The following is a 72,089-nucleotide window of genomic DNA, read 5'->3' as shown; positions in this document are numbered from 1 at the left end:
GATATTATGCTTCAAATAGGGCCATTAAGTTTGAATAACATTTGTAAAATTTAAGGTAATCCAATGTGATTCCTTTTTGCTCTGTGTGTGTGGTTGATGACAAATGAGTACGTGGGGTCACTACCATGGAAGGATGCATCCATTCCTACACGTGTTCGGCTGTTTTTAGTAGCGTTTGTGTGACAACTTAAATACAAACTGCTTGAACCAGCGTCAGCCTGGAATGTTGCCTAATCTGACAACACAAAGTTGGCATTACCAAATGTTTTGTAGTATTGCCATAATTGCTGCATGCAGAGGTTTGGCAACCAACATGGCAAGGTACAGTCGAACGCTGTGAACAAATTACAATTTTTAAGTGCGGAACAACAGTGCTCTTTTGCCTTTAACTGTTTGAACTGAGACAGTGTGGTGCGGAGTGAAAATGGTGCTTGCAAAGGCATAAGAATGTGGAAAAGTGTTGCATATATGTATTGGAGCACCATATTTAAGACTATTTGGGTCAGGAACATTGTGAATGAATGGTAGCATGCTGGCAGAATAATGCATGGGTAATATCCAGTCCTCTTTTGGTGTTGATAAAGAATCCTCAAATGGGGATCAGGCTGGAGTGACTTAAACTCAATGTGTTCAAATGTCAGTGAAACTGGCACTGAAAAAGGCGCCTTGCTGAAAAGCATCTGCCTATCATTAAAATTTGGAATTTGGATACCCAGGAGTTCTCTACTTTGCTCTGTGTGAGTACTTGGTGACAGATTAATACGTGGGGCTGCTACCATGGAAGGGTTAACCCGTTTCTACAACTGTTCAGCAGTTTTTAGTGGTGTTTGTCTATATATATATATATATATATATATATATATATATATATATATATATATTTCTATTTTGTTTTTCATGTCTTGTCCATCTTCTAGAAAGTACAAGGTATTCTATAGAAACACTGGGATGTAGTCAAGGAAGATCTGATCATAATTCATTAGTGATGAACCGTCCTCGGATAATGTATCGAAAATCAAAGTCACTAAGAGATCATTTAGTGACAAGTGATACGGAGGAGCAACTAAAACAGAAAATGTGGTTTACCCACAGTGATAGCTTTACTAGGTGTACAAAGTGTAAAGCTGTAAACATGTGGGGAACATGTCTGAAATTCAGCCCCCTTTTAGGAGAACTATTAAAGTCAAATGAAGTCTTACATGTAAAACCGGCTTTGTCAGGTCATCGTGTAATAAATTATATGAGGGAAGTACAACCTTACCGGTTCATAAACGTATATTTTGCAACATATATGAGCAATTACAAACAATGATCAGAGTTACCAAGTAGCTCGCCATTTTGAGAAAGTTCATCAAAGTAAGCCCATTGATATGAGATACGGCTGCCTAGCACATGTCCCCAAGGGCAGGAGAGGGGGGGATAGAGAAACAAAACTCAGTGGAATGGAAACACAATTCATATTCGACTTAGATACACAGAAGCACATGGCTTTAATTTGGATGAAGAGTTGTACACATGATTAGGATGACACCTGAAACCTTGAGGCACTAGTAAGGGTACCTGAAAATGTGTACCAACCAATCACTAAACATGAAAACAAACAGGAGGAAATGCAATTGTTTTTAAAATTTTAATTTTAATTACGGTATTATTTTTTTCATGGTGTTAGGAAGCACATATTAAGTAGATTAGAAATAGTTTTATAATTTAATTAAGGTTACTGTTTGCCTTACTTACCTATGAGAATGCGGTGTTGAATTAGAATGCACATAATATTAAGGCACTTGCTGTCAGATATTATGAATCATTTTGATATGTACTGCGCAAGCTATGTGGCGCATATTTGAATTGTAACTGTAATAATTAGATTGATGTAGTGAACCAAAAGCTGCTATAGTAAGAAAATAACAGTTTTAATCATCACAGATCATGATACCATATAATATGGTTGGGGAGTGTTGCTTTAACGATTAGCACCTTTATTCTTGGTATGATGCATTGGGTTGCTTATGAAATATCAAACTTGATTGATCACAAAACATTACAAGATGGGGACTAACCCACTATTGTTAGGAGAACTAGTATGTTTAATAAGAATATGAATACATTTTATGGTCTTTGTCATAAATTTTGGTAACGCTATGGTTTTGTACAGAGACAAGTAAGTGAGACATATTTCACTTATATATGTAATAATGAGATGGGTAAAGTAAAGAAAAAGGAGTGACTACAAGAAAGTATTATTAGTAAGAAAGAAGTATTAAGAAATCATGCAATATAATTGGGAAGTGTTGCTCAAATGATTAACACACTTATTAGGAGGTATAATGCATTGTGCCATTAATGAAATATTGAAATCAATTGATTATAACACATTATGAAATGGCAACTGAAATGTGTGGTTGATAATCCTGTGTCCGTTGTTTGTTTTCATTAATTGAGGCATGTGATATGTTATATTCAGAAAGAACTGTGATGCTCGATGTTGTGAACAAGGTTGTAAGTGATTAACCGAAATACGTTGATTGTTTGATCCTTTTGCTCCACTTCGTAATAAATCACATTTGGGATTTACATGTGGAGTGCTGCTTTTTGATTTTCTTAGCAAGAAGACGGGATGTGAATATTTATGAAGCGCATACCGACGCTTCATTTAGCAGCAGCAGTGACGCTTTGGTAGCACTCCAGCATCTGAGTTGAAGTTATGGATATATATATATATATATATATATATATATTTACACACACAAACACACAGCACACATACATTTTGATAATATTTCAATAAATTGTAAACATGATTTATATATTGATATGTATTTGGGGTTGAAGATGTTAAAATAATGAAGTGCTAATTTTATATATTAATATTGGGAGAGCTGGATGTTTATAAAACATATTATATATTTTTCTCACAGTCCTGATGAAGTCGTGTGAGTGGACAAAACATGTTGGCTGGTGGCTGTTGCTGTCTATTTTTATTGAAAACAAAGTGAAGGAATAAAGGTTGAATCCCTCTTTTTAACCAATGACATCCGAGTCTCCTTTTAATGGATGGTCCTTAAATAAGAACTTTATTTCTATAATAACATTTGGGGATTCCTGTTTAGATGGATAATTGTCTTTAACAAAGTCATTAGTCAGTAGCTCTGTCTTACTTTTAATTTCACCCCTTATGTTCAGCCATGCACGCCCACAGGAGTTTGGGTGCCAGGTCATAAGCCCAACCCCTCGTTCAACATGATGCACATGGCTTGGGTGCAGCGAGGGAGTGTAGGAAAGTACCATCTTGCCTGGTATGTTACCCCCATTTTTTCATGTATGTAACTTTGTTTTTGCCTGTCTCACTGGGATCCTGCTAGCCAGTCCCCAGTGCTCATAGTTTGTAGCCTGAATGTGTGTACCTGTGTAGTGAATAACTGTGTCACTGAGGCTCTGCTAACCAGAACCTTGGTGGTTATGCTCTCTCTGCCTTTAAAATTGTCACTATAGGCTAGTGACCATTTTCACCAATTCTAATTGACACATTGGAACACCCTTATAATTCCCTAGTATATGATACCTGGGTACCCAGGGTATTGGGGTTCAAGGAGATCCCTATGGGCTGCAGCATTTCTTTTGCCACCCATAGGGAGCTCAGACACATCTTACACAGGACTGCAACTGCAGCCTGAGTGAAATAATGCACATGTTATTTCACAGCCATTTTACACTGCACTTAAGTAACTTATAAGTCACCTAGCAAAGGTGCCCCCACATAGTTCAGGGCAATTTCCCTGGACTTTGTGAGTGCGGGGACACCATTACGCACGTGCACTACATATAGGTCAATACCTATATGTAGCTTCACAATGGTAACTCCGAATATGGCCATGTAACATGTCTAAGATCATGGAATTGTCCCCCCATGCCAAATCTGGTATTGGGCTGCCAAACCCCATGCATCCCTGGGGCTCCACTATGGACCCCGGCTACTGCCAAACCAGCTCTCTGGAGTTTTCTCTGCAGCATCCGCTGCTGCCAACCCACAGACAGGGCTTTGCCCTCCTGGGATCTGGGCAGCCCAGTACCAGGAAGGCACAACAAAGAATTTCTTCTGAGAGAGGGTGTTTCACCCTCTCCCTTTGGAAATAGATGTTTAGGGCTGGGAAGTAGCAGAGTCCCCCAGCCCCTGGAAATGCTTTGAAGGGCACAGATGGTGCCCTCCTTGCATAAGCCAGTCTACACCGGTTCGGGGAACCCCCAGTCTCTTCTCTGGCACGAAACTATACAAAGGAAAGGGGAGTGACCACTTTCCTGTCCATCACCACCCCAAGGGTGGCGCCCAGAGCTCCTCCAGTGTGTCTCAGACCTCTGCCATTTTGGATCCAGAGGTGTGAGGGCACTCTGGAGGCCTCTGAGTGGCCAGTGCCAGCAGGTGACGTCAGACACCCCTCCTGATAGGTGCTTACCTCACTAGGTGGCCAATCCTCCTCTGAGGGCTATTCAGGGTCTCTCCTGTGGGATTTTCCTCAGATAACGACTTGCAAGAATTTACCACAGTTCCTCTGCACCTCTCTCTTTGATTTCTGGCAAGGATCGACCACTGACTGCTCCAGGACACCTGCAAAACTGCAACAAAGTGGGAAGAAGCCTACCACCGACATTGTAGCGAGTAATCCTGCTGGCTTTCTCTACTGTTTCTTGGTGGTGCATGCTTTGGGGGCTGCCTGCCTTCACCCTGCACTGGAAGCCCCATGGGTCGACGGAATCATTCCCCTGCTCCAGCAGGCACCCAATTTCAGCATCACCGGTACTCTGGGATCCCTCTTATTCTGACGAGTGAGGCCCCTGGAACACAGGTGGTGGACCCAAGTGACCCAGACTATCCAGTGGTCCAGCTGTCCAAAACTGCAGGAGGTAAGTCCTTGCCTCCCCTCTCCAGACAGTAATCCTGTGCACTGCGTGAACTGCAGCAGCTAGGGCTCCTGTGCACATTTCCAAGGAATCCTTCATACACAGCCAAGCCCAGGTCCTCAGCACTCGGTCCTGCATTGCTCAACTCCCTCAGTTAACCTCCGGCTTTGTGGGACCCTCTTTTGTAGTGTTGAGATGACTGCCATGCTCAGTCTTCTTGAACCCATGTTCAAGGACTTCTGCAGGTGCTGCCTTCTTGTGCATGGGCTCTCTATGTTGCTGAGGGCCCCATCTGTCTCCTCTCCCCAGTCGCGACATCCTGGTCCTTCCTGGGCCCGGGCAGCACCCTTTTTCTCCAACCTGTGACCTTTACAGATAGAAAGGCTTGTATGTGGTCTTTTGCCAAAGAAACAACTCTGCATCCTCCAGCATTCTGTGGGACATCTTCTGCATGAAGGAGAAGTTCCTAGCACCTTTCGCTGTTGCAGAATCTTCAGCTTCTTCCATCCGGAGGCAGCCATTTTGCACCTTCATCTGGGGTTTAGTGGGCTCCTGCCCCCCCCGGACACTTTCACGACTCTTGGACTTAGTCCCCTTCTTTTGCAGGTCCTCAGGTCCAGGAATCCGTCTTCAGTGCTTTGCAGTCTGTTGTGGTCTTTGCAAAATCCTCTATCACAACTTTAGTGTGTTTCTGGGGAAATAGTAATAATTTACTCCTACTTTCCAGGGTCTTGGGGTGGGGTATCTTGGACACCCTTGGTGTTTTCTTACACTCCCAGCAACCCTCCTCACACTACACTAGCCTAGGGGTCCATTCGTAGTTTGCATTCTACTTTCTTAGTATATGGTTTGTTTTGCCCCTAGGCCTACTGCATCCTATTGTAGTCTACAGTATTTGCACTACTTTCTGACTGTTTAACTTACCTAATTTTGGTTTGTGTGTATATTTTGTGTATTTTACTTACCTCCTAAGGGAGTATATCCTCTGAAATATTTTTCCCAAATTGTCACTAAAATACAGTACATTTATTTTTAGTAACTCTGATTATTGTGTTTCTTATGATATAGTACTTATATGAAATAACTGGTATAGTAGGAGCTTTGCATGTCTCCTAGTTCAGCTCTGCTATAGCTACCTCTGTCAGCCTAAGCTGCTAGAACACTACTAATCTACTAATAAGGGATAACTGGACCTGGCACAAGGTGTAAGTACCATCAATTACCCACTATAAGCCAGGCCAGCCTCCTACAGGGAGGGGTTAGGAACCAGTCAGGGTTTTGGTGCAGGGCCTGGTCCAGGGCCAGCCCCATGCAGCACATTGCCAAAGGCCATCTGTGGCCTGGGTTTGGCTGCTGCCAAGGTGTTGAACGCCATGTGCAGCATGAGAGTGGCATTACATGAGGGATAAAAAATACTTTATGAACCTAGAAATTCACAGAAATAAAGGTTACATTTATGTTATAGTTAACTATGTTAATAATATCTTACTGTGCATTAAACCCGTAGAAAGTCACTGAAAAACCAAAGGTTAAAGGGATGTTCTAGTTAGGTGAAATGTGTCTGTTAAAACATACCATTTACATGAAGTAAACCACTAAAATTCACTAGTTATCTGTATAACACGTAACTATAAATTGTGCTCTAAAGTAGCTATAACTCGCACTTTCACCAACCAGGCCTGGGGACCATATCCTTGATCACATAAGGAAATTAGTTTTAGAAAATTAGTATACAACAGAAGGTAGCCACAACATATTGTTAAAATAATTTACCACATGCATTAAAGTATTATGTACACCAAATGTGTAATGGTTTATAAGTGTGTACAGAAACAAAGAGTTTTTAGCATACAAACATGTGGACCTTTAGATTCACTAGCAGATTAATGAAGGCATAGAGATTTATTGAGAAACAAAGACAGTCTAAAGACAAAATTAGTCATATAATATTTCAGAAAAAGACACTGCAGCACAATTTGGGAAAATAATAAAACAAATTCTAATGAAACAACATACTTAATTACAAAAATACAATACCAAATTTAGATGTAGAAGATGTGCCTCATATTTGAACTTAACCATCATTTTGCATGGCCCTACACCATCAATGTCAGTTGTTAGGTAATGTAGTTAAATATAAGATCCAGATCTGGTTGAAGAATGGTCACTGTCTTTGCTTCTTGACAAAGGTACTATTGAAAACCAATTATTGCATAGTCAAAGTCACATACATGACATTTTGTGTGTATTTGCTAGAAAGAATAATACTAAAACTCACATTGTCTTGTATAGAGTTACCTTGTGTAAGTAAAGCATTTCATGTCTGGTGCATGTGAATTCCCAAGCATCCACCCCTGGATTTTAAGGATTGCCCTCTTATCAATAACCTAACAGCATGCAATTGTTTCATAAAGGTGTGCCTACCTGTGACAGGCATACATAGTAAAGATATCTTAAGTTCTCCTCATTCATATATCTTTGCATGTGTGTTGCATTCTGCAGTGTACAAGCAAAGAGGTCTAAACATCAGTATATTGCATAAAGTTAACCCTTCATGAACAGCAAAAAAATGCCCACCACGAATATTCACTTGTGCAGGTAGAGAGCTGAACTTTAACATTTTTAAAGTAAGGCTGAAGTGTTTATTGTATATAGTTAATTAAAATATTTACAATATACAATGATAATAAAACCAATCCATTGCATAAGAATTAACAAGATACAAAAACATATAACAAGATCCAATTAAGAAAGAATTAGTAAACTTGTAAATACTCTTGATCGACGAGTTCGAATGAAAGTAGCATTAACTAAGAGTGAAAAGTGCAAATACTTATATATAAGAACTATTATTATTGGTGAGCACTGATAATACCCTTTGGTGACACCCCATTGCTCAAGCAACAGTTGATTGTGACCAACTCCTTCACTACAATTGACCTCAGGCCGTGAGAAAGCACTCAGGTGATGGTTGCCCATGCTGCTCCCCTTAGGAAGAGATCAACAGAATGTTAATACTAGGCATAAAGATAGACCGAATGGTGGTACTGAGTCCAAGGATAAAAAGAGATTGATTTACAAAGTTACCAATGGACCATCAAAAGAACTAAGGGGCATATTTATACCCTGTTTGCCCCGAATTAGCGTAATTTATTATGCTAATTCAGCGCAAACCTAACTCCATATTTATACTTTGGTGCTAGACCCGTCTAGCTGCAAAGATATGAAGTTAATGGCATTTTCTGGATGTGAAAACCTACATTGTGTCAATTTGATGCAAGGTAGGCGTTCCTGTCCAGAAAATGACGATATGGCCCTAACGACATATTTATACCCCGTGATAAATTCAAGCACGGGGATAGGGTCCTTAAATATTGGCGTCAAGCTTGCTTAGGGCCATTATTTAAAGCCTGGATATGAGCAGGCTTTAGGGGACCTGTGGGCCTTATTGCATGCTCAGAAACCATGGAAAGAACCCATAGGTGCCCTTCCCTGGCCGCAGGGACTCCCCCACCCACACCAGAGCGACATCACAGGATGAGGGACCCTTCCCAGGTAAGTATATATATATATTTTTTTCCGCTTGGGGCCTTGACTTGGGGCCCCCTGCATGGCGCTGGTCCCAATGGCCATGGCCAGGGGGGAATCGTCCCCTGGGCATGGCCACTGGGGTGGTGGGAGTGGCTCCTGTCTTTACTAAGACAGGAGCCATGTCCATGGGGGTTGTGCACCAGGAAATGGGGTTACACTGCTTAGAAGCATTTATTTGCCTCTAAACAGTGTAGCCCCATAATTTGGCGCACATGCTCCGGTTTCCCCTATGCCTCCCTCACCCGGTTAGTATCCTTTACAACAGTGGTTCCCAAACATTTTCGACCCACGGCTCCCTTGATCTATTGGCCACTGGCTGCGGCTCCCCATTATGTTACTTTTTGTTGGCGGGTGGGGGATGTAAGCCTGGCCTAGGGAGTACATCCATTTTTCTCCCTGAAAAGAATTGGGATGACGCCAATGAAGGTATTGTAATTCTATATATAACTGTAAAAAATAAAAATGTAACAGTTGTTTAATTACAGCATGCATAGGGTTTTTTAGTAAGGGGAAAATATTGGTTGACGGTAACCCTAGTAAAATGGGCAGGTCTCATTTTTATGTAGTTATAACATAACTGTTTAAATATTGTGAAATGTAGAATCCCTTTAGTTGTGTTTAACCACCAGAGGGCGCTCAAGGACAAAATTAAAAAAGAGCTGCTACAACTGAGTAGTTTTATTTTGTACGAACTGGCCCAAGGGCTATAAATAGCTCAGTGGTTCCCAAACTGTGTGCGGCGCCCCTGGCTAGTTTTGATGGCGCACCAGCGAGCTGCGGCGCACAGATTGGGAACCACTGCTGTACAAGGATGCTAACAAGACATTAGCGCCAGGTTGCCTGTGAACGTGGTATAAGTTTAGTCTCTGACATTCATAGAAAACACAAATCCTTACGTAAGGACATTTTCTCAGAACATCAGCTGTTTTATTATAAAAACACTTCTCTTACATGTTAGAGGGAGATTCCAGCCAGAGAACCACGACTGTATGCTGATTGCTGAATGCTTCGCTACAGCTGTTTTTGCAGACTTCAGGCCTTTGCTCAGGTATAGGGGATGATGTCTTCCCAGGGGAACCTGAAGGGCAGAATTAGAGCTTAACACGCTGTGCTCTATTTTAGCCTAGGTAGGAATTAGCCTATTGACTCTAGTGAAAATATGGTAGCATTATTTTTATGTTTTACTCTCCTTGTCACAATTGTAATCTTGTCATGCTGTATCTTCCTGGTTATTGAAGTCCACGCTTTGCTATCTAAGATGTAATCGCTTCAATAAAGCATTATTGAAATATATACTGCCTCTGTTTGTCATTGTGTCTGTGAGACTAATGTAACTGAGAGAAACGGATGAGACCTTAGTGACCACAGCTTTCCTAAGGAACCAGTTATGTCATGCGCTCGGCTGCCTAATTATCGCTGCTTTGGGGTAGAGATGAGGCACTAATAGTTAGCCGGAGTGGAACCCAGATTGGAGTGCCAGGTGTCACCTGTAGTGGGTCAGACTCAGTCTTCCACACCGCAGGCAATTCTGCCACTCAAAATCCTTTAGTCTCATTAGAATAATGAAGAGCGTGGGTATGGCGCTAGCCGGCGCTATACTATAACACGCAAAACTGCAACATCGCAGTTTTACGTGTAAAAGTATAAATATGGCCCTAAGGGGGTTATTCTAACTTTGGAGGAGGTGTTAATCCGTCCCAAAAGTGACGGAAAAGTGACGGATTTACCACCAGCCGTATTACAAGTCCATTATATCCTATGGAACTTGTAATACGGCTGGTGGTATATCCGTCACTTTACTGTCACTTTTGGGACGGATTAACACTCCTCCAAAGTTAGAATAACCCCCTAAGTCTTTTATGTGCAAGGTGAACAAATGTAAAGTAATATGACACAATGCTGTGGATTCCCATTCCTGTAACACAGCACAGCAATTTGACATGATGCAATGCATAACATGAGGTTGATATAAATACGTTCTTTTTTTTTTTGTCCTCATTCACCGTGGCCGTTAAACCAACCCTTCTGAATTTGCCAGCAATAGAGTGGTCCAGGCCAGGGGACGCCCTTAACTCTCAAGTAATCCTCTATCTACCAAGATTTCCGTGAGGATTTCAGAGCAGGGGGCAAAATCATTGGACCAATGACAAAGAGAATAACTTATTACATAATACTTTCAACATATTGCCATTACCTAAATCGATGTTTCCAAGCCAGTAATGGGGCCCAAAGGTTCCCCCCCGCCCTTTTACTCTTTCGTAACATTAAATCCAAATCTGCAATGCGAAACACAGCGTTAAGCCACTCCGAATATATTGGAGGGGAAGCCAACATCCATTTTCTACATATTTCTCTTTTCCCCAACAAAATTACATAAAATAACATTTTTAGTTTTAAAGTTGTTCCTCTTCTACTCCTCCCCTCCTCCCCTCCTGATCCTGTAGTTGACCAAACATTACTAAAGAGAGAGATGCTGCAATATCCCACTCCAATATGCTCGAAACAGTCTCACATACCTTTTCCCAAAAAAGGCAAATATCCGGACATAACCAAAACGTATGAATGTCAGTTGCTCGTATTAAGCAGCATTTTGGACATTTTACCACCTCCCCTCCTTTCATTTTAGACAGTTTATCAGGAGAAATGTAAGCTCTATGAATCGTAAAAAGGTGATTCTTCATTAAAGCGGCCGATTTAACTATATCAAACAAAAAAGTGGGTGATTTCTTCCACCATATATGAACTGACTCTTTAGAAAACAAATTACCCCACAAAACCGTAGGTAGTTCAAACTCACCATTCACCCCTTCTAGGATGCCCCAGTACCAAGCTGCCACTTTATGAGGTCCTGCCAAGGGACTCGGAACGACATCTTCCAAAACGTTAGGCATACTAACTCCTCCCTTAACCCCCTGTGCCCAATCCCTTATCTGCAAAAACTTCAATCTAGTCAGGGAGCCTCCCGTTTGTTGCTTCAGCTCTTCCCAAGAAAGGAGGACCCGTTCCTGAAAAAGATCCCCCCAGTACTCCATCCCTGCCCGTTTAATTGGTAGAGCCAAAACATCTTGTAAACAATCTGGTGTACCAGGAGAATCCCAAATAGGTGCGTTGCAGTTATAATATGTTACCTTTGCAGCTAATCTAAGCTGATACCAACATTCTGCCAGTCCCTGCATAATTTTCAGTTTTACCTTTTTAAAGAACTTAGGATCACCAAATTTAAATATAAAATTCCTTGACGCACCCTTAATGGTTGAGACCATTGCCTTAAACATAAGACCCATTGTTGTAGAGTCTGGAGAAAGAAATAACATCCCAGTGTTCTTTAAAAGGAAAGCCCAAGCATAATACTGCAATTCTGGTAGTGCCAAGCCTCCCTTTTCCTTACACCTGCGCAGCTTTTTTGGAGAAATTCTAACCCCTTTAGAACTCCATATAAAATCATTTATAAGCTGCTGCATCTTATCTATAAAACTTTTCTGCATAAGGAGTGGGGAGGCAGAAAACAAAAAATTCCACTTGGGAAGTATAGACATCTTTACCAGATTGACTCTTCCAATAATTGTCAAAGGAAGATGTGCCCAACCCTGCAATAATCCCTTGCACTCTAATAACAGCTTTTGCTGATTCCCCTCTGCTAACTGCTTGATATCCTGGGTCACCAGGATACCCAAATACCTTATTTCATTCTTACTATAAACCGAGCTGTCCTCCATATTCCATGCCATAGTCTCTGTCTTTTCCACATTTACCTGATAGCCTGATATCTTACCAAATCCCTCGGCTAGTTTAAAAATCTCGGGGATAGCTGATGATAAATTATCTGTGTATACTAAGAGGTCGTCCGCATATAAAGCAACTTTCTTTCCCAACCTTTACAACGAAAGGGAGTAATTGCCGGATTCTGCCTGATCTTCCTAGCAAATGGCTCGATATATAGATTAAATAATGCGGGGGATAGTGGACATCCCTGTCTAGTACCTCTTGTTATTGTGATAGTTCTAGTAAGATTTCCATTAACAAGTACTTTTACTGTAGGAGCCCTATATATCCGATTCACAATTCCACAAAAATTATCTCCCAAATTAGCTCATTTTAAAACTGATTTTAGGTATCCCCAGCTTACTTGGTCGAAGGCTTTCGCTGCATCAATAGTAATAATCCCTAAAGGGGATTCAAAAGACGTTGCCAGATCTATAGCCCCAATCAAATTATATGTCAATTCATATAAATATCTTCCCTTTGAGAAACCCTTCTGGTCCGAATGTATCAGGTTATTAACTACTCTATTCAACCTATCCGCCAATATTTTGGCAAACAGTTTATAATCACTATTTAATAGCAATATGGGTCTGTAAGATGCGCGTTTTGTCACATTTTTTCCTGGTTTCAGAATCAGCGTAATAATCTCCTCATTCCATGTAGTTGGGATCTCTGTTTCGTTAAAAAAAATCTTCCCAAACAGCTCTGTCAAAATTGGGATAATTATGTCACCTAGTGCCTTATACAGCTCCACTGGGATACCATCAGGACCCGGGGCTTTCCCATCTTTACCTCCAGTCAACACCGTCTGTACTTTGTCCATTGTTATAGGGCCGTTAAGTAAATCCTGCTGCTGCAAAGTGATTTCCGGTGACACATCAGGAGCTAGCCAACCATCAACCAATTCTTCTCGCCCCTCTACACTTTCAGTATACAATGATGAGAAGAATTCCTGAAAGACATACTCAATATCCGCACATCGTGTCGCTTTCGCCCCGATTCATCTGATTCCATTTACTTAATATAGTTCCTAACTTGATCAGATTTAATCTTTCAAGCAAGCAGCTTCCCTGCATTTTCACCATATTCGAAGTGCGCCAGTTTGCTTGCCTCCCATCTTTTGACAATTCTTGCTTGTAAAATATTTCTGATTCGGCCAATTCCACCCTCGCTACCTCTGACTGAGTCGTTTCCTCTATTCCGACCAATTTTTCGCTTTTTTTAAGTATTTCATGTTCTAAGAGACGTATTTCATTTCTAAACATCCTACGCTTATAACATGCAATGCTTGTGATCTTCCCTCTTATGACGGCCTTGAAAGTATACCATACCACTGATAATGATGCAGAGCCTATATTAGTACTAAAAAAACCTTCTGTTTTCCTACGTAATTGAAATATTACCTCTTCTTCCAATAGTAATGCACGCTCGAGTGTCCATCTATTATTCATTCTCTTCCGAGACAAGGTTATCTCCAATGATACCGCTGTGTGATCTGATAGATGAGAAGGTAAATATCCTACCTCATCCACGCTCTCAAGCAACCAGTTGTCGACCAAGAAATAATCGATACGGGAAGCGTGGCTATATTTCTTATTGAAAAAGGAGAAAGCCCTGCCATTCCCAGCCCTCTTACACCATATATCACACAGGCCTAGCTCTTTCATCATTCTCCTTAGATATTGCTGAGATTTTGGCGTTCCTAAGGATCTACAAGCATCCGTCCTATCCAATTTATTATCCAACACCACAGTAAAATCTCCCATCAAAATAACCGGATCTGAAAATTCAATTAGCTGGGAGAACAACTGATTAAGAGGCTCAATATCATCACGATTTGGACCATAATACCCGCCCAATACTATAACATCTCCCCAACCAGAGCTCTTACTGCGACCCAACGCCCTGCTTGATCCGATCTTACTTCGAGTAATTCTACCCTAACTTGCAAGCCGTGTTTAATCAAAATAGCCACCCCTCTCTTATGAAAATTATGATGAGTGCAAATACAACTTTGGACCTATTTTTGCGTCTCAAATAGTTTCTTACACTCGTCTACCGCCAGGTGGGTCTCTTGTAAGACAAGAATTTGTGCTGGCGAGTCTCTTAAATATTGTAGAATTTTATTCCTTCTCCCGCTAGTCCTCAGACCATTGATATTCCGAGAGAGCACGTGCATGGTAAGCCCTCCTTTCCCCTGACCTTTACCTATACTAGACATTTCTAACAAGTGAGCTTTCCCTACGCCTCAGTGAATAAGGTACATTTTTCCTATTTCCCCCCAATTGCCCCCCACCTTGTGGCCCACATTCCCTTCCCTCCCTCATCCCTCCCATAGAGAACCCTCCCAATTTGTCGGCCAACATTGCCCTATTTTAGAACGCCCTGCCTTCCTGGGTGACTTAGTGCAGGCAGGGGAAAACACCCCCTTCACATATGGTCAGCCTGCTCTCTCCTAATTACAGCCAACAATTCATCTACCCTGCCCACATCCCTTATATTATACATTTTATTGCTATACATAACTCGAAGAAACGCAGGGAATTTCAACTGCGCAGAAGCCCCTAGTTTCTTACACTCATCCAGGCGCTTCCCCAGTTCCCACTGCCTATCCATAGTAAGTTTAGACAAATCTGTCCTAATCTCAAATGTCACATTTTACACTTTTAACATCTTTTGCCTTAATGCACTAGTCAAAATGTTTTCTTTCAACTCATAAGTTAAAAAATTTATCAAAATTCTTTGAGGTCTGCTACTATTCAATCGTCTCGTAAAAGGGTCGCAATGTACTCTCTGAATATCTTTCTCGATCTCTTGTTTACTCTCCTCCAACTCAACTGCAGACTTAATTAAAGAGACCACATAAGACTTCAAATTTCCCCCTTCCGCTCCTTCCGGGACCTTCAAAAGTCTAATATTGTTCTTTCCTGAATAGTTCTCCAACTGCTCCAGCCTGGATTGTAGTCCTTGCTCCTTCTCCTTTAACTCTTGAATCTCTTCTTTATGCTGCTTCAACTCCTCCTTCATTCCCCCCACCGTTTCTTCTAAAACTTGAGTTCTCTCCATCAAGCTGTCAAACTTCCTTTCCAATACCTCACAGGCCTCTCTAATTTCCCCTTGATTAATCTCAGAGCTAGCAAAGCCTTTTTTGATATCTTCCAAAATGGAGAGGATCACTGCCTCCATTGAGGGGCTGTGAATTGGACCAGGGGCCATGGCTTGGGCGGAAGGGGGAATAAAATCCACCAACACTGGGTCTTCTTCCCCTCGCGGATGGGTCATTATCTCACTGCTTCGTTGAACCTAGGAGGAAGACTCAGATCCTGCTTGCAGCACCTCTTGACAAACCCCATCGCCAACTGGAGGGAGAGTACTATCTTCCCACCCCTTGCCAGAGCCCCCGTCATCACCTCTTGCCTGTGAAGTAGGCTCATCCATTCTCCCCTGCCCTGGAGTAAGCACAATATCCTCTGGTCTCACCCTAAAATAAGCTCTCAAAGAGGGCGTAAGTTTATTTTTTGATTTTTGCCTTCCCTCACCTCCTCTCCTTACAGCATTTCTCCAGGTTCTGAAACTTTATTACGTATGTTATGTGTTATACTCCTTTTCCCTTCTACTCCAGAGACTTCTTTCCTCCTCTCACCCTCCTTTTGCCCTGGCCCCCCTACCTGAAACAGATTAGAGGAGAAAAGGGGGGGTCTGCAACCCCCCCCACTCTACCTTACTGAGCCACCGACGGGCTCCACCGCCTCCACAGCCTCCTTTCCGGCTGCTGCCTGCTTCGTGCGCGTTACCGCGCTTCCAGGTTCCTGGGTGTTCCTCCCAGGAACCTTGCTTGTGCTGATTCTGCCGGGATTTCCCCGTAGGGGAATCCGTGCTGCTCCTTGGCGTACCCGACGGAGCTCCAGCGCGACACAATCCCAGTGCCGGAGTCTCCCACCGGATGCCTCCCCCTCCTCGAGTGAAGGCGACAGACTCCCAGTGCCTCCGATTATCGGCAGGCACATCCGCAGTGCTGATCCGAGCGGCGTCTCCCAGGAAATGGCAGGTAGGCGTCCTAGCGAGCTACCGCCTCAGCGCAGCCCGCCATGTTCTCTGTAAGAAACATTGAGGTTAATATAAATATGTTGTCAAGGCCCAGATTTAGAAAACATTGGAATTGTTGTAGCACCATTTGTTAGATGCTGTCAGAAAGCAAAATTTAACGATTGACAATACCACATAAATCAGATTTGCAAGGCATTGCATTAGTTTTCTCTCAAAAAAACACAGTGCTGCTCTCTGCACTGCATTGCATTACTTTATGTTGGAGAGGTGTTAAATGGGTACAGCTTAGCTGTTCCTCTGCATCCACCAATGTAATGTGACACAAACACAGTTTACATAAATTCTGTAAACAAGGGATTGCAGAAAAATGGTGTGCCTCACTTTTACTTTTATGGGAATATAGCCTTTCCTGGACAAAAAGTAATCAGATAAGGCAGCCAGCCTTGCATCATGGTGCAAGTGTGTCTGTATGGGTGCCAGGCTGGCATACGTGTGCCAGCGCTAGGAGAGAGAAAGGAGTGCACCATATCCTATTAAATATGGCACATTTATGCTGTCTCTCTTTCACGCAAGGAAGCACACGTTGCCTTGCTGTATTGAGTTCTTTGAAATCTTAGTAAATGTAGCACAAAATGTTTTCAAATGATTAAGATTCACATACATTTAAAAGTATTATATGCAAAAATGAATGTAATGTTTAAGATACTCATTTACATATATGTTGACAAGCCCTAAAATTATGATTTAGAATGTTTCACTAAGTAAATATTTCTTACTGTAAATAAGAGTTTACAAGCCATACTTAAGAGTTTAAAATGCTAAAAAAAACATTGAAAACAAGTAAAGGTTTCTTACCTAGTAGGAGTGAGTTTCGAAATACACTATCCTGGAAGTGCTGATTTATCGTGCAGTGTCCAAAGATGTACGATTGTGCATTGTACTTGGATACCACATACGTGCTGATTTATTGTGCAGTGTCCAAAGATGTAGGATTGTGTATTGTACTTGGATACCACATTGAGGTATTGATTGGTGTATTTTTTAAGATATGCGCTATTACACCAGGCAAGACCAATTGCACATGACTCAGTAGCCCCCAGGACATGAGGAAACGATACAATTTTCTAAGATTTCCTGTAATGGATTTGCTCGTTTTAAATTAGGAAATTGCAAAAACTAAGGTATTAGACTGTTGATTGCATCCAGGACAAGTTGCATAAACTAAGGAAAAGCACCCTAGGAAATACTTGCTAACCTGACAGAAGTGGCCTGAATGGACCCATATACCACCATGGGGGTCATTACAACATTGGCGGTAAAAACCGCTTACCGCCGTGCAGAAGGCCACCAATACCCCGCGGCAGCAGCGGAATTCCGCCACAGTCTTTATGACCCACTGCTCGGAATCTGCCAAAATTTTGACACCCACACAAGTCTGCCACACTAAAGGTCAGTGATAAACTGGCGAAAACAAAACCTCCACCGTCACGCCAACAGGAATACGCCCACACTATCACGACCCAAGAATCCACACGGCGGTCTTTCAACCGCGGTATTCTATTGACGGTACACACCGCCACGCTCAAAATACACACACATTTACAAAACACAGCCACATTGGACAATTCCAAACACACACACCTGATACATATACACATACCACCCCCACACACCCAATACAATATAAAACACACACACACATTACCCACAAACCCCTACTGCCAAGAATTCCGAAAGAAGGCCAGAGAGAGACACCAAAATCTACAAACAGACATCCACAGGCACTCAACACCATCACCCACATGACATCCACGCACCTCACACAACACACCACTAAATATCACCCCACACATCACAACACACACCACCCCACACATCACCCACACCACCCCCTGGCACGGCAAAGACACCCCAGGTTCTCTGAGGAGGAGCTCAGGGTCACGGTGGAGGAAATCATTCCGGTAGAGCCACAGCTATTCGGAGCACAGGTGCAGCACACCTCCATTCCTAGGAAGATGGAGCTATGGTGAAGAATAGTGGACAGGGTCAAGGCAGTGGGACAGCACCTAAGAAATAGGTATGACATCAGAAAGAGGTGGAACGACCTACGGGGGAAAGTGCGTTCCGTGGTCTCAAGACACCACCTTGCAGGTCAGAGGACTGGCGGCAGACCCCCACAACTAACAACATGGGAGGAGCAAGTCTTGGCTATTCTGCATCCTGAGGGCCTCGAAGGAGTAGCTGGAGGAATGGACTCTGGTAAGTCAAATCTTTATTATTACTTTCCCCACCCTAACTGCATGCCATCACATACCCCCACCCTCGCCCTCACTCCCATCACTCCAACTCCTCACAAATGTTCCAGTATCACAAACCACACATCCCGACACCAAGCCCTGCATGCAACAACAAAGCATGGACACCCATCACCAAAGCATGGCCACTCCACATACCCATACACCCCCCTAAATCATCACACAAGCCACCACGCAGGAATGCAAGCACTGGGGTACACGGTCACCCAACCATTGCACACCATGGCACAGACAGATGTAATAATCATGCTTTTACACCCCTGCAGGACCCCTACCCAACATCACTGGACAGGAGGGTCCAGACATGTCCACACCACCAACAGAAGAGGCCCACAGTGATGACAGCAGCTCTGTCCAACTGGATCTAGACGACCAGCCTGGCCCATCTGGGACCTCGGGACAGTTGGTTCCCCTGACACAGTCACAGGCCACAACAGAGCTTCCCCTCTCTGGAAACACCAGCAAAGCACCCACCCAGTGGGCCCATAAATCTGTCCCCAGGACACGTCAATCAGCAATGTGTCCACCACTACAGGGAACCCAGGCTAACCCATCACCCCAACAACAACAGGGAATGGGGGCAGTGGCAGTGGGCACACAGTTCAGGGAACAGAGGCCCAGGGAAACAGGGGAACTGAGAGGGCTGCTGTGCGACGGGGGAGGACAGGCCCAGGGAACCCACTCTCCACGAGGCCCTCTCCAACATCATGGGAGCCTACCATCATTCCCAGGAGACGATGGCAACGGTTCTGGCCAAGTTTCAGGAGACCAAGCGGCTGCAGGAGGAACAGTATTTGGGGTTCAGGGAGGAACTCAGATCCATCAGTTCCACCCTGGGCACCATCGTAGGGGTGCTGAAGTAAGTCCTCAACACCAGTAGGGACACTGTGGCACAACAAGGGGCCCCTGACACTAGCCTGGACGATGAACTGCCCACCACCTCCGCCGGCGCTAGTGGACAGGAGGCACCGCCACAGGACCACCACACCAGCACCCCACCCCCTGCAGATGGAGAACCACCCCGCAAACGGTCCCTGAGATCCAGGACAAAGACAGAGAACGATGCCAAGACCCCCGTCAAGAAATGAGACCACCCTGATTGTCATCCTTTTGTCCCACCTTGTCACCCTGTTCATCCTCAAACTGCCCCAGCTCCACTTCCTATGCCCCTTTGGACAATGCACCTATGAGACTAATAGCTCGGACTCTGCCATGGACATTCCTCCACCATCACCCCTCACCATTTTACAACCCCCTCCAATATTGAGCACTTAAATAAACACCCTTAAAGCACAAAACAATCTGGAGTCTGCCTGTGATTTCGAATTAGTGTATTAGCAATTACAGTGACAAAATGCTCTTTCAATTGTAATGTCAACATACCTATGTCACACAGCTCTAGTCCATGAGGAAACAAAGCAGATGTCACACAGTGGGACCCACATCTGTGAAATCGTAAGAGAAAGTGAAAACACAGTGACCATACACTGGGTGAAAAGGACAGACAGTAGAGAGGTAGTAATGTTAAAGTACATGTAGTAGGCAGGTTTGTCTTCTTACCTGTGTCTCAATGGAAGTATTGCAGGATCACAGAGTTCCTGTTGTCGATGTCCTCTTCTTCTGCTTCCTCGTCTTCACTGTCCACAGGCTCTACAGCTGCCACAACACCTCCATCTGGACCATCCTCCTGCAGAAAAAGCACCTGTTGTCTCAGAGCCAAGTTGTGAAGCATACAGCAGGCCACGATGATCTGGCACACCTTCTTTGGTGAGTAGAATAGGGAACCACCTATCATATGTAGGTACCGGACCTGGCCTTCAGGAGGCCGAAGGTCCGCTCTATAATCCTCCTAGTTCTCCCATGCGCCTCATTGTAGCGTTCCTCTGCCCTTGTCCTGGGATTCCTCACTGGGGTCAGTAGCCATGACAGGTTGGGGTAACCAGAGTCACCTGCAAATGGCGAGGGACCACTGTTAGACACACACTAACTCTTAGGGATCTCCCCAGACCCAGACAAATGTTCCCACTGATTTGGTTCCAGGTGCTCACCTAGTAGCCACGCACGGTGCCTCTGTAGTTGCCCCATCACATAAGGGAAGCTGCTATTCCACAGGATGTAAGCGTCATGCACAAAGCCAGGGAATTTGGCATTCACATGGGAAATGTACTGGTCTGCCAAACACACCATCTGCACATTCATCGAATGGTAACTCTTCCGGTTTCTGTACACCTGTTCACTCCTGCGGGGGGACCAAGGCCACTTGTGTGCCATCAATGGCACCTATGATGTTGGGGATATGTCCCAGGGCATAGAAGTCACCTTTCACTGTTGGCAAATCCTCCACCTAAGGGGAAACGATGTAGCTCTGCATGTGTTTCAGCAGGGCAGACAACACTCTGGACAACTTGTTGGAAAACATAGGCTGGGACATCCCTGATGCGATGGCCACTGTTGTTTGAAATGACCCACTTGCTAGGAAATGGAGTACTGACAGCACCTGCACTTGAGGGGGGATTCCTGTGGGATGGCGGATAGCTGACATCAGGTCTGGCTCCAACTGGGCACACAGTTCCAGGATTGTGGCACGATCAAGCCTGTAGGTGATGATTACATGTCTTTCCTCCATTGTCGACAGGTCCACCAGCGGTCTGTACACCGGAGGATGCCGCCATCTCCTCACATGTCCCAGCGGACGGTGCCTATGGAGGACAACAGCGAACACAGAGTCAACCAGGTACATAAACACAGCTTACTCCGCAAACTATTCATAATCCAAAAATTGCCTGTATGAGTGTTGAGCCAAGGCCTAGGTATGTGTGACGCAGTTAAAAATAAACCCATGTGGGCCCCTAAAATGGCGGCTGCCTGACCTGTAAAGTGGGACAATGGGATATGAGGTAACTGCGCTGCCATTGTACACCGGTGCGGTAGGCGGTCGAAGACTGCGGCGCAATTCTGCATTGGTTAACATTGGACCCTATGGGTCCCAGGAGCCAATGACGATGTACGCCCGCAGTGACGGTACGCACCGCCACGGACGTGACTGCCATTTTCTATCAGTTCAATCACTTGATACCTGATCTTCGACAGGAGAGGACCTACACTGCAAGTGCTGCAGTGACCTCAGTCTGGAAGAGACAATGGCTTGTGCGTCTGGGGAAAGGGCCCCTGCCTTCATCACGGAGGAGTTGGAGAAACTCGTGGATGGGGTCAGCCCCCAGTACACGCTGCTCTACGGTCCTCCAGACAAACAGGTAAGTACACTGTGAGCATGCTGTATGGGCAATGCCTGTGTGGAGTGAGGGGGATGAAAGATGGGGGGTAGAATGAGGCGTGCATGAAACGACGGTGAGTGCATGTGCCACATGGCAAGGGTAGGGATGCGGGCCAATGACTGTGACAGTGCAGTTGGTAATAACTTTTCTTTTTCCCCTGTACAATTCCTGCAGGTCAGCGCCCACCAGAAGAAGGATATTTGGCGTGCCATCACCAAGGACGTCCGGACCCTGGGGGTCTACCATAGATGGAGCACCCACTGCCGTAAAAGATGGGAAGACCTTTGCTGCTGAAGCAAGAAGACGGCAGAGGCCCAGCTGGGGATGGCCTCCCAACATAGGAGGGGTGTCCGTCGCACCATGACCCCCCTGATGTTCAGGATCCTGGTGGTGGCGTATCTGGAGTTGGATGGGCGCTTGAGGGCATCACAGCAGCAACAAGGGGGTGAGTACACACTCATTCTGCTGATTCAGCACGCAGTGGAGGTGTCTGGGTGGGAGAGATGGTCTGTGGGTTCCCCTAGGCCAGGGCGAGAGTGCTAGTTAAGTCGCCTTTTTCAGGCAGACCCTGTGGTACCCCACCCCACCTGGGTACACTGCCAACTACACCTAGTCAGGCTCCTGTGACATCCATGTGTGCAGATATCGGCAATAGCCTTTTAGGCCATGTCCCAGGGATTGAATGGTGGACCTCAAGTGCGTGGCGTAGTGCAGGGGGCTTCTGTGTCTGTCGTGTCCGCCAACGGTAGCAGTAATACATGCACTCAACATGTCTTTCTTCTGTCTCCACCCCCCCTTTTTGTGGTCTCCCTGTACTTGTGTGCATTAGCATCATCAGGCGGAGGAGCAGTGGCACCGGAGCAGGAGGGAGCTGCATCCCACATGGCCCTGGAGGGTGACACTACGGACTCCGATTTCACCAGTGGGACGGGGGGTGAGGGGAGCTCCACGATGGGGACAGGAGCTGACACCAGTGATACGGACTCATCATCTGATGGGAGCTCTCTTTCGGTGGTGGGCCCCTCTGTGCCCCCTGCATCTACAGGTACAGCCGCCACCACCCCCTCCAGTACCGCCCTCCCAGCGGCCCCTCAACCTTTGCCCCAGGAGGGTGGGCATCACCTTTGCCCCAGGCACCTCAGGCCCTGCCCCAGTCACCCCTGCTGCCCTCAGTGAGGAGGCCATTGACCTCCTCAGGTCCCTCACTGTTCAGCAGTCTACCATTTTGAATGCCATCCAGGGTGTAGAGAGGCAGTTGCAACAAACCAATGCATTCCTGGAGGGCATTCATTCTGGTCAGGCAGCCCTTCAGCAAGCTTTTCAGACTCTGGCCTCAGCACTGATGGCAGCCATTGTCCCTGTCTCTAGCCTTCCCCCTCCAACTTCCTCCACCCAGACCCAAACCCCTGTACCTCAGCCTATCCCAAGCACATCATCAGACCAGCATGCACACACCTCAACACAGAAAGGAAGCTCTGGCAAACATAAGCACCACACATCCCACAGGCACTCACTCAAGCATCACACACATGCAGACATTCCAACATACACTGCCTCCACTGTGTCCCCCTCCTCCTCGTCTCCCTCATCCCCCCCAGTCTCGTCTCCACTCACACCTGCATGCACTACATCTTCAGCCGCTACGTCCATCACCACCACACCCACCACCACACCCCGCTCACGTGCAGTCACCACCCCCACTACCATTCACACATCCCCTGTGTCCTCTCCCAGTGTGTCAGTGAGCCCTTCTCCAAAAGTACACAAACACAGCCACACACCCACCCAACAGACATCCACCTCATGACAGCCTGCAGCCCATGCACTTTCACCCAAAGTCAGCAAACGGACACCTCCTACGTCCACTACCTCTTCCTCCACTCCCAAACCCCCTCCATCTACCCGTCCCAGTGTTCCTAAGAAACTTTTCCTGGCCAACCTTGACCTCTTTCCCTCACCTCCCCCACCCCGTCCGTCCCCTAGGGCCTGACTCTCCAGGTCCCAACCTAGCACCTTAGCCACAACATTGGCAGGACCAGTGGTGCCAGTAGTCACTCGATTTTGGAGTGCACCAGGCAGCAGGGCAGCCAGTGTGGCAAGGAGCCACAGCACGGACAGTCCCCCACCTGCCAAGCATCAAAAGCTGGCCAGTGCCCGGCAGGAGAGTGGGAAGACACCAGCCACCAAAGCTGCTCCCAGGGGGGAGTGTGGAGTCAGCTGCTACATCTTCCAAGGTGGGGAAGGGCCACAAGAAAACCGGCAAGTCTGGGAAGATCAGCACAGCGGAGAAGACCGCCATCAGCCCCGCTACCAAGGAGCAGACCGCCAGCAGCCCCACTGCCCCAGACAGGACCACCAGCAGTCCCGCTGCCAAGGAGCCGACTGCCAGCCGACACCCACCTTGCTCATTTTACAATCTGATTAGCATAAGGCGACGCAGCACATGACTTGAACCACGCAGGAGTAGAGAAGTGACCTATACCAACCACTGTGTCACTTTGTAAGTATGATTTAAGACCTTGATTTGCAATGAGTTCACTTGTACGACGCACAGACAACAGGAGAGGTTAGTAAATATGCGCCTTGGGACAATGTATGTCATTTCACTTTAGCTGACAGAAGACAATCATACACGGGCAGCGTGGTTCTCTCATCCTGTTCCCTCAGTTTTCACTTGTCCGTTTTCTTTTGTTGGTGGTTAAAATAGGCATGACCAATTAGTGCCATACCGTTTGTAAATCTTTTGCGCATTTTATTCACAGTGGCACCGTTCTTAGCAGTACAGCCATTAAAAATCCCATGGAAATCAGAATGTAATAATAAAATAATTTCTGTGGAAACTTTGTGGAGACACCTTAAGCTATGCGATGCATTCATGACAACATTCTATATCAGGACATGAACAACACCGAAAGCAATCAAAATATCTATTGACTAAAGAGATGTATGACAGCCAGCTATGTCTTCTGAAATGATTTTGACATTTCCTGTGTAATCATTTATTAGTTTCAAATCACACTGCAAGGGTAAGGCCTGCTTACTCTCATTATGTACTTCTGCACTGTGCTAATATACTTGCTTGTCTAAATTGGTTTTCATATACTTGTTATGAATAAAGGTGTTTATCCAGATCTATTTTTATGTTAATATGAGCTATAATTCCTCTTAGATTCCAGAAATAAACACTATGATAGATGAACATTTAAAACCATTGCTGAAAGTAACGAAAGCTTTGCATACTAAGCAGGTGGTTTGATTGGTCACACAGCTGGGATTTTTTACATTTTTGTCAAAAGCAATCACAGCTTTGACAAAATGAATACATATTTTGATCTAAATAAATTAATTGCTATTTTCTTAAAAGACAGAGGGGGTCATTATGACTTTGGCGGTGATCGTTAAAGTGGCGGTAATACCGCCGACAGCCTGGGGGTAATTACTGACAGCCAATGTACCACACCAACCGCCAGGGCGTTAACATCACTGACCACAGCAGTAGCCACCTACAGCCAGGCGGAAGTCAAGGTACCACCCACCATATTATGACATAGCAAGCCGTCAGAATTTCCAGGGCGGTACCTACGCCATCAAAAGCCTGGCAGAAACACTTCACAGAACATGAAAGGCTCACCATCAGGAACACACAGGATTCCGCGGCTGCCATGGAACCAGAACTCCATGTCTTCCCGATGCTCTACCGCGCCATGGTCATCCTGGAGCACCAATGCCGATGAAGACAACGACGGTGAGTACAGCCGCCTAGCACACAAGGGAGGGAGACGGAAAAGGAGAGTGACACACACATGCACAACACACACCATTCACACACACACACCATACACAGAACCAGCTGCAGAGGCAAACAACTGTCACAGGACCCACAAGCAAATAATGCAAGGACTACAATTCTGAAGTACGAACACTGTAATTTGCTGCCAACAGCCACCTTAAAGAAAAAGGAAATGAAAATGCAGGTGTCAATGTCCAGATTGGGCCAATGGCCAGTCCGAAGTTCAAAAAGGCCACATGACCACAGGGCATGGTCCAAGGCCCAACTTGACTCTTGACAACTTCTGAACTCCACTGTTCAGGGGCATCAGGTTGGAAATGGGCATGTACCTCAGGAGGAAGGGAGGGTGGAGGTGGCACCTCAGCTTGAGTGAGTAACATGCCCACTGGGTCTGGAGGGGCCTCCTTGCCCAGTTGTCACATGGATGGGAGTAAAAGGCCACAGTCTCTGGATTGGGTAACATGCCCACTGGTTCTGGAGGGGGTTCCTTGCCCAACAGTCTCTGGAGGGGAGTGAAAGGCCACAGTCTCTGGAGTGGGTAAAATGCCCACTGGTTCTGGAGGGGGCTCCTTGCCCAATTATCACTGGAGGGGGAGTGAAAGGCCACAGTCTCTGGAGTGCGTAACATGCCCACTGGTTCTGGAGGGGGATCCTTGCTCAACAGTCTCTGGAGGGTGGAGTACATGCACTCAGCTGGTGGAGGGGGTTTTGCCGGTTCCACTGCTGGTTGTGGAGGCTCCATGGGTTCCACTGCTGTTTGTGGGGGCTCCTTGCCCTCAGCTAGTGGATGGGATTCATTGGGTTACACTGATGGTTGTGGGGGCTCCATAGGTTCTACTGCTGGTGGAGGGGGCTCCTTGGCTTTCTTTGGTGGTGGAGGGGTATCCTTGGCCTTCTTTGGTGGTGGAGGGGTATCAATGGCCTTCTTTGGTGGTGGAGGGGTATCCTTGGCCTTCTTTGGTGGTGGAGGGGTATCATTGGCCTTCTTTGGTGGTGGAGGGGGATCCTTGTGTTTCTTCTTGTGATGGGCCCCCTTGGCCTTTGTCATGTGACTTGTGTCCTTGCCTCCAGGTCTAGGAGATGCCTCCAATGACCCTGTCCTCTGTCCCTTAGTTTTCACCAGTTTAGTCCTCCCTTTCTGAGACAGAGGTGTGGACTTCCTAGGAGTGGGTGCCGTCACACTCAGGGACCCCTTTGTGCCAGCAGCTGATTTTTTGGTGGGAGCAGTGACAGACTGTTTGGCTGAGGTGCTGGGATGGGGTGTTGGGACCCTGCTCTTACGGGCAGGTTGGGAGGGTGGAAGAGGAGGGAAGAGGTCAAGTTGGGCAAGGAAAAACATCTTAGGGGTGTTGGGGCGGCACCTGGGAGGAGGGATGGGAGTGGAGGTAGAGGGAGTGGTTGTAGGAGGTGTATGTCTGCTCGACTTGGGTGCAGGTGAATGGACAGTGTGCATGTGTGAGGTGGATGGCTTTTGGGTGTCTGGGTATGAGCGTTTGTGTCGCCTAGGAGGGGGGCAGACAGGATGAGATAGGACAATCAGGAAGTGTGGATGGATGTTGCGGAGGTTTCTGCAAGTGAGGTGGGTGTGCTGCATGGAGTGGGGATGGTGGTGGTGGCTGTTGATGCAGTGCATGCACGTGTGAGTGCGGATGTGACTGTGAGGGAGGAGGAGGAAGTGGGTAGACAGTGGAGGCAGTGGATGTTGTTGTGTGTGCATCTGTCTGTTGTTTGTGTGAATGCTTGTGGCTTGAAGTTTGTGGCCTGTGTTTGTCTGTACAACTCTTGTGTGATGTTTTGTGTGCATCCATGTCTGTATGTGTGCATGGGATCGGTTGGGGTTGCGGAGACTGGGACTGGGAAGTGGTAGTTGGAGGGGGGATGGTAGGACCAGGAACACTGGCTGCCATCAGAGAGAAGGCCAGAGCCTGAAAAGATCTCTGTAGGGCTGCCAATCCACCGTGGATACCCTCCAGGTAGGCATTGAATTGCTGCATCTGGAATGTCAGCCCCAGGATGGCATTCACTATGGTTGACTGCCCTACAGAGATGGATCTCAGGAGGTCAATAGCCTCCTCACTGAAGGTAGCAGGGCTCACTGGGGCAGGGCCTGAAGTGCCTGGGGCGAAGGAGATGCCCACCCTCCTGGGTGAGTGGGCATAGGCAACTGAGTCGTGGGCTACTTGGAGGGCGGTGCTAGTACGGGGGTGGCGTCTATACATGTTACTGGGGTGGTACTGGAGGTGTCCGCCACCAACATGGAGCTCCCATCGGAGGAGGAATTAGAGTCAGTGTTGTCACCTCCTGTACCGGCCATGGTGCTCCCCTCCCCCTCCGTCCCACTGGTCCCCTTGACGTTGGTTAACTCTGCCTCCTGGGTCCTGTGGGCTGCAGTTCCCTCAGTCGCCAGTGCCCCTGCTCCTCCACCAGATGATGCTAATGCACACCTGAACAAGATGACAGAAGAAAATAGGGGGGAGAGAGAAAGGGAGAACTGGGTCAATTACAGCACCAACACAACAGATGGCATACACATTACCATCACACACAGGGATCAAGATTGAGCACTTTGCACCACACTGGCATTCCATTGCCTAGGCACCACAGAAAGATGAAAGCCAACCACCGCCATCCGCACCTCTCCTGGGACCTACTAAGCCCTGTCTGACATGGAATGACACCTAGCTAGCTAACAAGATTTTGCCATTCACCAATTTACCCTGAGCTGGACCACGCAGCAATGTACTAGCTGGCATGAAGGGGCAGCCACTTACTGAAACCCACCCAGCAGCATCCTATGCAACGCAACAAAGACGGGTGTTACAAACACTGTACTCACCCCCTTGTGGCTGCTGTGCTGCCCTAAAGCACCTATCCAACACTAGCTAGACCACTGCTAGTATGAGGGCCAAAGGGGGGGTCAGGTTCCGATGGGCACCCCTCCCTCTTTGGGAGGCCATCCCCAGGTGGGCCTCCGCAGTCTTCCGGGCCCAATGTCTAAGATCCTCCCACCGTTTCTGCAGTGGGTGCTCCGCCTGCTATAGACCCCCAGGGTCCACTTTCCTTGGCGATAGCATGCCACAATCCCTTCTTCTGGTGGGTGCTGACCTGCAGAGGAAACACAGACGGGAGGACACCATTAACCACACAATCCAGCCTGTCAGACATATGGCCCACAAATACAATTTCCCCTCAAATGGCACACACATCACCTGTAGCCCTGCATGGACACTACCACCAGCTGTACCATCAACCCAAATGACAAACTGCCAGTACACACACATCTCCATTCAACCTTGTTGCATGCATTGCCCCCGTGGTGTACTCACCTGTTGGTTTGGAGGCCCATACAGCTGTTCATAGAGGGGTAGGGCCCCATCCACCAGGCGCTCTAACTCCTCTGAAGTGAAGGCAGGGGCCCCCCTTTCGCTTGCCACATGGGCCATGGCAGGTTCCAGACTCAGGTCACAGCAGCAAACACACACACAGTGGAGGTGTTGTCCTGTGGAAATTCAGGGATCAAGTGAGGTTATAGACGGAAAATGGCAGTCACGTCAGCGGCAGTGTACATAGTCACTCCCGCCGGTGATCCTCACTGGACACTATACTCCATAGAGCCCCATGTAAGCCAATGTGGAATAGCACAGTGGGGCAAGACTGCCTTCCGCAATGAGGCCCAATGACGACAGAGTTACATCACTTCCACCTGTCCCTGCTTACAGGACAGGCTGTTGCCATTTTATAGTGCAGGTCGACATTCTTAAATTGATACCTGCTTCATTACTTGTCAATTGTACATACATTGCCATTTACATAGTCCAGTAACATACATGGTCAATGTACACTGAAGTGGTGGTTCCATTGTTCAGTTTGTCACTCCCTTCTCACTTTTGTGTTCCTTAGGTACCTACCACTGAGTAGGAATAGGAGGAGGAGGCACGCCCCCATGTACAGACCCCTTGTGGACTTGGATACACTGGAGGACAGGCACATAATACTAATCTATAGACTGGAAAGGACCACAATCACAGAGCTGTGTGCTCAATTGGAGCCTGATCTGATATCTGCCATCAGTCTGGGATCCCCCCTCTTGTGCAGGTCCTATCAGTCTTCCATTCCCTGGCAACTGGCTCTTTCCAAGTGACAGTGGGCTTGGCTGCAGGAATATCATAGCCAATGTTCTCAATAGTGCTGGCAAGGGTTTTGGCTTGCTCAAACACATGTACAGCTACATCGCTTTCTCCAAGTGGATGATTTGGCCAATGTGAAGGCTGGTCTCTATCCAATGGGACATATTCCAAATGTAATTGGGGCCATTAATGGAACACATATAGCATTTGCCCCCCCCCGGCAGAATGAACAGGTGTTCAGGAATAGGAAGAGTTTCCACTCACTCAGTACTGGCTGAGCAGTACATCTCCCATGTCATTGCCAGTATCCTGGGTCGGTGCATGACGCCTTCGTTTTGAGGAATAGCAGCATCCAGAGAGTGTGGCTAATAGGTGAGCCTGAGTCCCCACCCAATGCATATCAGTGTATGGCTTCAGGAGTCATCCCCATGCCATTGTGCAAGGCTAATGTTTGTCCCTCATTTCTTGCAGGAGACTCTGGTACCCAAACCTGTTGTGGCTCTTGACTCCTGTAAGGAATGCCAGGACAGGTGCTGAGAATAGGTATAATGGTGCTCAAGGGTGAACCAAGAGAATAATTGAGAGGACCTTCAGCCTCCTGAAGGCCAGATTCAGATGCCTCCATCTGACAGGTTGATCCCTCTGCTACTCCCCTGAGAAGGTCTGCCAGATAGCTGTTGTATGCTGCATGTTGCACAACCTGGCCATCAGACGACATCTGCCCTATCTGCATGAGGAGGAGGATGGAAAGTGTCTCTGGCTTCTGTCTGGCTTGCAGGGAACGTTTCTGGGGTGGTTCACCTTCTGTAGGGGAGGGGTGCTGGTGGCCAGTGGGTCCTGTGGCAGGGCCTCCTGTCCACCAGCTGCAGCAGATGTGGAGGGCTGTTCAATTGAATGGATAGTGAAAGGGGCTCTCTGGTGTACTGTGTAGTGCCTCATGATTTTGACCATATCACCCAGCACCCCTGCTATGGAGAACAGGGTGGTTTTGAGGGCCTGCGCTTCTTTCCAGATCTCCTGGTGGTGTTCCTCCTGCAGCCGCATGGTTCTCCTGCATGGTGCTTAACATCTGACCCATCTTGTCCTGGGATTGTTGGTAAGCCCCCAGGACATTAGTGAGTGCCTCCTGGACAGTCTGTTCCCTGGGCCTGTCCTCCCCTGGCACACAGCTGCCTTCTGAGTGTCCCTGTGTCCCCAGAACAGTGTGCCCACTGCCACTGACCCCAGGTCCCTGATTGTCTTGGCTGTTAGGTGTGGAAAGGGGTCCCTATACAGGTGGGCACACTGCTGATTGATGTGTCCTGGGGACAGTAGTGTGGGGATGTTGAGTGGATGCTGTGGTGTTAGTTACTGATGAGGGAGGCTCTGTGGTGGTGTGTGGGCTGGGGTATCCAACTGACCAGTGGTCCCTGATGAGCCAGGGATTTCATCCAGATCCAGAAGTCCAGAGTTACTGTCATCACTGGGATTGACTGGGGCACCTGTGGGGATCTGAGTGGTGTATTATGCTACATGTCTGTGACATATTCTACATCCCTAGCTTACCCTCTATCCTTGCTGTTGCTCCGCCAACTTTGTTTGTGTATAGTGATGTATTGTAGGATTGTTAGTTCTTCATGCTGTGCATGCATTGGTGGTGGGGCTGAGAGGGATGTTCATGCGGTGGGTTTGGCATTCAAGGCTTGGCATTCGGGTTAGTATATTGTGGTGGTGCACTGTAGGGGGGAATTGAGTGGAGTGATGGGTGTCAGGGTGTGGGGTGTTGGTGGCATGCAGTTATGTGGGGGGATAGGTAGTAAATATTGACTCACCAATGTCCAGTCCTCCAGCAACTCCAGTGAGTCACTCAGGATGCCTTATTGCCAAGGTTTGTTCCTCCCATGCTGTCATCTGCGGGTGAGGAGCTGGAGGTCCACCGCCAGTCCTCTGGATGCCTTGCTGGCACCTTGCTGCCATGGAACGTACCTTCCCCCGTAGGTCGTTCCACCTCTTCCTGATGTCGTCCCTTTTTGTCCGGTCCACAATTCTCCACCATAGCTCTATCTTCCTTGCAATGGTGATTTGCTGTACCTGGGCTCTAAACAGCTGTGGCTCTACCCTGACTATTTCTTCCACCATGACCCGCAACTCCTCATCAGTGAAACAGGGGTTCCTTTGTGGGGACATGGGTGTTGTGTGGGGTGTGTTGTGCAGTGGGTGTTGAGTAATGTGGTGGAGTGTGGGGTTTGTGGCATATGAATGGGTGCTTGTGGTGGGTGTGTAGTTGTGTCTATGGTATGCATGGCTATCTCTTGGGTATTGTTTGTGTTCTTAAAGGGTTGTGGGTAATGTGGGTGTGTGTTTTATAGTGCTGTTGGTGGGTGTGGTGTATGTATCAGTGTCAGGTGTGTGATTTTAGTTTTGGCCAATGTTGTGTTGTTTTGTATTTGGGTGGCCATTCTGACCGCGCCGGTGTCTACCGCCAATGGTTTACCACCGTTGAATGTCCACTGTGGTGATTCGTGGGTCATAATGTGGAGGGCATTGTTTTGTTGGGGTGATGGTATGGGTGTTCGTATCAGCTTTTTAACACTTACCTTTGGTCTGGCGGAAATGTGTTTGCGGCAGTAATCTGTCAGTTTAGTCTGTGTGTGCCATAATTTAGTGAACTTCACTGCGGATGTAAACGCGATTTACCCGAATGTCATAATGAGGGCCAGAATATTCATTACAAACACTCGGCTAGTATGCATAAGAGCAGTTACGTCATATTTCTATTTACAAGCCCATTGCGCCACAGCTGTGTCACTTTTTTGACGCAGCAGTGGTGCTAGCAGTGCACTGCTCTAGATTTACAAACTGACACGATCGGCCCAATGCATCAGTTTGTACAGCCCAGTATAAGATTATACCTGAACCAGGTATAATGTATGCAGGCTAGGAGATCCCAGGCAAAAAGCCACGCAGAACTGACACAGGGAAATTTACAACATTTTACTGCCTGCTCAGAGAAGGGATAAAATTGATGCAGAACTTTTTCTTATGGGAGCCTCCTTGTATTTCTAGAGTTGCATCAATTTTAAAGTGCTACTCTAGCAATGCATGAGTTAACGTCAACAGATGCATCAGAATTTCTGACCCATCTGTGAAAATGTGCTCCATGGAGCTCTGTTTTGTAAATACAGCACATTCATGGCATTGTTAGGGGCTCTTAGGGAACCGCAAGAAATCTGACACATTGATGCCAATGCATCAGATTGTTGTAAATGAGGCCCTCCGTGTTATTTTAAAAAACAGAAGACATACAGAAAAGTATCAACCAAGAAATGCAAGCAGTATGCAAGGTGTAAAATGTTGGTTTATTTTGCACTAGTCATTTTATTTTGCATATATTTTGAGTCATATGGTGTGCGAAACCCCTGCGTGCTTCAAATAATGTGGTCTTGATGGGCATGAAGTATGCAGTCAGAGATCTTTCTCTAGAATAATCGATGTAAGGTGCAGCAAAACAATGGCCTCATTTACAAAATTTTGGCTCAGGGCAGCATCACAAGCCTTTTTTCTGTGCTGCTCCGAGTCAAAACAAAAGGACAGGAATGTGCCATATCTACAAGATACAGCAGATTCCTGTTCTTGTCCTCTGTGCTGCAGCACACATTGCTATCATGCGCCAATGCAGGCACACTTGCACCATGGTGAAAGGATGCCTGCATTATTGTGCGGAAAGGGACACCTTCCTGCACAAACACAATAATGAGAGGTATTTTCCACTTTCCATGTCTGCTGCACAATGCAGCAGACATAGAAAGAGGAAAAATGGGGAGAAATAGTGTTATTTCTTTCCGTTGCACCACCTACAGTGGCGTAGAAAACTCATGCATTCGCAGGTTTATGAAACCTTGCATGAGATTCCATCAGTGTTGAGTGAGAATTCCCACAGCAACACCCATGGAATGCTCCTTCCCAGAGAGTAATGCATGAAAGGGGCCCATAGCTACAAGGTCATGGAAAGCCACGCAATGTGGCTTTCCGTGGCCGTGTAGATATGGCCCTACAGCCTGCACTGCCAGTGCATCAGAAAAAGTGATGCATTGGCGGCGCAGGCCACTTAAAAATGAGACCCTTGGCTTGCTAAATGAGAGAACAGTCATGCAATTTTGTTATTAGTAATATTGAGCAAATTGAGTTAAAATACAGAAATCACAATTGCCAGTTGTATACTAAAGTTCTTCTGTTGCCTCCTGTTGCCATTCATCTAACATTTCAGAGGCTTGATGTTGGTAAGAGAAAAAAATTGTACCAGTAGTACTTTATTCCAGAGCAATGCATAAATAAAGATGGAGCAATGAATCACTAAATGATGCCATGAATTAATATGCAACTGCTATTTGTTCATCTTCGGTCCTGCCTTTGTGGAGAGTGAGGACACATGGAAGCATGCTGGTGTGATCTTTGCATTTTCTGATCATGTACCCCCACTGCATTTCATATATTCATGTGACATGTATTCACCTAACATGCACATGCTCAATTTTGATTTATAAATGTGTGTACATTTAGTATTGATTGTGCATGTGCATTAGTATTGATTGCACATGTACAACATTATTATGGATTGATAGCACATCCCACTTTTCTCCTTGGTGCCTTTCTCTCTTTCTAGCCTTTCTCCATTTCAGTTTTCTCTTTGTGCATGTTGGACTTGGCACTTTCTGCAGCATCATCCAAATACATTGTGCCTACACCCCTCCTATATTTTCTGAATTATTTTTTGTTGGCTTTAGGACTCTGTGCACCTTACCTTTGCTAACCACTGCTAAGTGTTTTCCTAAAGAATGGTAAAACTGGCTTATCCCTGATTGACCCATTTAATTCACGTATCAGGCCCTTGTTAAGTGGTATGCAATATACCCAAGGCCTGTAACCTAATGCTTTTAGTGGGCATACTGTACGTGTCACCCACTATTTTTAGCACATACATGTCCCAGGCCTGCTATTGCAGCCTAACTGCAGTTTGAAACTGCCATTACTATTCAGCAATATAACCCCGTTTCCAAGCCTTAAACCCCCGTTTTATTGCTTATAAGCCCTCCAAGGTAGGCTCTAGTTATTGCATAGAATAGAATGCATTGTAATTAAGAAGTAGGACATGTGTGTTTAAGTTCTGCATGTCCTGGTAGTCAAAAATGCCTAAGTTTGTTTTGCAGTGCAGTGAGGCCTACCTGTCCCAAAGGATAACATGGGGTTGCTTTATTACATTTACTAAGTGCTAACGTTTGACTGGGAAGAGGAAAGCATTCCATGTTTGGTGTAATTAAAATTTCTCTACAATGTAAAGTTGGATCCTAAATTACAATTTAGAAAATGGCACTTTTAAAAAGTTGACATTTTCCTGCCCTTACTAGTAGGTAGCTGCAGCCTGGCCTAGGTCACATGAATGGGTATAGTCAGTAGTTGGAATAGGTGTGCCTAAATGGGCCATCAACTGGATGGGGGTGGTGGAGCTGGGCACAGCTCCATGTGCTACTGAATAGACTGTGTCCTGCCTCCGTACAAAGGATTTGTCACCACTGCATTGTCCCTGAAGTCATCTTGGAGCCAGGGTAGGGGAGTCAGGAATCTTGAAGCACTTCAATGGGACTTCTCATACTTTAAAGAAGGAACCAGGTATATAAAAAAGGGACTCTATGGCCCATTCTTTAGTTCACTTTCTGGACATGTGGAAGGACTCTCAGGAGTGCCTGCTGCTGAAGCCTGACTTAAATGGCTAGTTTGCTGGCCTCCTGATCAAAGCCTCAGGGGCATAAAAAGCCCCAACAATCTTGATCACACCTGGAGCCAGCATGAGTGGTTTCCAACCGCCTCAAATGGTGCTCCTGCAGTTCTGGACTTTTGGTGGTTCTAAAATGGCCCATATTGCCAAAATCGAAATTTTTTGGCTAAAACCTGCTCTGAAAACTGAGAGAAGACCGGGACTAACATGCCGATAAATCTGCACCAGGTGCATCGCCAGTCAGTCTGACTTCGCCGCAGCTCCTGCTACGGTCTTCTCCGCAGCAGAAAATCCTGTTCAGTTGTACTCTTGGTGAAGAGGTATGAGGCCTCCTGGACTTCTTGTTGACTACAGCCTCCTGCCTTTTCCCGGTGGGGATTTTTGGTTTCCAAAAAAGTCACTTCTCCCCAGACACTGCCTGCAACCTTGTCCTGAGGAACTTTACCTTCTCAGATCATTTTCTTCAAAATTTCTTCTATGTTCAAAGGTAAGAGCCAACAGGCCGAATCCACTTCTTGTATCCTAGCCTCGCTCGATCGACTCTGACCTGGTCTCGAGCAATTAGATGTTTGTGGTTTGCACTTTGTATTTTAGGTGCTACTTTTTACCTTAATTTTAAAAAATTCATACCTCCAGTTCTACTAATTGGATTTTTGTTGTTTGGTATCAAATATTGTTTTAAAACATACTCTTTGTTCCTAAATTGGTCTGGGATTTTCCTTTTGTTGTGTTTTCACTTTATTACTGTTCGTGAGCTAGATGCCAGCCCAGTATCTGTGTCTGGGAGTGAATGTTTAATTTTTTTCTGCATTCTGTCCATCATATGTTCTTTTTGCATTTGTCTAAGTTAAGCTTGACTGCTTTTGTGGCAAGCTACAAGAGGGTTAAGCACAGAGTAATTTTGTGACTTTTGTGGTTCACTCTGACAGGGTTGTGGCAGTTGCTTGAAACAGGGGTCATCCCTATTCAACCAACAACCCAGTTTCTCACAGTGTTTTTCTCTATTGTGCCTCTTTTCTACTTTTGTGCCATTTTTCCAGACCTGCCCCCTCCTGCACGTTTTTCCCTCCTCCCCGCTCCTTTCCTGCTCCTCCTGCACTGCCTTCCCATCTCTTCTTCTTACTCACAGAAGTGTCTGCACAGTGGGTGTGTATAGCAGATTCCCCTACTGGTGCTCTAAAGCCAAGCCAGTCTGAGCCTATCTGCCCATTTGCACCTGGACCATGCCCAATGCCAGGAGCCCTGGTCCTATGAGACCCAACCTCCATACTGTAGCGATACTCCGCTCTCTTGACAGAGGCCACTAGTCCACCTGATGCTGCCACACTACATCCCGCTCCACAGTAAGATTGTTCACATGCACCCACTGCTGCTTTGCCAGCAGCAGAACACCTACACTTGTCCCACAGGCACAAACATTCTCATTGCCCACTTGGGTAAATGCCCCACATCACACCATACCAGCATTTCAACAACCATTCACATGTATGCTTCTTGACACCCATTCGCTCAGCAAACATTCCACAGAGATCTGGGATCTCATCAGCAACAACGGATTATACCTCCTCTTCCTCACAGAAAACTGGTCCAACCTGGCATCAGTACCTGACACAGCTATGACCATCCCAGCAGGCTGCAAGATCGCACACCACAATCACCTTCACAAGCCAGAATGAGGAGTCACAATCATGCATTAAGACAACATCAAATGCATCACATCAACAGACACCAACATGGAACACATGAACTTCTGTCTATAAATGAACAACAGCTTCACCCTGAAAGGCATCCTCACATTGATACCCTCATGATTGATAAGCTGTGCCATACAAATCCACATAACATAGTATAACATAACATATCATCCATGAGGACCACAAACCAACTTCAGCAACCTCATCACAGACTTTGTAGCTCCATTTAACATCAACTCCAAGGACTTAATACTACTCAGTGATTTCAGTTTCCACATTGAGGACCCTACAGAACCCTGCTGCACAGCCCTCCTCAAAAGCCTACACAACATCAGACCCACCTAGCTCATCAAAGACCCTCAACGTATCACAGTTCATACTCTGGATCTAATCTTCACCACCAGCACCAGGATCACCTACAACTGTGCCTCACCATTCACATGGACCGACCACTCCATCAGATACTTCCAAATCATCACACCCCAGCTTTTGGAATTATTATCCTATAAACCTCAGAGCCTTTACCTTATATGGAAGTTTTAGATCTTTAGTGAAAGCTTGGCTTTTCAGACAGACATAGGATTAGCGCTTGCAGCCTCCCCGCTAGTGTGTCCTTAGCACCATGAAACCTTATTTGGTGTATGTGTGCTTTACAAATTCATTATATCATAACATAACTACACCACAAGTCAATGCACCCACCAGCATCAATGCACCCAGCTGGAACTGGAACTGGAACAAAGATACAGAGGCTGACTGACTTAACACCCTCAAAATGAACCAACCAACAACCTCATCAAGAACACCACAAATTTTAATGAATGGATCAAGAACTGTGCATACTCCCCTGAACCCATCAAAAGCAACAGATAATGAAAAACAAACAAACAAGTCAGCTGGTATACACCTTACCTCTGGGACTCTAAATGCCACCGCAAGCTGCTGGAAAGAAAGTGAGATCCAATCACAGTGCCAGAACCACCTGCAAGGCTGCAGTCGAGCACTCCCACCATCGCTTGAGAGACAACAAAAGCAGGGCACTAACTGAACATATAGAGGCAAGCTCCAACAGCTGCAAGGAGATATTCTCAATTGGCAAAGAATTCACCACTCCTGAAGCCACAACTACCACAATCCCACCATCATAAGAATCTACGAAAACATATTCAACTTCTTTCACAGCAAAATAGAAAAGATCAACAGAAACTTTGAACAACAATCAGGTCCCAACCTGACCACCACCAACCAACACAAATATGTGACAATATAGAAAACACTCACCAAAGAAGACACCAAAGAAGTCCTGAAACGATATGCTCAGTGGCCCCAAAAAACCCATGCCCCCACCACCTCAACAACATGAGAGGACTGCCAATCAGCAACATACTCACCTACATCAACTCCTCCATCAAATCCGCCTTCTACCTAGAAGACTGGTAAAATGCAGCAGTCAACACCCTCCTCAAAAAAGCCCTCAGCCAACCACAGCGAGCTAAGCAAATTATGACTGATCTCTCTACTCCCATACCCAGCCAAAATGGTGGAAAAGGCCATCAAAAAATAACTCACCCCCTACTGTGCTACACCCAATCACATTTCTGAAGCAACCACAGCATATAAACCACACTCATCATGGCTACATACAAAATCCGCACAATAGTTGACCATGGAGAAACCGCATCCCTCATCTTACGCAACCTCTCTGCTGCCTTCGATAAAGTCTCCCTCCACTCCTCATCAAAAGACTGCACAACAAAGACATCCAAGGACCGTCCCTCAACTGGATAAGCTTATTCCTTACAGGAATGACGTGGAGAATTAAACTACCAACCTACACACTAATTCAAAAATATGATGTGCTGAGTCCTCCAAGGATCATCACTCAGCCAAACCCTGGTCAACATCAACATGCCACTGCTCGCTAATGTCATCAGATCACATGGCATCTGCATCCTATCCTATGCTGATTACATACAACTCATCCTTTATCCATCTGACAAGTCCACTGCCAACAGAACCATCTCCTCCAAACAGATGAGAGTAGCTGCCTGAAACTCGATTTCAACAAGATGGAAGTGCTGATTTTTGGGAAAAACACAGGAGGCCAAGTCAAAGCAGTTAACTTTTCCTGTCTCCATATTATCCGCATGGTCCACAAGATCTTCAAATACCTACCTCGTAACACCAGGCACACTGTCATGCAAGCCTTCATCACAAACAGATTAGACTACAACAACTCACTTTATGCCAGGATCTCCACCATATCCTCCACTAACTCCAAACCATCCAGAGCGCAGCAGCAGGACTCATCCTTGACGTCCCACAACACACTTATATTTCACCACACCTCGGAGAGCTGCAATGGCTCCCCATACACAAACTCAGTCAATTTAAAGTCCTCACACATCCATACAAGCTAGTGGGAAACACTGGATCAATATTTCTTTTTATTAAGGCTTTTATACAACATTCAGATAGCGACCTTTGCTCTTGGATACAATAAATTCAATGCTTCAAGAAATTTCAAAGCTCCAGCCGCTTTCATAACAATCCACACCTCGAACATTACCCTTCCCCATGTGTCTCTCTGCTTCAATGCACAGTAGCAATCAATCCTGGAGTGGCTTGTGATGGTTTTGTCTACTGGCCATTGTTTAGTAGTTTTTCTGTAAACTCGGAGGGCAGTAAATAAGTAGCATCATGTACTAAAGCATACATCTCCATTCAGGTAACCCTATTAGGCTAGGTTCTCTTTCTATTATGCTGTTCCCATTAGTGTCCCCACTAGAGAGGCTTTTGGGTGTATCACGCAATCCACTTGGTATCTCATGTTCTAGCCATTTCCATATAACCCCGCCTTTTTATAATAGCACCTCTCCTTCAGAACTTGCTCACCATTCAAGCTCCTTTCTTCACACAGGTACTCTGGGACCCGTGGCATGTTATTTCCCTCTTCGCCAATAGTAAAGTTAAGTCCTGAAACCTACTTGTAACTTTAGGCCTGATTTAGATCTTAGTGGTCTCACTGCCAATCAATGTTGGTGGTGGACCTGAAAAGAATGTCAAAGCGACGGTCTTCCGCCCACCATATTTATATGTTACAGTCCTGCAGGTGGTGTACTGACAGCAGTATGCTGATGGAGGGAGGACATCGCTGGACCCAATGGACATTGGACAATGGCAGTCGCCATGGATTAGAGGTAAGTCACACACACACTCAGTCCTTGCCATATGTGTCTCGCTGCATCACACACAACACACCACATACACACCAATAGACACACTAGTTACACTGCATCCATACATGACACAACCAACATAACTACACACTCATCTTCACAAACACATGCACACACAAACTGCATACATAATGACAGCAACTACCACACAACATGCACCTGAATTCTGCACGCAGCAACACAACAGACAACACAACATCCATACCATATACAAGTAGCACATATACTGACACACCCACTACGCCTTCCTCTAATTCACACTGCCAGTTGCATTGCACACACACATACATGTACTGACTCTCACACACAATTCGAAGCACAACATGACAGGTGCATGTCCCCTTGCAATGTTCACACATTGGCACGGTTGAGAAGTATAAATGTACTGTCATTGTGGTGCCAGCATTCATTTGGCAAAGAATACTGACGCCATAATGACAGTTGTATATGTGTTTGATATGTGTGTGTACCAATATGTCCCCAACCGTGTCTCCGAGATATGCATGTCACAGGAATATAATACAATTACTGTGACATGTATATGTCTGCAGTGGGCCCATGTCCATTTGCAGTGATCACCCCAATGTACACAGTCAATGTGGGTTCCTCTCCTTCGTTTCCAGCAATGGGGAGGTTGTGTTTTCTCTGTGGTCCCATGGCAGCAGTGATGGAGGGTTCTGTCCAGTCATGTGTAGCCCGAAATGAAAGTAGAATTGTGAGGAAAGGTGAGTTTTCACCCCCCCAATCCACCTAGTCAGAAGCGGAGGTCAAACCATCACTTTTTCCTTGGCGATTTAGCACATCCAAATGTGCTTAGTGATAAGCGTGGCTAGAGTCCTCTCACTTTCCTGTGGTGCCATTGAGCGGATCGGAATCCAGGGCAGAGTTGATGAGACTCAGGCCAGTTGAAGTCTATGTGACCGCCAACATGTAAATTTAGCGGGTAGACTGTCAAGGAAGTGTGCAGGTTTTCCATTGGAAAACTGACGGCAGGACAGTTACCGCCAATATCCAAATCAGGACCTTAGTTTTAGTTGCGTGTGGGAACCAATTGAGCAAGCAGTGTTTTGAGATGAATTGTACTTCTCTTTCAATTATGTCAGTTAGGGCCAGATGTAGCAAGCATTTTGCATGGTGCAAACTGCGAAAATCGCAGTTTGCGCCATGCAAAAGGCCCATCAGCGATGCACATTCACTATTTGTGAGTCGGTACCGACTCGCAAATTGTGAATGCGACTCGCAAATAGGAAGGGGTGTCCCCTTCCTATTTGCGACTTGCATCGCTATGCTAAATTGCTTTGTGACCGTGAATGCGGTCGCAAAGCAATTCGCAGTTACCACCAGTGTCACACTGGTGGTAACCCATTCGCAAAAGGGAAGGGGTCCCCAAGGGACCCCTTCCCCTTTGTGAATGTGGCCCAAAATTTTTTTTCAGAGCAGGCAGTGGTCCAATGGACCACTGCCTTCTCTGAAAAAACTAAACCAAATGGTTTCGGTATTTGTTTTTATTTTGCAACTCGTTTTCCTTTAAGGAAAACGGGCTGCAAAATAAAAATTTAAAAACTGCTTTATTTAAAAAGCAGTCACAGACATGGAGGTCTGCTGTCTTCAGCAGGCCACCATCCCTGTGAGTGCAGGGACTCGCTATGGGGTCGTAAAATGCAACCCACCTCATTAGTATTAATGAGGTGGGTCTTTGCGACCCCATAGCCAATCGCAGACGGTGTCTGAGACACCGTTCTGCATCTGATTTTGCGAATCGGACCTATCTATATCTGGCCCTCAGTGTGGCAGTAATATGCCCCCAATAGATTGTGAGCTGCGGGCAAGGACGAAACATATGCAACAGCTCTGCTCCCTCCTTGTCACACCACGGGCACTTTGCTTTTGTAAAGTGAAAATAACAGTTTCACAAAGTAGCCAGACATTTCCCCTTGGCTGGACCCCTACTTGCACACATCGCACGCATACAAAGAACCAGAAACTACAGTTGGACCTTCTTCTTCATCGCTCAGAGCAGCCCATTCAGTTCTTGAATTTCACAAGAAGCTGAAGACATGGTTCTTCTTTGAACATACCCTTTCCCAGCAATGGGCCTGGCTACACCAGCACCTGCGACAGTGCCTGGAAACCCTACTGGGTTATAGTGTGTTTTATAAATACACAAGCATAAGATTATATAACATAATAATGTGCTCTGCTTTGAAAGCATTAGTTTATGTCCCATGACTCCAATGGCTATCAAAGACTTCAAGGTCAGATGGATGCTGTGAGTGAGCACCGATTAAATCAATGTCTGAATTACTTTTTGTCCCAAATCCAAACGCCATTAATATTTTGGTCACACAATAACATGTTAATTAAATGATGCAAAAATACCTTATTTGGTTAATGCATAACACACACTGTAATAACGAATAATATAGTGCACACAATGCTAGTGTTAATAGTTCTTTCTGTAATAGCTTCCCATTCTGTTATCGTGATGTATTTTCAACACCTCCCCCTGTAGAATAGAAATAATTCAGTAAATAAGTACTTCCTCTTAACCTCTTACCTGCTGGGCTATTTGGGGTAGTTTGCGCTTAGCCTTCATAACTTTTTGTCTACATAAGCTATCCACTCCAAATTTACGTCCTTTTTTTCCAACATCCTAGGGATTCTAATGGTACCCAGAGTTAGCCAAAATACAGTGACAATTTTTTTTTTTTTTATCGGAAAAAAGGGCTGCCGAAGAAGGCTTGTGGTTTTAGCCTTGAAAATGGCATCATTAACAAAGGGGTTCTGGTGCTAAAATCACCATCTTCCCACCTTTCAGGAACGGGCAGACTTGAATCAGAAAACCACATTTTTCAACACAATTTTGGCATTTTACTGGGACATAACCCATTTTTACTATTTTTGGTGCTTTCAGCCTTCTTCCAGTTAGTGACAGGAATGGATGTGAAACCAATGCTGGATCCCGGAAAGCTAAACATTTCTGAAAAGTAGACAACATTCTGTATTCAGCAAGGGGTCATTTGTGTAGATCCTACAAGGTTTTCCTACAGAAAATAACAGCTGAAATAAAAATATATTGAAAGTGAGCTGAAAAAACAGCAATTTTTCTCCACGTTTTACTCTGTAACATTTTCCTGCAATATCAGATTTTAAAGCAATATACTGTTACATCTGCTGGACTCTTCTGGTTGCGAGGATATATAGGGCTTGTAGCTTCATCAAGATCCCTAGGTACCCAGAGCCAATAAATGAGGTGTACCTTGCAATGGGTTTTCATTCTATACCGGGTATACAGCAATTCATTTACTGAAATATAAAGAGTGAAAAATAGGTATCAAGAAAACCTTTGTATTTCCAAAATGGGCATAAGATAAGGTGTTGAGAAGCAGTGGTTATTTGCACATCTCTGAATTCCGGGGTGCCCATACTAGCATGTGAATTACAGGCCATTTCTCAAATAGATGTCTTTTTTACACACCGTCTTACATTTGGAAGGAAAAAATGTAGAGAAAGACAAGGGGCAATAACACTTGTTTTGCTATTCTGTGTTCCCCCAAGTCTCCTGATAAAAATAGTACCTCACTTGCGTGGGTAGGCCTAATACTCGTGACAGGAAACGCAACATGGACACATCACATTTTAACATTGAAATCTGATGTGCTTTTTGCAAAGTGCCTAGCTGTAGATTTTGTCCTCTAGCTCAGCCGGCACCTAGGGAAGCCTACCAAACCTGTGCATTTTTGAAAACTAGACACCTAGGGGAATCCAGGATGGGGTGACTTGTGGGGCTCATACCAGGTTCTGTTACCCAGAATCCTTTGCAAACCTTAAAATTTGGCCAAAAAAAACACTTTTTCCTCACATTTCGGTCACAGAAAGTTCTGGAATCTGAGAAGAGCCACAAATTTCCTTCCATCCAGCGTTCCCCCAAGTCTCCCAATAAAAATGGTACCTCAGTTGTGTGGACAGGCCTAGCGCCCGCGACAGGTTATGTCCCAAAACACAACGTGGATACATCACACTTTCCCAAAGAAAACAGACCTGTTTTTTGCAAAGTGCCTAGCTGTGGATTTTGGCCTCTAGCTCAGCCGGCACCAAGGGAAACCTAGCAAACCTTGGCATTTTTGAAAGCTAGACACCTAGGGGAATCCAAGATGGGGTGACTTGTGGGGCTCTGGCCAGGTTCTGTTACCCAGAATCCTTTGCAAACCTCAAAATGTGGCTAAAAAACACTTTTTCCTCACATTTCGGTGACAGAAAGTTCTGGAATCTGAGAGGAGCCACAAATTTCCTTCCACCCAGCGTTCCATCAAGTGTCCGGATAAAAATGGTACCTCACTTGTGTGGGTAGGCCTGGTGCCCGCGACAGGAATAGATCACAGAAGAGTCAATGTTGGTCCCTACATGAGGCAGCTATTGACCCTGGGGTGATCCATTCCTGACGCAGGCACTAGGTATAAGCACTCAAGTGGGGTAGTGTTTTTATCAGGACAGGTGAGGAATCACTGGGTGGTAGGAATTTATTTTGTGGATCCCAGCATATTCCTGTAGTTTGTGTGACAGAAATGCGAGAAAAACAGAGTTTTTATTCAACATTTCAGCTTTGCAGGGTATTCTGGGTAAGAAAACTTTGGGGAATCCACACAAGTCACACCTCTGTGGACTCCCCCAGATGTCTAGTTTCCAGGAATGTTTGGGTTTAGTATGTTTCTCTACATGGCTGCCGAACCCAGGACCAAAAACACAGGTCCCTGCCTTACAAAACCATTTTGATGTCTCTACAGTACGATTTGGGCGGTGAAATTTGGGGCTGAACTAAATTGGGGAGCTTCCAAGAAAGCACTCTCTCTCTCTGCTTGCCGCCGCATTCACCTGCTCTCTGGGTTGGGCTAACCCACTATTACCCCGTTGCACAGACTGTGCTTGCAAAGGGACAGCAGGACTGTCCTCATCACCTCTCTCATAATTTACTGGAAGAGGAGTTATCGAATGGGACTCATCCGACTGAAAAATCACTCCCAGAGTCTGCGCCATTGTCCTATCCCTCAGATGCTGTCTCAGTATCGGATGTCTCAGTTTCTGATCCTATGTAAGAGCTGTCCTCTATAACCTGAGTGACGGCAGCAGTCATCCATCAAGATGCCATCTCTGCTATTGGCTAAACTGTTGTTCTAAAACACTAGCCTACGTAGACAGTCACAAAATCGATGGTGTTTCCATAAAATACAGATTTGCTCTTTGCAGTAGGCATATAAACCTTCTGCGCTTCTTTATGGCACTAAAACTGCCACTAGACAAAAGTCTGATCCTTTTGTAGCAGAAACATAATCACAATACTTACTTGACTTTTTTATTGCTGCCTAAAAGCTACAGTTGAAATGCATCAGTTGAAGTATGTGCATTGCTTTGAAGACGCAATCTGCAACTGCAAGACATCTGGTGGCAAATATATATATATATATATATATATATATATATATATATATAGATCACTTTTATATGTGGGTCTGGTTTTCCTGGGGGCCGATCGCAGTCCCCAGGGAAACCCCACATGCATTGACAAAAGTGATATATATATAGATCTATATTTTTTTTAGTAGTTGTATGAACCCTACAACAAAAAAATATATATATTGCCCCCACAGGGGGTTGCCCTGCCCCCAGGCGACCCCCTGTCCATTTCTTTTTATTTTTTTTATTTAAAAAAAAAAAAGAAATTGCCCGGGGGGGGGGGGCGAGATAGAGAGCGATTGCGCCCCCCCCCCCCCCCCCCAGGGGACACCTACCTTTTTTTTTTTAAATATGCCCCCGGAGGAGGGGCCGGTCCGTTTTCCGAGGGGGCCGACCCCCCCCCAAGTGAAATCCCTGGTGTCTAGTGGTGTTTCCTGGCCCCCGATCGCAGCTGTGTTGCGATCGAGGGCCAGGAAACACTTTCAGGAAGGCCTCGTAAGAAAGGTGAGAGTCTCCCCTTTCTTACGAGGCCTTCCCGAACATGGGGAAGGCCGTTTGGGTCTGTTTTCCCCATCGGAGCAGGAAGCGGCCATATCAAGAAGGTGATGTCAGCACGTCGCGTCACAAAGAGGCAGGTGGGGGGCAGGGGGAAACACGGAAAAGCTTCCGTGTCTCCTGGGTATTAAAAAAAAAAAAAAATGAATTAGACCTCCACTCTTGCTGATTTCATTCTTCCTTTGCAGTAATCTTCACAGAAGGGTTATAACTGTTAATGCTAATACAGCAAAACCAGTTATTGGATTAATTGTTCCTTGACCCACAGCATATGTTTCAATCATGAGAACCGCGTCCTTCAGCTGAGCCTAAACTTGAAACAGACATGTCAAACGTCAGTCTGAACTAGTCTACAGGCACCTGCAATGGCAGCACCTCTTTGAGTTTCAAAGCAGATCTCACAGACGTCATTAGCACGACTCTGATTAGCTGCTCATCGCATACAGCAGCATTGTTTCAGCTTTTTATCTGTAAAGGTCTCAGCTGGTTTATCAGATTCCTTCTCTTCTTGTTTCTTAAGAGCTGGTTGAAAATCTACCTGACCAACAGCGGGCATTTTCGCATCTGTAAAAAACTTCTCAGTGCTGAGGTGGTGGATCAAGAATTAGCATGAAATTTCCAAAAAGGAAACTAGGGCATAGATGACTCTGCGCCACGCCAGTGGATAACTAGATGAGTAGATTCTTTTCTTCAACACAGTGAAAATCATGTGAGTAAAAGGTATTTATAGATATATAAGTATGTGTGGTATTTTGAAATAATTTAATATAACAAGCTACTAGATTTTATTATATAAAGTCATTAGATGATAGAAAAGATTAATACATAAACTGAGATTATAAAAAGACTAAATTGAGTATCAGTTAAAAAATTAAAATGAGGTATTATTTGATTACCCTACCATATAATTTTATCATATTATTTTATTTTTAGAAAAATGTTATTGACTTGAAGAAATCATTGGAATTAAAGAAAAAAACCTTACAAATATAGGTGAGTGATGTCTTTTGACTCACAATAAAAAAGTAAAAAGAACAAATCAGAGTAAAGGTGTACATTTTGAAGAAATCTTTATTTCTGTTTTTACCTAGGTGCGACCAACATAAAAAACTTTTAGTCCTGAAGATGACCCTCTAATTCTATACAGAGTTGAAACGTTGACTATTAAATGTGGTTTAATAAACAACATCACTTCAAGACAGCAGGAATAAAGGGGCCCTTTTAAAGTTCACTGTTTTGTCTTGGTTTTTAACCACATTGTAGTAAATATTGTATCAAACACTTTTGCACTTAAATTATCACTATAATCACTGCAATGCATCGTTATATTTTGGGAGCACCTAAAGTTCATGATTTAGAAATGAAAAAAGTCTTACAATTGAAGAATGATTTTGTTAAAGATGATAAAAATAAAAAAGTAATGTATATTGATTCAACGATGGCATGTTTGGTTATAAATAACCTCTCAATAGAACATTAAAGGTGCTGTGGAAGTGTAGGCTTACACTTCTCCCTGAGGACCAAAGATTTTTGATATTTGACTTTTAGAAAGAAGCCATTTTCTTGCTTAACCCATTGGGTAAGTCTGCCTGTTTGTGGATTCCCTATCTGGGTCAATTTGACATTTGGGCTGTTTGTGAATCCCCTCCAGACAGTGAGACAAAAGGTGCTGGGGAGAAGCCTGCAAATCCTGATGAGCCATATGTGCTAGAGTGTAGGTAGGAGTGGTCACTTACATCTGAATGGGCTGTGCCTGCCCTCACACAATGCAGTCTCCAACCCTTTGGTGTGTGTATGGGGTCTCACCGAGGCAAGGTAGGATCTTGTGAACAACAGAGACTTTCCTTTGAAATGTGTCTACTTCAAAGGCAGAAAGGGGTATAAGTATTGGACCCAAACCCTCTGAAAATTAGATCACTTCTGAGACCAAAAGGAACCTCTGCCAAGGAGAAGAGCTGAGGAGAAGTACTGCCTATGCCTGTGCCTGTGCTTTGTTGGGCTATCCTTCAGTTGCTGTTTCTGCCTGTGAAAGGGGATAAAAACTGAACTTTGTGGTATATTCCTGCTTTTGAAGGGTCTCCAAGAGCTTCAACTGAGCTTGCCTTCTTTTGTGAAGTCTCAGGGCCATTAGAGACTTCCCCTGACAGCACCTGCACTCTCTGCTGAGACTCCTGCCCTGCCAAGTGGTTCCCTATCCAGTCCCTGGGCCCTTGAAATGTGAAGTTGGTAGACCAAGAGCTGAAAATCCACACACAGAATGCCTTGTGGTGCAATATTCAATGCACCATCAGCAACGTGGCTGATAAATGATGCACTGCCACCTTTGCTGCTGAAATCAATGCTCTTCCTGCATCTCAGCTGGAAGATCGATGCGTCATGGCTGAAGAAATGGTGCGCAACACCAGTGTGCGGCTGCTGATAACAACGCAAACCACACGCAGCGCTGTTTTCTAACACTGTGTGACTGGATTTTCCACGCATTGTCCCTGGTTGTCAAAGTCAATCTGACTCTGTGTAGATCGGAGGTGCTCCATCTGGAACTTGACGCATCGCTCTCTTGCAAGGGAGAAAAACAACACATCACCGACCCAACCAGAGAAGAAACAACGCACGGCTGCCTTTTCCAATGCACCCTCACCCGTGCAGCTTTGTTTTTTATGCTAACCTGGTACTTTGTGCAAAATCATCATTTCAATTCTTTTCGATGGAGTAAGACTTATTCTTTTGAAAATGTATATTTTAACTTGTGTATGTTGGACTTGTGTTGTTTTGGTCTTGTTTGATTTAGATAAGCATTCTCTATTTGTCTAATCTGGCGTTGTGTCCAATGTTTTGTGTTTTCACTGTATTACTGTGTGTGTTGATATAAATACTTTGTACATTGCTTCTGAGTTAAGCCGCCTGCTTGTGCCAAGCTACCAAGGGGGTAAGTGCGGGTTAACCAGGTGTGTTTCTCCTTTGCCCTGACTAGAGTGAGGATCCTTGCTTGTACAGAGGGAAACCTGACTGCTAACCAAAGACCCCATTTCTAACAGTGGTTATAACAATTGTGAAAGGCATGGGTAAACCCAGAAGGCCATATATTTCAAACAATTAAATAAAACTCCAAATTCAGTAAGGCGTCCCTTTTGTAGAGTTGCTCATGGTTTTGTAAAAGAAACTAATCATTGAAATAAAAAAAATGAAAATCAGTGAGAAACGTTAGCAATGTGGAAGCATTTTTATCTGTAATTCTTTGCTCCCATAACAAATTTAAAAACGTAACATACTGTTATATCAGTCAGAGTCTTCTGGCCACAGATTTAGAAAAGACGTGTGATGTCCTTATGTCACAAAAGTTGCTGTACAGCAACACAAGCCCTTAAGTGATATTTACTAAGCCATGGAAGAGCAATTTGCACCACCTTGCATGACTTTGTACAGTAATGTAACGCAACGTTGTGTTGCATTTTATAGTGATGGACATTCTCATGAATCCACCCATAGAATTTGACACAATGCCTTTTTTGCTAAAAATCATTGAACCTGGGATTGCGCCTAAATGGTCTGCCTCCCAAGCATAGCGTAATGAAGAAAATTATTTTCAATTCTTCTCTTTACTTCCTCATTCTATGTGTGTTGTATTCTGCTTCACACATAGAAAGAGAAAGTTATCTCTTCAGGCTATTTTTGTGCAGGGAGGTATCCCTTCCTGTGTGAAACAATCCTGCCAATAACTCAGGCACCCTTGCAACATAGCACAAGGGTGTCTTTGTTGGTGCTAGACAGCACAGTATGCCAGAGTAAGGAGGGAGCAGAAATGTGCCATGTCTTGAAATGGCACACTTCTGCTCTCTCCATTTCACACAACGCAGTGCAACAAGTTCCCTTCCTGCATGGCAAGAACTTGTAGTAAATCTGAACCGTGGTATTTGTTTTTTGTCCAAATACATGTGGTACCTAGAGCCACAACTGAGCTACAGCTTATAATGAATTTTCATTGTATACTAACCATGCAGATATTCATATGATAAAACCTAATGAATAAAAGGTACACAAAATACTGACATTAGAAACACTGGGTATTTGTACACCTCAGAATTTGGGGTTGCCCATATTATCACACGAGCCAGAGACCTTTATTTAAAATGTGTTTTTTTATTGCAGTCTAGCTTATATTTGCAAGTCAAAAATAGAGAGCAATACCTTTGGTAATAAAAACTGTTTTACTATTCTGTGTTCTCACTCACCTCCTGATAAGTAGGGGGCCTCACTTGTAAGGGTGGCCTCTTGCCTGTGACAGGAAGGGCCTCAAAACACAGCTTGGAAACTTCAAGGAGCATATTTAAGAAAAGTGGCGCTGCAGAAAGTGCAGCGCCACTTTTCTTGCACCATTTAGCACCCCCTACCACCACCATGTGTGTGCCGTATTTAAAATACAGTGCACCATGGCACAGAGTAAGGGGCAATAGCGTCATTTTTTATGATGCTATTGATGGACTCTGCAGGAGTAGAGCCAACATTTTGGTGCTACTCCTGCAGAGTACATAGGGGCCCATTGTAAACAGTGGTGTGCTCTCTCTTAACACATGCTTTAAGCAGGCATTAACAGTGCAGAACAAAATGACGCAAAGTAATTTGTTAGATTTCCATGCGCCATGTTATGGCCCCCCTAACTGGTAAATGACCCCTTTTGCATACATTATGCCTTTTGCAGGCATAATATAGTGTAAAAGGTTACAAAGTGGTGCAATGCATGCATCGTGCCACTTTGTAAATATGACGTGGGATTTTGGCCATCTAACAAAACATTAGTGTAAAAAAATGACGCTGATGTGTCGGTAGAAGGCACTAGGGGCTCTTAAATATGCCCTCAAATTTCTGGCTTCATATACAACCATGTTGACAATGTCAGTAGCAGTGGAATTTAGGCCTGGTTTGACTACCTCACAGGGAAATCTACCAGATACTGATATTTCTGACAACTAGACTCTCTGGGGAGTCCAGCATAGTGTCACTTATGTAGATCACTATACTTTCTTACTCTTACTGGTTCAACTTTTGGTTAAAGCCACACACTTTCATCAAAACTGTTGTGACAGAGAGTCCGGACTGCACAACAGGGCACAAAATCTCTGCCATGCAGTGTTTCAACACTTCTTCTAATAACAACAATGTGCCACTTGTGTGGTATGGTCTAGGACCTGCAACAGGACCCCAGAACTCGACATAGAGACATCAAATTGTTAGTGTAATAAATTGTCTTTTTGGTGATGTGGGTAGCTTTGGAATTTAGGGACAGGCTGGCTTGGCTACCATCCAGGGGAAACCTACTGACCCCAAACATTTCTGGAAACTAGACACTCAGATACCCAGGAAAGTTCAGGACAGTGTGATCCCACTACATTTTCTTTCCCACAATACTTTGCAAACCTCAAACATTGACTTTAAATAGCCAGTTTACTCACATTTCCGTGAGGTAATATTGTTGACTCTGTGGGATCCACAGCTTTCTACAACTCAGTGTTCCCACACGTATAAAATAGTACACCACTTATGTGTCTGAGCATAGAGCCCATGTCAGGAAATGCCACAAAAAGCAGTGTACAAACACCAATTTTTCAAAAATTGACATACCTTGTTGGTGTGTGTGGCTGCGTATTTGTGCCACGGCTCAGCTGACACCCTGCCAAAATCTAACGAACTCAGACAGCTCTATCAACTAGAAACCCTAAAGAGTCCAGAATGGTGTAACATAAATGGATTCCTCTATGTTTTCTTGACCTGAATTCTCTACAAACCACAATCATCCTTGACAACAGACTCACCATAAAATCACAGATTAACACCGTCTCCTCCGCCTGCTTCTACACTGTTTATACGGCTGCTTTAAAACGTTTTCATTTTGAAATGTAGTGATAGGCATGATGGTCTGCTTTGCCTTGCAGGCCCACCATGACTGTCACTGCGGTCAATCACAGGAGGTTGGCAATTGTGATCTGACTGTTAAATATTAATTCCGTGGGTTACTCCTCCCCTGTTAGTAGAAAGGTTATTTTGTAAAATTAGATACTGGTCACAAAATATTGAATCTCAAATTGTGACCGATTTTATGACCAGTATCTTAATTTATCTGCCCATTTGTTAATTCATCACTGTACATAATGCAACAATATGTTTCAAAATTAGAACTATTTTTATACCAGAAATAGGGACATATTTAACATGTATCTTACTCTTAGGTTTCGGCCCAGCTCAGTGAACAATTTTCTGAGCATGTTTTAACAGTTCTGGACCAATGGAAATATATTTCTGAGGACCTTTTGTAGCACAAATGGTTCCTGTAATTACCAGTGTTCACATTACAATACCGTTCAGAGAATATTGTCTGTTATGTTATGTGTATTTGTATAGCGCACAACTCACCCAAGAGGGCCAGAGTCAGTGCTGAGGGGAAAGCCAGGCTTTCAGGTTCTTGAGGACTTCAAGAACTGAGGAAGCAGCTCTGATGTCTGGTGGCAGGTTGTTCCAGGCTTTGGGAGCAAGGTAAGAGAAGGTACAACTATCAAATCTGGGGGTGCATATGCGGTGTGTGAGGGTGTGTGTGGGTAGGAGGCCAGCTTAGTGGAAGTGTTTGATAGATTTGCAGAAGTTTTTTCAGTTATTGAGGTATGTGAGGTCAACATTGTATATGGATTTGTATGTGCATATAAGGAGTTTGAAGAGGTATTTGGTTGTGGAATGGAAGCCAGTGGTGCTCTTTGAAGTGCAGTGGTGATGAGAGTGTGGGGTGGAAGCTTGAGAGTGAGCCTGAGACAGTTGAGCATTAATTCCAGCGTACTGATGATGATGATGGCACGGGTGATATTTCTATGTGTACTTTGATGGGGAGCCATTTGAAGATTTTCTAGAGCATCTTGAGGGTAGGAAAGCAAGATGCAGAGAATATGTTCATGTGGCTCACCACAGTAAGTTGGTTTGTTGATTGCCAATCCGAGGTTCTTTGTGTGGGTTTGCTGGGAGGGGGGCGGGTCCAGGTTTGGCAGGCAAAAGAAATTGACAGTGTCTGAGGTGAAGGGTACCAGGCTAACGACTAGGTGTGGCCTGTGAAGTGTTTGTCCATAGATGCTGAGATCGTGAAGTTGTTAAGGATGGTGTGGGAGACAGTGTTAAAGGCCCTAACTTGGCAGTTGCAATGCCAGACAGATTTATCTAATTGAGGCTAGATCGCACAGAAAAACACGGAGTGGGATTGCTGTTATACACTGCTACAACTTGCAAAATCTCTTTTGAGCACGCCTCTCAATTAGATTGCGAGGCTCCTATTTTTAAATGTAAAACTTGCAACAAGGAAGAGTTCAGTGGGCTACTTATTCATTAACCCCTGGAACTTTCAACTAAATTTCTACTCACACATAATGAATTTGTTGAGTTGTGAATGCAATATCCTAATCTCACGATTTTAGGTGCTTTTTTCACCTGGGTGGTATAACCAATAAAGAAACTAAGCAATTGATTGATAATTTACATTGTTTTGACCTAGAATAGCTGTGTAATCATGCCAAGCACACAGCAGGACATACTCTTGATGACAAATTCCCTAATAACAAGGAATCAGTTATACCATTAACCTGGCATGATCATAAAGCAATATTATGTGAAAACTTTAGCTAAAGAAACTGAACAATACTACCCTGCAGACTATTAAAACTAGAGCTTAGAATAAAATAAATGCTACCAAGTTTAATGATATTCTGGCTGACTCTCATTCAACCCTTGTTAAAGACTTAAAAACAGCTACTACTAATTACACTGACTAGATCAATGCATTAGTGATAATAACTAAGAGCCCCTCTAATGTTTTTTTTTAAAACTTGGAAATAAACCTACTGCCCCCTGGTTTTCAAAAGACCCTAAACTCTTAAAACAAAAATACAGACACCAGGGGTGTAAAATGTAATACAAAAATGTACCTATCAATGAGACAGGTTGCTTCATAATGCTACTTGCCCTGTAAAAAAATGTACTTGTCCTTTTTGTGCTATGCAATGTGGTGGAAATTTATAGCAGCAATCTCATTATATAGGAACTTGATTAATAGTCTCCCTGATTGTGCCAGAGCTAATGCTATAGTAGAGTTTTCAATACTAGTAATTTTCCTGTTTTGCCACCTTTACACAGATCTACATACTGGGGCTAGAGGTAACAGTAAGTAGTAGTCCCAGGGTTGGAATGCCCTTTTTAAGTCTGTGCAAACATACTTACTTGCATGTTTTAAGGGTTTTCACAAGCTCTCTCTCTAATCTTTTCCCATACTGACAAGGGAGAAGTAAGACCTCTTCCAGCGTTCAGAAAAAGTGGTTGTAAGGAAAGTGAACTTGTAAACTCTCAACAGATTTCCGCATAAGCAAATCTACACATGCATATTCACTCATTATACAGTTCTCAAGTATTTTCTAGGAGTACAATTTCCTGCTCTACTTCTGTAAATCCTTGTGAATTAATGAAATATGCAAATCAGCACCAATGTAAAGACTTATACCATGGGTGCACTTTTGTAATTTTCTTTATGAATTGGGTCCTTAATTAGGTCTCGTGTTAACCAAATCTTTTGTTTTTTATTAAATCTCTCCCTCTTTCTCACTCTATCTTTTTCTCTTTATCCATCTGTCAGCTAGCTTCACTGTGAGTGATAGCAATCTGCTCTTTCACAAGAAGCATATCAGCACACAAAGTACTTTTGGTCAGAGCAAGGAACTGTTGAGGCAATGTGTACTTTTTGAGGCCAAAAGTAAGGGTAATGGCCTGGCAGCTCTCACAACATTAAAGTTTTACAAAAGCCATGTCAAAACAAGACATGCACTGACAAAACCAAAACACTAACGACCTCTTGGCTTTGCCAATGCTTGTTTACTTTCATGTTTGCCATAGTCTTGTTGAAACTGGTTACAACGATTTTCCACTATGAATATTTTTGGAAATGCTAGCATGTATCAACACATTTTACTAAATAATGCTTCAAAGCAATGGTACCTAAAATTTCACAGTAATTTAGCAAAACATTTTTTTCCTATTTGCATTTTTTGTGACCATTTTATTTTTAAGGCAAACCAGCATCAATCTTGCTTTCAAGCTTTTTCAAATATGTGCATCTAATCAGAGAGCATTCTGGTAGCATTTTATGTAGCCTCATTTTGTTAAACTTTGCAAATATGTGTACACATTTTTTAACTGGAACTACTGTGAGGCGTGCAGCCTGAGCATTTATGTAGAGGGCTTACCCTAAGAACAAAGGCTTTGCATTAATGAACCATTTATACAATTTCAAACAGCATTAACTTATGGTCATAAATATTACCTCAATTGCAGACAATTCCTTCCCTGCTCCATAATATAGCACTGTAAACTGGTAGCCAAAGGGTTTGTGCGGCAGGAGGTTTGGGCCTACTTGTCCCAAGGACAAAATAAACATGAAAACCTGTTGTCCTTGACACCAAATTATATGGTATTTTGCTATAGGAATTCCACACCCTTGAGACACCAGGATGGTAAATATAAACATTATATCCTAGAATTAAAAACCCAATTATGAGAAATAAATAAAACTACTACACAGAGACAAATAACCTGGCAAAAAAACTCTACCAAGGAATTATTTTAAACAGCTAAACTGCACTCCATTCCTAACACCCCAAACACTTTGGTACTCACCCAAGCTCTGTGTAACAAAATAGCAACCTTTTTTCAAGAAAAGGTAAAGGAAATATACTGCAAGTCGAATCCTGGCCAGAACACAAAGGCTATAGGCATGGATAGCGCACTGGTTTTGCATGATACTCTTTACAAGTTTCCTCCGTTTAATGAGGAAAAAGTCATAAATTCTACAAAATCAGGCTCCCCTTTGGATCCATGTTTGCCAAAAATCCTTGCAATGGTACTAAGTATAGTCTCAGCTTATTTTACTAATCTCCTAAACACGATTATGCAAGCTGAAATTTCCCTACTCTAAACTCTCATCTTTTCCGGACAAGAATGAGATATTGGATAATGCGCAGTCTGGTTTTAGGAAAAAACACAGTACAGAGTTTGTACTAGTCACAGCACCTGAAGAAATCAGAATGATCAATGATAGTGGAGGAAAAGCGGCACTGATCCTTCTGGGTATTTCCACTGCACTCAATACTATTTGCCACTCAGTACTTATTGAACTAGTAGAAAGCATAGGTGTGAAGGGGAAGGCTCTTGAGATTTTGACATTGTTTCCGGTAAACTGAGAACAGACTGTAACATTTGGAGATTTTACATCCATATTTTTTATCTTACCACACGGAGATCCTCTTTTAGCCCTGCCCTTTTTTAATACTTAAGTCGCATCATTGGCCAAACTGATCAGATCCTTTGGCTTTTCCACAGTTTCTTGCATGGATGATACACAAATTGTAGTCTTTATCTCCTGTGATCCCAGCAAGGCTGTCAAACTCTTCAGTAATTGTTTGCAAGACCTAGTGGGCTGGATGGGAACCAAGTGTCTTGAGTTAAACTCTGAGATGACAGAGGTCCTTCCTTTTGGAAATGATACAGCTTTCTGGAATCAAACATGGTGGCAACAAGAGCTTGATTCCCTTCCCCTTCGGTTACCAAAGTCAGAAATCTGGGAGTGATATTTGATAGAAATCTCCCTTCCATCCTGTTTGAGCTACAAAAAACAGTGAATACCTCATGAGTTGTCTCCAGGACAGACTACTGTAATGCCCTTTATAATGACATACAACCAAATGTGCAGCCCGCCTTCTCATAAAGACCCCACATTACATTTTAGTTTCTCAAACTATTGAGGAGCTACAGTGGCTACTAGTCAAGAAAATTGTAGCCTTTAAAGCAGTCTGCTTGGCGCACAAAGCACTTCACGATTCTGGCCCAAACTATTGCAGAAAGAAATTCTGCTGGTATGTTCCTAGAAGAACTCTCACTTCACTTCTACTAAATTGATGGTCCTGCAGAAAATCAGAAAAGCTTCCTGGGGAGGAAGAAGTCTTTCTGTTGCCACCATTAAACTGTGGAATAAACTGCCTTTGTATTCCAAAGCGCAACCCATCTTTCTGCATTTTAGAAAACAGCTCAAAACCTGGCTCTTCTCATATTCTCTGACCCGTCAGCATTTCATCTTTCAATATATGCACAGGTCTATTTTTCTAGTACCAATAGAAGAAGCTAGCGCTTTAGGACAACTGAACACTTTACCAACTGTCCCTATCAATATGAAGAAAGATCCATTAAGATGAGAGTCGTGATGTCAGCTCTGTCCATGAGCATCTATATGTCGTCCCTGGGGTTGATGAGGACGATCTCTGTACTGTGGCTGGGTAGGAATCGGACTGAGTTGTTTCGAGGAAGTGGTTATAGTTGAGGTGCGTGGTTAGATGCTTATCATCTTTTCCATTACTTTTGCCAGGTAGGGAACAGGGAAATAGGTCTTCATTTGGCTAGTGTTTTCTGGTCTGCTGAGATTTGCCTGATGATACGGAATACTGTGGCATGTTTCCACGCATCTGGGTAAGTGGCTGTGAGGATTGCTTAGTTTAGGATTGCATTTAGGAATATGCTGATGGATCCCAGTCCTTTGATGAAGACATGGTAAGTTCAGAGGCCAAATGTACTCCAGAGAGTATGCACTGCATGGTTGTTGCAGTTTCTAGAGGGTTAAAGGTGGGCCATGTGGTCAGGGTGGTCCTCTGGGTGTTGGATGAGCTGGGCAAAGGGCTGTGAGAGTGGAAAGGTCCAGTTGTGGCTCAACCATTTCATAGATACTGGTGATATTGTTTCAGAAGAAAAAGGACAGTTGGGTGTAGAGAGCCTGAGAGGGTGTTATATTGTTGGAGCTTGCTCCTAAAGAAGTGAAGTCTTTCACTATTCCAGTCCATGCCTGGCAGTCTGTTTGGGGACCATCCACTCACTGGGTAAATCTGAGGTTGAACAGATATACAAGGAGGTTGGTCGGTTGAGATCAGTGAGATTCTCTAGGTGGTAGATGTGTTTGCAAAGGAGATTGAAGGTGCAGGGTCCATCCACATCCAAAACATGTACACACACACACATAAAAATGCACATTTCACTCATGTTATAAAAATCACTCCATTCACCAATCACAAACCAGTATCCACCTTTATAAAACACTCCTATAAACAACACATCTTCTTCTCTGCTACAGCTAACACTAACACCAATAGCACACCTCATACAAAATCATAAGACAATAAACATTTCCTCCTGCTGCACAAAATCACTGCACTCTTAACACTGCCTACTTATTAACTCTCAATTCTTTTTCCAAAAACAAATACCACATCTTCAACCTGCTGACAGATATTGAACCAGATTTAGGACCTGATTTAGATATTGGCCGACTGGTTACTCCGTCACAGCAGTGAGAGATATCCTGTTCACTGAAATCTAAATCCCATTATATTCTATGGGATTTAGATTAGGTGGATGGGATATCCTTCACTATTGTGACAGAGTAACCTGTTTGCCAATATCTAAATCAGGCTCTTACTCTTCATAACTGAATTGTTGTGGGGGAAGACATGGCACCAGTACTACATGAAGCTGTGCCACCAGGTTGTCAAATTGTGATGCAAAATTATATTTAAAAAAGTGGTGGCCTAGCATTTATGTTTGAGGCAACAACAAATCTTACCAAAGTAGAAAACGTTTATGTACAAGGTTGTGAGTCCCTCCTCGTCAGATGCAGCCATGTGCCAAACCTTTCCTGGAATTTTCTCCTTCCTCATAGACAACCACCAAGCAAAAATACATTCCCAGACATCGTTCTAGATACATTTTCAAAACTTCTTATACTATAAGCAAACATATGCATCCCTGGGAACATAAACATGTGGTTTGACAATCTTCATATTCCCCAGGCCAGAATGATCCACACTGGGCTAGACATAGTCAAACTATATTAGCTCATCCCCAAACCCACAGACTTTGCAGGACAGATCCTAGATGTCATTTTTGCCAACCCAGACCTGGTCATGTCCCAAAGTATTACTCCAGTCATGTGGTATGGTCACTACGTGGTGGCTTCCCAACACAAGACACCACAACTCACCCCTCTAATCTCACCTTACCTACAACTACATATCAACTTTGGAACCAACTGAATGTTGAAAACCTATAAACCCAGCATATGTCCAACACAGACTGGACACAATAAATGCAGTTTAAAAACTGTAGAAAGGGCTCCATGGAATTTTTCATATATTAATACTACTAAAACCAACTAAACTTGATAACCGAAAACAAGCTCCATAGATGAATGTGGAATTAAAATAATTACTGATCGTCAACACACATGGCTCAAAACAAACTACCCTCAAGACAAAATATGACTACACAGCCATAACATGAATTACAAGTCAGTAATTCAAGCTAATAGAGCTGCTCATCAAGCAGAATCCTTGATGCAAAAACAATTTTATAAACTACATTTCATAACCCAAAATACACAGAAGAAACACAAGAATTTTCAGACAAACTGGCAAATCATTACACAACCAAAGCAGATATAACTGATTTATTTTTAAGGCTGAGGAAAACCAACAGCACCAACCATTTTCTAACAAGCCCTACAGGGGTAAGTTAACACAGCCTCACCAACAGAATTTCTGGATCATACCAAGAAGAACAAGCCAGTCTCTTGCAACTCTACCACTTGTCCGCCACAAATCTTCAAAAACAATATTTAACAACTTCAGCTGCCACCCTAGTCAGGACACTGATAACCAATTCCTTTACAAAATCGGTCTTTTCAGAAGACTTTAAAAAGTAATAAATACACCCATTTAAAAAAAAAAATGAACCTTGACTGTCAAGACCCTAACTTCAGACCTATAGCAAACAGACCATTCCTGACCAGTCTTTGCTCAGAAGTACAAATTCATTTAAGATAACTCCCTACTTTTTGACTTCCTAACAGGATTCCACCCAAGAAAACACACTGAATCTGCCCTAATTGCCAGCTGGAAACACATTAAAAGCACAGCAACCAGAATGGGGCTGCTGCCCTACTTCTCTTGGATCTTTTAGCTGACTTTGACACGGTCCATCACAATAAGTAATCCAAAGGCTTGACAAAGACGGCATAGAGGATGCAGCTCTCACATGGATCACATTCTACCTTCAAAATAGAACATACTCTTCCTTTTTCCTCTGACCCTCTAGCAATATGAGACTGGATGTCTGCCATGTCATAGTTGGAGGCTGAGTCAGATGATTAAACCCTTTCAGGTCAAGGAAACCAAGCTGTCCTGATCAATCCAACTAGACTGAAACTAGTCATGCATGACAAAACAACATTTTTGTTATTCAGAGATTAGTTTTTAGATAACCTGAATTGAAAAGTGCTGTCACTATGTTCAATGTTGTATTGTCTTCCTCCCTTCTGTCTTGTTAGATTACCACAAAGTGGGCACAATGTATTTCTCGTAAGCAACGTTAATACACATTACATATAGATTACGTATCTGTTCTATCAGTATCTGTAGGTTAAACAACAGGGCTAAAAGAGGGGAGTGGCATTAGGTATTAGGTCAAAGATGCTGGACGTTATCTGTATTGAGGAGACACATGTTGCATGGGAAGAAAGAAATCAGTTGGGGGTTCTGGGGTATTTGTTTCTCAGTTGTACAACTCAAGGGTTGACTTCCATGGGGATAGCAATAATAACCAGCAAAAATAATTGTTTGGTAAAACCGAGATCCACAGATAAACTAGGGAGATGGGTAATCCTGGAGTGCCATGTGGGAGGCAGGAAATTCCCTTCATGCTCAGTCTATGGGTCTAACGTAGATGAGGCTACTGCAATGGACTAAATAGATGTGGAGCTTTCATTTTGGCCAACTCCCCTTGTTTTGTGTGGTGATCTCAATATTCATATAGAAGTCAGCTGGGATATGGGCCAACATAAGCCTTAGATTGGTAGCTCTCACTTTTAGAAGCACAACAAATCAAGTTGATAATAGGGAGAGGGAATGATAAGGTGGTACAACAGAATACTGTTGTGCATATAGCTCGGATAAATCATTATTATTGTTAGGAAGTAGCCGCAAAGTTTCAGAGCTATAGAACAGAGGCCCTCATTATGATTTTGGTGGAAACTTCCGCTTACCGCCACGGCAACGGCTGTCAAAATACTGCAGCGGCGGCAAATATCTGTTCGCCATATTATGACACACACACACCAATCCGACAGAATACTACCACATACATAAGTCTGCCAGCCCAAAGATCAGTGTTAAAGTGTAGGTACCAACACCCATACAGTTACGCCAACAAAACAAAGCCCACTACATCATGACCATCGAATTACTACAGCTGACATTCAATGGCGGTAAACTATTGACGGTACACACCAGCGTGCTCAGAATGGACACCTAAATACTAAACTGCACAACATTGGCCAATACCAAAAACACACACCTGACACTCATACACGCACCCTACCCACCCATCCACAGCACTATAAAACACACACCTACATCACCCACAACCCTTTACGAATACCAATTATTGCCACCAGACTGACACCAAGACCACTGTGACAAGTAGACACACACACCACATACATCCATATATCCCTCATGCACCCCACTATGCACACCCAACCACAGTACACAACACCCACAAATTTACACACACACCACACAACACCCATGCCCCCACAAAGGCATCCCTGTTTCACAGATGAGGATTTGCTGGTCATGGTAGAGGAAATAGTCAGGGTAGAGCCACAGCTGTTTGGAGTTCAGGTACAGCAAATATCCATTGCCAGGAAGATGGAGCTATGGTGGAGAATTATCGACAGGGTGAACGTTGTAGGACAGCATCCAAGATGAAGGGATGACATCAGGAAGAGGTGGAACAACCTACGGGGGAAGGTACGTTCCATAGCAGCAAGGCACCATGTCAAGCTTGCCATACAGAGGACTGGTGGTAGACCGCCACCTCCTCCGCCACAGCTCACAATATGGGAGGAACAAGTCTTGGCATGACTGCATCCTGAGGAGCTCACTGGAGTTTCCGGAGGACTGGACACTTATGAGTCAATATTTATTACTTATCAAGTCCCATACCTGCATGCCATCTCACACCCTCACCCTCATTCCCATCATTCCACTCCATCCCACACACTGCACCTACACATATGACTAACCCCAATGCCCAGCCCTCCATGCAATCCCAATGCATGGACAGCCCTCCCAGCCCTGCATGGACACCCATCACTAAAGCATGCACAGCATAGGGGAACTAACAATCTCACAATACATCAACATACACAAACCAAGGTGGCAGGGCAACAACAACGATAGAGGGGAGGCTAGGGTTGTACAGTATGTCACAGCCATAAAGCATAATACATTACTTACATCCCCTCAGGTGCCCCAGCCAATGTCAGCGGAGAGGAGGTGCCGCAACAAACCAGTCCCCCAACAGAAGATGCCCCCAGTGATGACAGTAACTGGACTTCAGGATCTGGATCAACAACCTAGCCCATCAGGGACCACTGGACAGTCAGTCACCCCAGGACACTCACAGTCCACCACAGATTCTCCCCCATTAGTATCCAACACCACAGCACCCATCCGGTGTCCCCACACCTCTCTCCCCAGGACGCATCAATCAGCAGTGTGCCCACCTGTACAGGGTCCCCGGTCCATACCTCACACCCAAAACAATCAGGGACCTGGGGTCAGTGGGCACACCATTCAGGAGACAGAGGCACAGGGGAACAGCTCTCCAGGAGGCACTCACAAAAGTCCTGGGTGCCTACCAACAATCCCAGGACACGATGGGTTAGATCCTTGACAACATGCAGGAGAACAAGTGGCTGTAGGAGGAACACCATCAAGAGATCAGGGAGGACTTGCAGGCCCTCAACAGTACCATGATCTCCATAGCAGGTGTGCTGGTAGACATGGCCAACATCATGAGGGAATGGACAGCACACCAGCGGGCTCCTACCACTAGCCAGTCTATTGACCAGCCCACCACTCCCGCTGCAGCTAGTGGGCAGGAGGCCCGCCACGGGACCCACAGGTCACCAGCAGCCCTCCCCCTGCAGAAGGTTAACCACCCCGTAAACGTTCCCTGCGACCCAGACAGAAGCCAGAGACACTTGCCAAGACCAAGACCACGTCAGGAAATGAGACTCTCCTGATTGACCCCTTGTGTCCCACCCTGTCACCTTGTCCACTTTGAACTGCCTTTGTTCCCCTTTTCTATGGCGCCTTGGACATTGGACCTGTGCTACAAACAGACTGGAACAAAACCGTTGACTTTCCTCTGCCATCACCCCATTCCATTGTACCTTACCCTCAATTTTCTAGCACTACAATAAACACCCTTGAACACAACTTGACTGATAGTATTTTATGTGTTGAGAATGTGCATTTATGGAAACAGTCAGATCTGGAGCAAATGATCTGAACACTGTGAGAGCACAGAAATAAGGACCTGTAGCTGTCCGTAGTAATCATATCGCCAACATCTGTAAAATGACAAGCCATAGGTGACAATAGGTTGAGATGCAAAGGAAGCAAATGCCATCATGCTACAGTCACACAGATGAAATCACTAGTTAGAGCAATGCTCAGTTCCATTGTCTCACCTGTATCATTAGAAGTAGTGACGTATAACTGTTCTGTTGTTCACATCCTCATCCTCTGCCTCCTCATCCTCACTGCCAGAGGGGCATCTCTAGTCTCCTCCTCCTGCAGAAAAGGCATATGTCGTCTGAGGGCCAGGTTGTACAACATGCAGCATGTCACTACTGTCTGGCAGACCTTTTTGGTTGAGTAGCACAGGGATCCACCTGTCAGATGGAGGCACCTGAACCATTATTCTTCTGGTTCGCTCTTGTGCCTCATTATAACGGTTCTCATGCTATGGGGATAACACCTGAAGGCATACACTGACATACAGTGGGTGGGGACTCTGGCTCACCTATCAGCCACACCCTGTGCCTCTGTAGTTTGGCCATCACATTCGGGATGCTGCTCAGGACAAAGGTGTCATGCACTGACCCAGGATACTTGGCAGTGACGTGGGAGATGTACTGGTCCGCCAGGCACATCATTTGCACATTTATTGAGTGGAAACTCTTCTGATTCCTGAGCACATGTTCATTCTGTCGGGGGTGACAAATGCAATATGTGTACAGTCAATCGCCCCAATAATATTGGGGATATGCCCCATTGCATAGAATCCTGCCTTCACAGTGGCCAAATCTTCCACCTGGGGAAAACAATGTAGCTGCACATGTTTCACCAGGGCAGACAAAACCCCTGCCAGCATGATTGAAAACATTGGCTCTGACATTCCTGCTGCTAAGCCCACTGTCACTTGGAAAGAACCAGTTGCCAGGAAATGGAGCACTGATAGCACTTGCACAAAAGGAGGGATCCCAGTGGGATGACGGATGGCTGATATCAGGTCAGGCTCCACTGGGCACACAGCTCTGTGATTGTGGCCCTGTCCAGTCTATAGTGAGTACAATGTGCCTGTCCTCCAGTGTAACCAAGTCCACAAGGGGTCTGAACACAGGGGTTTGTCTCTCCTCCTATTCATCCGCAGCATTAGGTATCTAAGGGGCACAAGAGTGAGAAGGCTGTCACAATTTGAACGATGGAACCACAACCTCAATGTACATACAGCATCAATGTGGTGGGACAGTGGGAATGGCACTGTATGTGCAACTTTAAGAAATTACACAGTTATGGTTTATCTAGTTGTTGTCCCCCACCAGGAAATGGCAACCGCCTGTCCTGTATCTTGGGACAGGTGGAAGTGAGGTAACTCCACTGACGTTGGGCGTCGTGGCAGAAGGCGGTCTTGCACCACTGTATAATTCCTCTTTGGCCAATATGGGGCTCTATGGATTACAGTGGCATATGGGGATCAGTGCCGGCGGTGACAGTGTACACGGTCGCAGACATGACTACCATTTTCTATCTAAACCCTCACTTGTTTCCAGACTTTCCACAGGACAACACCTACACTGCGTATGCTGCTGTGACCTGTGTCTGGAATCTACCATGGTCAGTGTGACCTGGGAAAGGGCGCCTGCCTTCACTTTGGAGGAGTTGGAGAGACTGGAGCATGGGGTCCTACCCCAGTATGGACTTCTGTATGGGCCTCCAAATCAACAGGTGAGCATGCCCTGGGCACGATGCATGTGGGAAGGATGCATGGAGATGTGTGTGCAGGCATCGTGTCATCAGGTGGGAACATCTGGTGGTAGTGTACATGGTGGGTGCCAGATGATGTGTGTGCCAATGGTGATGGAAACGGGATTGGTGGGCCATATGTGTGACAGGCTGGATTATATGTTTAATTGTGTCCTCCTGTCTGCATTACCTCTGCAGGTCAGCACCCATCAAAGAAGGGATTGGTGAGTGCCATCGCCAAGGACGTGTGGACCCTGGGGGTCTACAGCAGGCAGAGCACTACTGCAGGAAACGGTGGGAGGACCTGAGACGCTTGGCATGGAAGACCGCGGAGGCCCAGCCGGAGATGGCCTCCCAACGAGGAAGGGGTGCCCGTTGGAACCTGACCCCCCTGATAGCCTGCATCCTGCCGGTGGCCTACCCAGAGCTGGATGGGCGCCTGAGAGCATCACAGCAGCAACAAGGGGGTGAGTACAGTGGGCGTTACTACAATAATTGGTAGGTGGCATGGGATCCGGGTGATGCTCTTGAGTTAGTGGGTGCCCCTTAATGCCAGACATTGTAGAGTGATCCAGCTCAAGGGTAATGGGTGTATGGCAAATGCAGGTAACCTAACTCGTTTGCATTTCATGTCAGTCAGGGCTTTGTGGGTCCCTAGAGGTGTGGCGATGTTTGGCCCTCATCTTGCTGCTAAATCTAGCCAAATCAATGCCAGTGCAATGCAGAGTGCTCAATCCTGATCCCTGTGTGTGACAGCGCTGTCTATGCCAACTGTGGTGTTGGTGCTGTAATTGACCCAGTGTTCCCTTTCTCTCTCCCCCCCTTTTTTCTTCTGTCATCTTGTCCATGTGTGCATTAGCATCATCTGGCGGAGGAGCAGGGGCACCGGCAACAGAGGGAGCTGCATCCACATGACCCTGAAAGCAGGCAGAGTCCACCTATGCCGGGGGAAACAGTGGGATGGAGTGGGAGGGGAGCACCATGGCGGAAACAGGAGGTGACAACACTGACTCAGATACCTCCTCCGATGGAAGCTCTCAGGTGGTGGTGGACATCTCTGTGACCACCCCAGCTGCAGGTACAGCCGCCACCCCGTACCAGCAATGCCATCCCAGTACCCCTCAGCGAGTTGCCTATGCCCCCTCACCAGGAGGGTGGGCATCTCCTTCCCCAAGGCACCTCAGGCCATTTCCCAGTGAGCCCTGCTGCCCTGAAGTGAGGAGGCTATTGACCTCCTGAGATCCATCTCTGTAGGGCAGTCAACCATTGTGAATGCCATCCAGGGGCTGGCATCCCAGATGCAGCAATGCAATGCATTTCTGGAGGGCATCCATGATGGATTGGCGGCCCAACAGAGATCGATTCCGGCACTGGCCTCCTCTCTGTTGGCAGCCATTGTCCCTGTTCCTACCGTCCCCCTTCCAACTGCCACCTCCCAGTCCCAGTCTCCTCAACCCCAACCCATCCCATGCACACATACAGAAAAGCATGCACAAAAGACAACACACAAGATGGCACAGTCAAACACAGGTACCACACTTCAGCCCACAGGCACTCACGGAAACACTGGACAGTTGCACACACAACCACATCCACTGGCCCCACTGTCTCCTCCTCCACCTCCCTCACAATCACGTCCACCATCACACCTTTATGCACTGCTTCAACATCCACCACCAGCATCAGCACATCAAGCAGCACACACATACCTCACTAGCAGACACCTCCAAAACATCCATCCACGCATCCCCTGTGTCCTCTCCCACCTTGTCTGTCCCCTCTAAAGGACACAAACGCAGGCACTCAGAAACCCAACAGCCATCCACCTCACATCAGCACAATACCCATGCACCTGCACCCAGGTCCAGCAGACGTACTCCTCCAACAACCACTCCCTCAACCTCAACTCTCATCCCTCCTCCCTTATCCCGCCCCTCTGTCCCTAAGAAGCTTTTCCTTGCCCAACTTGACCTCTTCCCTCCCTGTCCCTCCCTCATTCTGCCTGTAAGAGCAGGGTCCCATAGGGACAGTGGAAGCACCTCCTAATGGTGAAGGCAAGACAGTGAAGGATCCCTCTCTGCCAGCCAGGAAGGTTAAAGATCCCACTCCACAAGCCAGGAAGGGGAAGAATCCCAGTCCACCAGCCAGGAAGGGGAAGTAACCCTCACCTCCTGCTAGGAAAGGGAAGAAGTCCTCACCTCCTCCCATGAAAGGGAAGAAGCCCTCACCTCCTGTAAGCCCTTAACTCCTGCCATGAAAGGGAAGACACCCTCACCTCCTTCCATGAAAGGGAAGAAGCCCTCACTTCCTGCTGTGAAAGGGAAGAGGACCTCACCTCAAACTGAGACACAGCAGCCTTCGCCTCCAAAATAAGCTGCCCAGGATACCCCTTCTCCTGCTGAGACAAAGCAGCCCTCACCTCCGGCAGAGGCTGGCAGGGTACCACCACCACCACCACCAGTGGGCACGGGGCCCTCATCTCCTGCTGAGACACAGCAACCCTCCCCTCCAGCAGAGGCTGCTCAGGTGGCACCTTCCCCAGATAAGACACAGCAGCCCTCACCTCCTGCAGAGGCTGCATAGAAGGCACCTTCACCAACTGAGACACTGCATCCCTCACCTCCAGCAGAGGCTGGCAGGGTACCACCACCACCACCACCAGTAGTCACAGAGCCCTCACCTCCAGCTGAGACGGTGGAGCCCTCACCTCAGCTGCAGGCATGTAGGCCACCCTCCAGGGACTGCTGTACAAGGAGTCCCCTCCAGAAGCAGTGGGAAAGTTCCTCACCTCAGAGACTATGACCTTGCACTCCCCAGCACTGGTAAATGGGCATGGAGCCCCTCCAGAAGCAGTGGGCAAGTCCTCCACCTCAGAGACTGTGACATTGCACTCCCTAACATTTTGAAATGGACATGGAACCCCCTCCAGAACCAGTGGGCAAGTCCCCCACTTCAGAGACTGTGACCTTGCACTCCCCAGTATTGGGAAATGGTCAAGGAGCCCCCTCCAGAAGCTGTGGGCAAGTTTCCAACTTCAGGTGAGGTGCCCCGACCCACCTTCCCCCTGAGGCGCCTGCCCACTTCAATAATGATGCCCCTGCACAGTTCTCTGCGGATGTTGTCAGGAAACAAGTTATGCATTGGGCAGTGCCCTGTGGCCGTGTGAACCCTTAGGGACATATTTATACTCTGGTTGCGCCGAATTTGCGTCGTTTTTTTCGACGCAAATTCGACGCAGAACTAACGCCAACTAACGCCATATTTATACTCTGGCGTTAGACGCTTCGGGCGCCAAAGTGCCCGGAGTGTGCGTCATTTTTTTGCGTGAACCCCTTCCTTGCGTTAATGATATGCAAGGGAGGCGTTCCCGTCTTAAAAAATGACTCCCAGGCCTTTACGTGGTATTTATACTCCCGGGCAAAAGAGACGCCCGGGAGTGGGCGTGGCCAAAAACGGCGCATTTGCGCCACTTTTTAACGCCTGGGTCAGGGATGGCGTTAAGGGACAAGTGGGCTCAAAATGAGCCCAGAGTGCCCTCCCCTGCCCCCAGGGACCCCCCCTGCCACCCTTGCCCACCCCAGGAGGACACCCAAGGACGGAGGGACCCATCCCATGGACATTAAGGTAAGTTCAGGTAAGTATTTTATTTTTTATTTTTTGTGGCATAGGGGGGCCTGATTTGTGCCCCCCTACATGCCACTATGCCCAATGACCATGCCCAGGGGACATAAGTCCCCTGGGCATGGCCATTGGGCAAGGGGGCATGACTCCTATCTTTACAATGATAGGAGTCATGTTGATGGGGGATGGGCGTCGAAAAAAAATGGCGCAAGTCGGGTTACGACGATTTTTTCGACGCAACCTGACTTGCCCCATTTTAAGACGCCCATACGCCATTTTCCCCCTACGCCGGCGCTGTCTGGTGTACGTGGTTTTTTTCCACGCACACCAGGCAGCGCCGGTCTGCTAGCGCCGGCTAACGCCATTCAATAAATACGGCGCCCGCATGGCGCTTCAGAATGGCGTTAGCCGGCGCTAATTTTTTTGACGCAAAACTGCGTTAGCGCAGTTTTGCGTCAAAAAGTATAAATACGGCCCTTAGTACTTTGGACTGGGCATTGGCCCTTTGTGGACAATTGTACATATCTCTTTGTTTTCCAATTTGTTCATATGGTGGTTTTTGCCTTGCAAATACATTTTCAGTACTTCTGAACTCTAGTCCTTATATTATTCTGCTGTGTGTTGTGTGCCATTGTTTTTCTTCTGCAGCTGGTTGTGTGTATGGTGTGTGTGTGTGTGTCTGGTGTGTGTTGTGTGTGTGTGTGTGTCACTCTCCTTTTCCTCCCTCCCTTGTATGCTAGATGGCTGGACTCACCGTCGTCGTCTTCATCAGAGTTGGTATTCCAGGTGGAGCATGGCGTAGGAGAATATCGGGAAAACTTTCAGTTCCAGTTCCATGGCGGCGTTGTTCTTCTCTGTGTCTCTAATGGTGAGTCTTTGGTCTTCTGTGCAGTGTTTCCGCCAGGCTTTTTATGGCTCTGGTTCTGCCCCGGAAATTGTGGCAGATTGCAGTGTGATGATATGGTGGGCGGTACCTTGTCTTCCCCCTGGCTGTTGATGGTTACAGCCATGGTGCCTGGTGTAAATGCCCTGGCGGATGGTGTAGTACATTGGCTGTCTACGGGAGTTATCACCACCATGGTCTTAATTTGGCAGTAGTTACCACTAGCCTGTTGGCTGTATTCCTGCCACTTTATCACTCACCGCCACAGTCATACCGACCACCAGAATGTTATGAATATGGGAAAAATACTGGAAGACTTCTTGCACTCCCTGTTAGATGAAAGTAGACAGAAAGGGCGATAGAGTGGATAGACAGGGGTATAATTGTGATACCTTGGAAAAAATCATCAGGATTTTTAAAGAGTTTTATGAAGAGTTATACAGAGAAAATATATTTCCTCCATCAAATAGCTACACAACATTTTAGGCACAATAGGTGGAGGGGCACTAAAATAGGAAGATCAGGAATTCCACCACCAAAGAGGTTGCTGTGGTTGTAAGATCTCTGGCACAGGGTAAAGCCATGGTTCTGGATAGAAAATCTCTGGAGTTCTATAAGACCTTCTTTCCAGAATTAGGAATAGTCATGACCTCAAAATTTTTTGGGATACAGTGGGATGGTTGGTAAGATATCAATGTTCTAATTTTCGGTAAAATGGTAATGCCAAATATTATGCAGAAATACTGGCAATGAGTTGAGTCATTCAAAGTGGGGGTAATTTTACTGGACACAGAAAAGGACTTTGACAGGGTCTCTTGGGACTACTTGTAGGACACTGTTCAGCGGTTCTTGTCACGGGGGGCCCTGTTCAGCGGTGCTTCTCACGGCGGGGCCCTGTTCAGCGTGCTTGTCACGGCGGGGCCCTGTTCAGCGGTTCTTGTCACGGCGGGGCCCTGTTCAGCGGTTCTTGCCACGGCGGGGCCCTGTTCAGCGGTGCTTCTCATGGCAGGGCCCTGTTCAGTGGTGCTTCTCACGGCGGGGCCCTGTTCAGCGGTTCTTGCCACGGCGGGGCCCTGTTCAGCGGTTCTTGTCACGGCGGGGCCCTGTTCAGCGTTTCTTGCCACGGCGGGGCCCTGTTCAGCGGTTCTTGTCACGGCAGGGCCCTGTTCAGCGGTGCTTCTCACGGCGGGGCCCTGTTCAGCGGTGCTTGTCACAGCGGGGCCCTGTTCAGCGTTTTTTGTCACGGCGGGGCCCTGTTCAGCAGTTCTTGTCGCGGTGCTTCTCACGGCGGGGCCCTGTTCAGCGGTGCTTGTCACGGCGGGGCCCTGTTCAGCGGTTCTTGTCACGGCGGGCCCTGTTCAGCGGTGCTTCTCACAGCGGGGCCCTGTTCAGCGGGTCTTGCCACGGCGGGGCCCTGTTCAGCGGTGCTTGTCCTGTGTTTCTAGGGAGCCAGACCTGGCCAAGACTTCCTGCTCAGTCGCCATCCGACCTTGCGGTCGCGGGGCCCTCCTATGATGGAGTCCTGGGCCCGTGTGTGTCGTCCGTCACACCGAAATGGGGCTGGTGGGGCCCTCCTGGTCAGCTCGCCTGCTGCCTGACTTCTCCGCCCTGCTGCCCTTGCCCTCCTTCGCTGAAGCTCTGTGGCCCTTGCCTCCCTTTGATGATGTGGCAGGTGACGGGGCAAGGCTACTGTCCTTGGTGGCAGCCGTCTCAGGCTTCTCGCGCCAGCCCTTAGTTTTTTTTGTCCTCTTCCCAGGGGGTGGGCTGGCTGTCCCCTTGCTGCTGGCCGATGTTCCTGCCCTAGGAGCTGGTGGACTCCAATAGCCCTGCACTATGGTCATAGTAGATGCAGGGCTGGTGGTGGCTGAGGTGCTCTTTGGACT

Source organism: Pleurodeles waltl, chromosome 5 (genome assembly GCF_031143425.1).
Source record: "Pleurodeles waltl isolate 20211129_DDA chromosome 5, aPleWal1.hap1.20221129, whole genome shotgun sequence".
NCBI lineage: Eukaryota > Metazoa > Chordata > Amphibia > Caudata > Salamandridae > Pleurodeles > Pleurodeles waltl.
This window is presented reverse-complemented; position numbering follows the sequence as displayed.